At 46.8% G+C, this 72,089-nt stretch overlaps 1 protein-coding gene across 1 annotated transcript; it reads right to left on the minus strand.

Moving 5' to 3' along the window:
* Positions 1-10,467: 10,467 nt before the first annotated feature.
* On the minus strand, positions 10,468-48,811 carry CD82 (CD82 molecule). Its single transcript, XM_086463186.1, has 9 exons — positions 48,792-48,811; positions 29,234-29,312; positions 23,679-23,751; positions 20,284-20,408; positions 19,024-19,098; positions 13,947-14,054; positions 11,485-11,676; positions 11,113-11,196; positions 10,468-10,594 (listed from the first exon to the last, which is right to left on the minus strand). The coding sequence occupies exons 2-9, from the start codon at positions 29,294-29,296 to the stop codon at positions 10,517-10,519; spliced, it is 798 nt and encodes a 265-aa protein (XP_086319312.1). The 5' UTR covers positions 29,297-29,312; positions 48,792-48,811; the 3' UTR covers positions 10,468-10,516.
* Between the last annotated feature and the right edge of the window lie 23,278 nt (positions 48,812-72,089).

A 72,089-nucleotide genomic window follows, 5' to 3' on the forward strand; every position in this document is an offset into this window, starting at 1 on the left:
AAGAGAATTTTCCAGACATTTAGACTCATATCAACACAAAGAGTACACTGAAGGTCTCATGAGGACTCTAGATTGCCTGCCATCTCAGCAGTTATGATGTAGTGTCAAGATTTGCAAGAAAAATGAGGAGAATGCGAGTTCTTTTCACATACTGAAAGACTTCCATGGACAGTTTAAATAACTACTTTCAGTGGATCCTACAGCTTGCTGTTACTTCACTGGCACCATGCTGTGACAAAGCTTAGGCCTAGGAAGGAATTAGTCTCTCCCCTGACCAAGTAACAATGTACTGATAGCACGCTGACCACAGCTGCCAGTTATTCTGGCCACAGTAATGAAGCACTCCTACCATGGGTGCCAAGATCAGTCAAAGGTTGTTCTAGGACCTTGTACCCATCTGGCATCAGAATATTTTATATTTACTGTCTAAACATAAGCCAATCAATAGCTTGACCTTCTCAACCCATTTCACTGCAAACTAAAACAGTTTCTTTTTCCAGTGTTACAAGTTTTTAGAATTCAGCAGTGAGAGGTGTTCTTAAACCTATCCTACCCCAAAGCTAACTCTAAACGTAGCCATATATTAATAAGAATTTGCAGTGCCAGAGATTTCCCTAAACTAGAACCTCCTCGTGCAGCTACTCATCCTTCATTCTTAACTCACATCTCATTTCAATCCCACAAACAAGATGTTATTGAAGCCAAAGAATCTTGTCAACACCCGCCTTCATAGCCTTCATCCATTCCTGAGGCCTGGGCAAACTCCAGTTTCAGTGTTTCCTGCACTCTTATGCTTATGTGAAACATCTCTGCCTATTATAAACCAATTACCTCCTCAACTGTAGTCCTCTCTCTGCAAACAGTAGTTTTAACGCTGAATTCCAGCATGACCATGCACACAGGGGGACAGGCAGGTAGGGACTAGTGCATTAAGGACAGAGTTGGAATTGTGTTTACATGGCGCAGAACTGCTGGCTGTACTGCAAAGTACTTACAAGGTCCTGACAGCACTAACAGGAGCACATGACAGAAGTTCTCTTAGTTCAGGAGAACAAAGGGTTGAGTAGGAAGCAGTTATCCTACAGATGTCACCCTTAAGACAGGAGCTAGCAGACTACTCTTTCCTACCAAGCTGATTTCAGGGTAGAGGCAAAGAGACTGCTTCCGCCTCTATTTCTGCTTTACCCTCTTCTTTGCTATCGGAGCATAGGAGTCCTCGGCACGGCTTGTGAGGAATTCAAGAGGAGAGAAGAGCAGATCTCATTACCATTTTGCTGCCTATTAAAGAGGGAGACAATCTAGCTGTAGTAAAAAATAAATAGCTGTATGCAATTATGAGAATCACCAGACATCTCATTTTATGTCAGGCAAGACTATTGCCTAATAGGAAGACAATGTAATCCTGCTGTTGCCTTGCTCAGATGAGACAGCCTTGAGCTAATTAGCTTCCACTATAGCCAGGCACGAAATTGCCAACATTATGATAGCCATCAGATCAGCAATGTGCCCTCTGCATTTTCTGATCATATAAAAGATGGTGTAACCAGCTTCTTTGCTAACAAAGCACAAGCTCCTCACTAATGACCACCGGGATACTGAAGGAAATTAAGAGAAAACAAGAGAGCATTTTCAAATCCCAGACACAAGTCTACTCTGAAGCCTTGGTCCCTGTTAGGACATCTTCTCACTTCTCCTCATAGCTCACCAGCACAAGTGGATTCTTTGCAACCAAAAGCCTCCAGCCAAACTTTCTCATCAAGTTTAGGTACTTTACTAGCCAAAGCAGGAGTTGCTGGGGACTTCAGGAAGAGCCAGCAAGCGTGAGAAAGAACATTCAATCCGGGGTGTTATAGGAGGCAGAAGATTGTTTTCGTAACATCTGTGGCAAGATTGTGTAAAGCAATAGACAGACTGCCAACACTTGGAAGTACTCAAAAGACAACTCTGGCAACCTAGTAGATTGTTTTATAAACAATTGGTTTCAAACTGATCCTGAAATTAATGGGAAAGGCAGCAGAGTCACTTAAGGACAAAGGTGCTGTGGTTTCTATATTCCCTGCTGACTACTTGCACAACAGCAGCAGCCACACATCACAGTGCTCCTGCTCAGGCACAGGAGTTGTGTCCACCCCTCACGCTGCTGGTGAGAACTGATGTGGCTGAAATACAGCCATCTGCCACTTTGCCTGTCTCGTGGTCCCAGTTTCCCCAAGAGCAGCTTTTCCAGAGAAATCTGCTTCCTATGTCCCTTCCAGGGTTGACTGCAGCTTGGCCCTCCGCCCTTCACAGCGGAATTGCAGCTTGGCATTTCCTCAGCAAACCAACCTGGCCATGCCCAGTCCACGGGTGCTACTCCATGGGGGTCCACTCCTGAGGTTCCTTTGGGCACACCTCCCTCACAGGTGGGACCTGCCCCTGCCTCCATGGCACCTTATGGAACAGGGAAGCAAGGCCTTGGCTCACTCTTCATGGCCTTGAGGAGGCAAGCAGCTCCTAGATGCACTGACTGCCGCCAGATGACTCCTGCTTGGCTTACAGTGGGCAGTGGCCCAACGTGTGGTCTCACCATTGCCTTACGCTCTGCCCCAGGGCATAAGCTAGGTTTTCAATAAAAACACAAGTTACAGCTAAGCCCCTTTCTAAATAGTCATTCAGATCTGTTATGCCATACAGCTGCAGCCGAATGTCTGGGAAATGGATCCCTAACACCTTCCCACCCTGCTCATCATGGGCGCCTGCCCTCTGCTCTGGTTCCCTCTCAGGGCAAACCCCATGCTGCTTCCCAGACACTTCCCAGCCACGTGCCAAGGGCTCTCCCTCTTCCCCAGGCCCTCTCCTCCCACTGCTGCCCCACACCTTCCGGAGGCTTCCACACCAGCTCACTTCCACAGGCTCATGGAGACCTCGCACTGGTGCAGAAGTTGCATCTGCCTCTGTTTATTTAAGAGCTCTCAATGGACTTTTTCCCCATGATCTTGTCCCATTCCTCTTTGAATGTGCACAACGCTGGCAGCAGCATTTCACTGTGTCTCCCCCACTCTCTCACCGGCCTCACAGCACACAAAGAGGCATATTAGCTTGCCACACAGCAGCAATGTGAAATCGGTGACACACGTATTGCCATGCAGGCACTGAACCTGAAGGTCCTGCAAAACTCTACTCTGTTCCTAGGTGACTACACAGAATGTGTCAGTTTCAAGGAAAGGGCACCTGCTGATTTCTCCAGGCAGCTTCTCATACACCATGTGGAGCCCACCTCACTGCTGCTTTGCCCTGTTTAAGCATGGCCGAGTTCTGCAGCTTTGAATAATTGCCCAGGGAGCTAGAGGAGATACTCCAAAATACAAAATGCTCAGGTGTCAGTCTTTTTTCCCAAGTAACAAGCAATAGGATGAGAGCAAACAGCCTCAAGTTACACCAGAGGAGGTTTACACTGGATATTAGGAAAAATACCTTCACAGAGAGGGCTATCAAGGGAAGTGGTTGAGTCACCATTCCTGGAGATACTTAAAAGATATGGCATTTAGGGACATGGTTTAGTGGTGGACTGAGCAGTGTTAGGTTTACAGTCAGACTCAATGTTAAAGGTCTTCTCCAACCTAAAGGGCTTTACAATTTTAAGTGGTGTATCGAAGTGGACCTGGTTTGCACATTTGTTACAGACAGCTTTGTTTGAAGGGGAAGCAGCAGGCACCCCCTAGTGTAGTTTGACTCAGCCTAGGGGCAAGAGTGGTATCTTGGATAGTTTATTCTTTTTGGTTGGTTTGGTGTCCCCCTCTCCCCCCCAATCCCCAGATCTTAAGAAAGGCAGATTTAAAGGCAAAAAAAAATTACTTTTCTCTCAGAGGCAGCTAACATGCTTGGCTATTCACATAGAAAAAAAAAGTACCCACCTCCACAGTCTATCCCACATCAGAAGACCAGCAGATCCTGTTGTTAGGTCACATATTTAGAATATGATTTTATAATCCTACTTTGTCCAGTTCCAAGTCTTTTACATAATGTTTACTATGAGGCAAACACTAAAGAAAGCAGAAGAAACCCTTCTCTCAGAAGTTATCCAACTATTTTCAGTCCTGTTTAAGCGGAAGAAAAACACCCCATAAACAAAACATACTTTGTTTTATAGGAACCTACACCCTCTAGGGAAAAACTGTTTTGCCAAAAGAATTCCCAACTAGTGCTAACCAAAGTTAATTACAACATGGTACTAAAAGGACAGCTTCTTTTCAAATACTTGAGAGCATTGTGAAACAACCTCTGCCAAAATTAAAGGTCTGCTCTCTGCTGGGTTATTGTTCCAGGCTGCCTGCAGACACCACTGCATGAGTTATACTATTCTGACATCATTTTGCAAGTTCAATGCCCAAAGAACATGCCTGTAGTATAACATGGTCTTGACAGCACCTCACATTTCCACCCTAGTAAATCCTAAATAGTTTCCAGAAGCACGATGTAGAAAATACCCAGGAAGCATGCTGGGTAAGCAATTCAGATGATCACATGCTCTGGGATTCTTGCTGTCTCTGAAGACCTTCCATGTGTCCAGTCTGTAACTCTAACAGTTCAAAAACAAGGAAAAAGTTAGTCTGACACACATTCCTCTGATCTCCGGCACTGTCACAACTAGTTACCTCATGCCAGGGTAGCCAGGTCCAGAAAGAACTGCAAACCAACAACTTCCAGGGAGACTAGTTGGACAAGAAGAGACAACATGGAGAAGGCTTAAAAGTTATGAACAGCAGGTAATGCCAGCAAGAGTCACACGATGGACAAGGTCTGCCGCTACGGTGACATAGTGAGGATCTGGGGTTCTGTGGGAGGTCTAGATCTGACACAGGTCTGGAGTAGCAGCATGATGGCCTCACATAGGCATAAACCAATAGTTCCTAACCTGGTGAACACTCACAGAACGAAGAGCAATATCAAGATAACCCCTAAGCTGCTGCCATTGCTCAAAGCAACATTGTGAAGGAATGGGAGTTACTAACACCTGGAGCCTATACGAGGGAAGGGAAATGCTCTCTAGTTTCCTAGAGATGGGGCCTGTTGTGGTAACAGAAGTAGGTTTCTAGATTTTCTGCTTAATTCAGTATTGTTATGGACAGACCAGTCACCTCATGATGCCATTCATTAGTGAGAGGTACAGAAGACACCACAGAGAAATTTAATTTAAGTGTATGCAAACACCACCCTTGGGAGATAAAGCAGGATTTTCCCTCTCAGATTTCACAGCTCTTATAGCATTCACATACTACTTGGAGCCTTACCCTTCTCTTAAACCCCTATTTTAAATGGGGGTAATATTTTCTCCTGGAGAACCAAGAATACCTTTTCTCCAGATACAGAGCATCCAATATTCCCCTAATCCTTCCCCACAAAAGCCGAACAGCACACACACCCCCAAATCCAACTGTATTATTAGGAGCTTAGAAGAGAGAAACCAGAAAATCCATACCTATGAGAAGTAAGAATGTATGGCTAGGGTTACACAATCTACTTGGAAGGTAGTTTTCCATGTTTGGCAGAAGAGATTCTTGCCACAAGACAAGGAATTGCACGCACTCTACCAGCATATGCTTGCTAGAAACTGTTTATAATGGCTTATGCACACTTACTAGCTTTACTATCAACATATTACTAATAGCTTTGGTTCACTAATAGCATACTTTTTTGCTAAGGACCTCTTGCCAGCTTACAAGTATTTGAAGACTTCCATGTAGTAGATTTTACACTGACAAGTTTTTAGTGTCAACCTGGCTTAAGATGTCACTCAGAAATCCTGGCTGCTAACTGATATTTATTCTTTGCAAAAGAAGGCCAGGGCTAAAGCCAAGAGTCTCAGAGGCTAATGGGTTAGAGCCAGACCATGAATAATTGAGGGTATGGTCTCCATTTATGGCAGTGAGTGGCGGCAACTGGCTGTGAAAATGCATTTGTGGGAATCCCAGGGTCCTGAGGCTTTTGCACAATGAGCCCCTGTGGCTGCTCTTCCTCACCTTCCCCAATTGAGTCACAGTCTGACACCACCATTTGCAGTCTGTCCTTCAGCAGACCTTTTCTGAAGTCTGCCAAATTTGGCCTCAATTCCTGAGCAAAGCCAGCAGGGACCAGCCACACCACCACACACAGGAGAGTTAAGAGAAAAAAACCAGCTGCCACGTTACATTTGAGTATGTGCCATGCAGAAACCATCACACAAAACAAGACGCATTGTGACCTATAGACTTACCATACTGACTCTAATGCAAATCCTTTTCCCTTTCCAGAAGAAAACACACCTCATGGGAAGAATTATAGCAGCTCCCAAATTCCTCATGATGACACAAAGTGAGGAATGTCACCAGTTCATTACTAGAGGCCTTGTTTAAGGCCACAGGGAAGTCACAACTATACTCTTGCAATATTAATTATTGGCCTGGGACAGCTATATAGCAGCTTATTGGTTACACACAAAATGCTTCCAGGTGCCGCACTACTGCAGAGGCTGGTGCTGTGGGTTTTGCTAGACAAACATCACAGCTCCTGAGAAGTCCGAGTGCTATTCCGACTTCTAGTTGCAGCAGCAAACTGTTACCTCTGGAGAGGAGGCCCAAACCTTTACCTCTGGGAGCCAGAAGCAGCAGGTTTCTTGCTCTCTGAAGGTCTGAGGGCGTTCTTCCTGGAATATTTTTTTTTAAATCAGGTTTATAAGCATCAAATGCTCCCTCCTTCCCCCCAGACCACCACACAAAGGAACTGAGGATGGAAAGAAACAGGAAGAAGCATCAGGAGAAGCTCCTCATGCTATCTTCAGCTTCCAGAACTACTTAGAGCAGAAACCAGAGAAGGAAGCACAACCCATACACAGTAGTGGAAGACATGAAACAAAATATCCAACAGTGTGCTGCTCCAAGAACTGGAAGGGAAAATTATCCCTAAAAATGCCAAGCATGCAGCGCAAATCGTTTACGATGAGAATACATTTGTAATTACAAGTTATTGTAGCCACCCTGCTGACAGGAGTAACTAGGAGCAGAAGGAAGCGATCAGTGTCATCATCTTGCCCCTCAGGGACCAGCCGATGCTGCTGATACTGCAGCACTCGGGCTGAGTTTTCTTGATGGAACACCTCCCTCCAGTGGCCAAAGGCAAGTGTTTCCACAAGCCTTGGGCAGTTTGGGACCCAAGCTGGCGGCAAGCAGCAGCCCTCACTTTCCCTCCTTTCTCCTTCCAGCTCCACATCAGGCTGAAGGAGAACCAGCAGCGCCCTCCCCCACCTAGCAACCATCTGGTCAGGTTTGGCAGCTTTGCCATGAAGTGTAGCCCTCTCAGTCGTGAGGCCCTTGGAAAGCATTGCCACCCAGTTAAAGCAGGGTGCTCTGAAAAACCAACCAGAAAGTGGGGAGATCCCATATGACCAAGATCCAAGCTCTCTTCTAGCACAGCCCAGAGCAGCCTAAAGGAACAAGTTATAGTCACAGATCAGACAGATTATTATGCCCAAATGTAGGTCCAGGATCATTTCAGCACCTTTCACTCTGCAGTCAGCTGGTCAGGGTAACCGAAGTCTTGACTTTAGACCAGCTGCCACCAGTATTTGCTGGTAGCACCCCAGCACTTTCTCTGTAAGCTTCACTGTTTCTTCAAACGTGTATGAGGACTTAGGTCATGCTTATTACTTCCTAAAGCAACAGCTCCAGACTCCATTAGCACACTAACACAGTTATTTCTAAGGACAGCTAGAAACACCACCACATAGCAGGATCTGAAGGAATTCTGAGACCCAGATCCTATCCACTTCTCAACTGCTTAGCTGAGGTAAGCCAGAAGATTCATACAATTGCTCTATCTACTTCTCAAGAGCTTTTCAAAGAGTCAAGTCCAATGTGTGGTGGCATAACCTACAAAAATGGCTACCTCAGCCTTCTTCCTCCTCCATGGCAGGGGCTGAGAAATATTTTTTAAAATAGCAGCCAGGAGGCAGGAGCCTACTGAAGGCAAGTAGGAAGAGGAAAAAATTAAGCTAGCAAGAGCTGTATGCACTGTGGGCATAGCAGCAAGCTTATACTTTGTCAGAGTTAGTCCCCGAGGCTTATTATTTCATACAGCGCAGAAAGTACAGATTTGAAAGGACATCTTCAAATAGAGATCACTTAGCTTAGGAGATAGCAGATAATTCAAAGGAACTACCACTCACAGTCAACTCACCCTAGGACACACATACTTCATAAAACAAGGCAAAGATTAGTCTAGAACATAACCTAGGAAAATTGTCACCTTTGTCTGCTGGGCAGCATCTTCACAGTCCACACTGATCTCACACACAGACCTCAGAACAGCTTTTGACAGGCCCTTTGCTACCTTGAACAAACAAGGTGCCAGTGATTTGCATGTAAAGCAGAAGGGGGTGGAGAGGAAGTTAGGGGAAATCCCTGGAATGCACAAGTCATAGGCAGAAACTTTTTTTTTGCAAAGTCTTTATTATGGAAATATTCACCCTCTAGACTTTTGTATCTGTACATGCATTTCTTCCAGTAGGAAGATGTTGCTAAAAAACAGACAAAAAAACCAAAAAGGAAACCCAGCATGGGCTCCTTTTTACTTGCTGCTCAGCATTGGCATCTGTAACTGAACAAGAATCTTACAAGTAAGAACACATTAGAGAACAGACTTTGTGCTACAAAAGCTAGCAAGCTTTACTGCCACAAAGGGTGCCTTCTGCTATAGCAAAGGTCAGCTTGAAGAATCTGTGCAGGAGAGGGAAGGTGTCTGAAAACAAAGCCTATCAGACCTTCATAAAAACCATTGTCCAGTCATATCTCCTCTCCGCAATCACTGCCATGTCCAGAGATAGGGACAGAGCAGGGATGAACCGCTGGGGCCCTGATCCCCTGCACGAGCCTTTCTTCCCAGAAGGAAAGCTGAGGAGGTAGTGAAGCCATATCCCTTGGAACTACTACTAGGGTTATGTCTACCAACCCCATCCCTGACAAGAGACAGTCCTGGGACCACCTCTGTAAGGCAAAGGCTCTCTCACCAAGTACCTTGTATCAGGTCTCAAGCAACGACCATCCACTTCTCTCATACAGCTTCCTGCTGTCAGAGTGATTGCACACACGTGCAACCACAGGAAATCTATTGTGTCCAAGCTACCTCTAAGACTGAAGATTTGCTCCCAGCTCCCTTAGATAAGAAGCTGTGGCAGTTTTCTACATACATTTCCTACTTCCTTCTGCTCTTCACCACTCCCTGCTGCTGGCCACTGGCTGAGTAGAGCCAACAGCCCAGCCATTAAGCACAGAAAGCACTCAGCCTGCACGACTGCAGAACCAGCTACTTATCTGCTGCAGTACTTGCACTCAAGACAGCTCAGGATGCAGCCACTGCTCCAGACCACAGTGGAGTCAGAAGACTGACAACTGAAATAAAAGCAACTTATCCTTGTGTCCAAACTACAGAACCTAAACTGGACATTGGCAACAGCGATATCTCAAATATACAGCGTCAGCAATCCAGTCAGATCCCTCCATATTCACAATTAAAAACCATAGCTAACAAATATTATGTTTATAAAGGGGGCAGGTGAAGAATCAAGTTAATTGTAACCTCTATAAAAGTTGGCAACCCAAGAATGCAACCAGAGCCAGCCTAGGGCTGCGTCCACACTACGCAGCAGTCTCTGAAGTGCCTCCAAGCTGACAGGAGTCAGCAAAGCAGTGCTAGGGAGAGAGGAAAAGGTAAAGAAGTGGGAGAAACATGGAAGTGTCAAATCCAGAACCCAAGGGACCAATTCCAGAAGTGGCTGAGCACCACCACCACAATCTGCCAAGCCACACTAGGAATAGGTAGGCTTGGCTCCCTTCTGGTGGCTTCTCATCACACTCAAAGGGAATAGCTCCACTGAAGGCAAGGCATAGCTGACTCCAGAAGCAGGAGAAGCAAGTATGAGGGTAGCACTCAATATTTCAGATGAGAGCCTAGGCTGGAAGATGCATAGTAACAGCCAAATCAAGTTAACTGCAAGGGAGGAGAAGGCCTATAAAGCACGACTAGTTACCACCACAAGTCAGTGAAGTAGGTGAAGCTACCAAAGCACTGGAATCTCAAGAGCAACCCTGGACAGAGATGGGACTCCTCAGGGTAGGGAAAAGATGTGTGGGAGGAGAATGAGAGGGTAGAGGAGTTATTGTGTGTTAGGTCCAGTGGGTTGTAGAATGGAGATATGAATAGTATTGTTTAACATTGAGTAGGCAGCAAAAGCATTGTCCCCTCAGGTTAATCCATGTCTCATGTGATAAGAGACAGTTAAGTTCTGCTTCTTGAAGTAGAAATAATCCAGAGGCAGGATGCAGCTGGCCCAAGGGCCCTATTGCCAGAAGATCAGGCTGTATTGCAGCTCTAAGTTCTTAGCAGAGTGGTATCAGAAATGGGATGTCACAGGAATAATGGTCAATGGTTGGACAGTCTGAGTATGAGGCAGGAATGTTCTGTTTGCTCCTTTCTCTGTGGTGCCGTAGCTCTGGAGTCAGCCAACTCAAGACTTGGGCACTTTGGTATAGTCTTCACTGTGTATGTTCTTGCAGAGCGAAATGGACAATATCATCCCCAGCAGCTGGAACAAGTAACAAACAATAGGAACAAAAAAAATCAGCAACCAGACAGATAAGGTGGGAAGAAACGGCAATACAGGGCAGAAGAACACAGCAGTCTCCTTTTAACGACATCACACAAGTGAACAGAGTTGGTCCCCAACGCAAGGAAAATGCAATAACCAGGATGACAAAAGTGTTTTGCTGCAAGGAGACATGCCTTCATGTGGAATTTATGTTATGGGCTTAAGGCAACAAGTGTGATCTCACTAGTGGGATGCTGCTTGTCTCATTCTTCCTGGCTACGCATACAGTGAATTGCCAAGCATCAGGCACAGCAGCAGGAACCACAAGTAGGCAGGGCTTTGTTCAGCTTTTAATCTGACCAACGAAAGCAGCAGTTCAAAGCTGCAGGTAGACACAACCAAGAGCTAGAACTGCACTGCCATTAAACCAGGTGTCTATTTGAAAAAAACAGCTTTTGCCTTTAGAAAAGTCTCCATGGTAAGACAGTATAGGTTCATATCAGGGAGTGATTTACCTCTATTACAGCAACACCAGTGCAGACCCCAAGAATGACACCAAGGTTGTCCTTCAACCACTTCTCTACACCATCCATGCATCCCTGTGGAGAAAACAGTCACAAGGGAAAGAAGCAGATCTATATCTCAAGATTGAAAATCCATAACACATCTCCTTGTGCATGCAGAGATTATCCCAGTTACATGTTATACCAAGTTTCACAGTAGCTTTAGCAGCAAAGGGCAGGATCCCTGTCCCATTCACCCCCCTTGCCCCAATTTCCACAGGAACTTCAAGCAATACCGACATGAAAAAGTGCTCTAAATTCCCAGAGGAACAAAAACAAGGCAGCTTCACTGGAAGCTTCACAGGGCCCAGACATACCACTCACCTGCTCATGAACAGGCCAGTCAGCATACGTTGCCGTGCCATTGACAGGTACATCCAGATTACAGAAACCACCATCTACCTGAAAGTCCTTGGAGCTATTGGAGCAGGAGCAGGGATATGAAGTCATGCTTTGGTTTATAAGGATCTCATTATTTTCCCAGTCCTTTGCTCCAGTCCAGCCACAGCAGGCAATCTAATAAGCAGAGAAAGATCATCATGGTCTCGCACTTTGCACTGGTAACATACTGCACGTGAAAACAGTCAGTGGAGGTGGAACAACACAGGAGCTCTCCATGTAACAACAACAGTCAGGCCATACAGTTTGCATTAATTAGTTATATTAGACTATCACCCTGGTTACCAGATAACCTACACATAGGGCCATCCAGAAGACAGGGGCATTATTTCCTACCAAAGAATCACTTTGCTAGCCAGACAAGAATTAAAGGGCCACTTTAGCAGACTTCAAGCACAGTAGACTATAATATGCACAGGTCATGCATAAAGTTTAGCACATCAGTCATGCTAGAATACGAATCCTTCACAAGCCTTACTGCACAAGGCCTAGATACTCAGATTTCAGGAGGCCTTACAGCTTGACATCAATTCTAAGGAGTGTAATTTTGATTAGTTTTTGCCAACTAAATACAAGCAAACCTCATCTTATTTCCAGGTGACAACGCTAAATAGAGGCAAAAGCGCAAAACAGACATTGCTCGTGGGTCAGCCTGAGGAGGGCAGTTGTCCTGTGTGACACATTTGAGAGATTTTTTCAGTCCCAGTTCATCATCTGCAGATTGATTTGGTGAAGGAGAAGCAAGGCAGGAAAGAGATAAATGTGTTGACAAGACATCATGTTTATTCAAAGACATCTCAAAAGGATTACGACCTAATCCTCCACTAGCAATGCTACTTCCATAGATTTAAATGCTAAGACTTTATTTTTCTCTGAGTAGCACACCTTTTTTTAATCAGTCATGAAGCAGGAACTTTTCATTTTCTGATTCCAAATTGTAAGGTACCACTGAGCTGTGGCCCCCAGGGGTCACCAGCAGCCACCGCATGATGACAACAATGTGCCACCGAGCCCCAGCAAGTCACGACAAGTTTGCACCGGCCTGGCTGCAGCTGGGACTGCCTACAAGATGGGGTGAGGAAAATTTTCCATCTGAAGAAACATGTACATTCCTATACAGCCACGTGATAAAACGGCAGTTGCTGGAGGAGAAAGCACATGGAAAGTCCAGCAAAGATTAAGATCTTATCTTAAGCATGGATCCCAGTGCTTGCACAGTGGTACAGAGCAGAAAGGCTACCAAACTTGAGATGGAAATTTGGGGAAAATTCCCCTCTGCTCAGAAAGGAAAAGTCATTTTTCAGTCTGACATAACAGACACGAGAGTAGAAGTACAAACAGCTGAACAGTCATGCTAGGACAAGCATTAGTTTCCAAACAAGTGTGGAAGTCCCAGCCTCCAGAACAAACTACCTCTGCCTCAAGACTGGTCTACAAAACACCCACCTCCTTTCAAATGCTAAGTCTTGTATATGAGAGGAATTACACTCCTAACACTTAACTCTCCACCTCTAAAACCTTCTTCTGTTTCTACATAAAAAGGCAGCTTCAAGCAGGATCCTCTCTCCACAGCAGACTCAGGCTTTTCTTAAGTCCACTAGCAAGGAGATGCAACTACACTGATAAAACATAAATAAATCATTCTCCCTCCAAGCAGAAGATTTACTGCAGGTCAATGTTTTGCAGTCCAAAGAACAGACAGAAGAAAACCACTATTACTTGTACTTACTACACATCAGTATCATGCTGGGCATGTATTTAACCACAACAGCCAGCCAGCTCTCAAGCTTGTGGTTTGGCAGTGAACGACTATCATGACTCCAGTGTGCTTGACACTGACCTAGTTGCTCAAGAACTGACCCTGACGCTAAAACAGAAACCATGGGCAGCTGGATGGCTCCCAAGAAAACTGACACTTGCAAAAGAGCCATCACAATAAGTAAGCAAAATGCACCAAGTAGTAAGGCTGGAGCACTGCTGATTTGCCTGGCAATAAGCTAGGGACTTTACTTGCTGCTATAATATTATGGACTGTGGCATTCACACAGACTAGTATTCTGGAGGCCCTGCAGACAAAGAAAAATCTTGAGGTGCCATTTGACAGGCCAGATAGGATTAGGCTGCATGGCCTAATCCTAACAGCCTATCAGCTATTCCTAACAGCCAGGATCCAGGAATCATTCAGGGTCTTACCTGGTAATAGCAAGCAAAACATTTCTAGTCTGCAGGCACCAAACCTCACAGGCAACTTTGTAGATCAGCTGGATCAGCGTGCTATAGCATTGCCTCTTGCAATACTTGTTTCCCTGTCCTCAGCCTTGTTTTAAAGGCCATTGGCCACACTGACAAATAGCAACATTTGCCTTTTGCTGCCCCCCATGACTCACCTGTTTTTGCACATAGTCCCACGCATCTTGTAAGTTCCTCTCATCATCATTCAAAGGGTCATAATTTTCAATGAGACTTCCAACTATGCGGGACAACTCTTCTTTCAGCTGGCAAGGAGAGAGACAGGAGTTAGATTAGTCATTTCCTTTTAGCCTTTTCTCCAGTGTTTAGGGTACATATACGCAGCTTCGGTTACTAAGCTAACTGCAAAAAATAACAAGTACAGATAAGGCAATATATACAGCCTCAGTCCTGAAGGAAAGGCAAGACAGCAGGTTTGCTATGCAATGTAACAGCCAAAGCACCAGTACATCCCAGTAAGTCCTTGTCCAGGCACACAGAATGGCTACAAACCCAATGATCAATAAGGAAACAGAACTGGGCATAGTTATCCTGGAAAGACACAGGCTGAACTGCTGCCTGCCCAAGACAAGATAGAGGCAAGAGATAAGTACAAGCTGAAAGACAACATTGCCTTAAGTACTCACAGGTAACTTAATTCTAATCTTGCACTGCAAGCAATACTCCGGTCCAGAATCTCAGTCGTTGCAGTTCACCACCACTCAGGGAAGGTATGAGTCACTGCTCCTGTATGCAGATGGGTTTTCTGACATACAGCTGGTGGAAACTTCCCTATTTCACAAGGCCTTGATCTGCCTCTCCCCAAACTTCCATGACTGCTGCTTCTATATTAAGACAGGAAGTACTACAACTATCTAAACTGCTCATTAACAGTCTTATCACAAAGCTCAGGTACATCAAATCATCCCTTCACTCTCATTCCTTAGCCAGAGATATTTACAACACCTTTCAGTTTGATGAGAAGTGCAAGATACCACCCAGCAGACTCCTTTACCTTCTTCCTCCCATTCCCTTCTGAAGCTTTTCTCAGCCAGCCTGTACATGAGGACAGCTGTTATTGCTAAGAACAGACCCAGCTCACAAGAGGTTGGAGAGAAGCATCATTAGACTGCCTGAGGGACAGAATAGAGTTACATCAGCCTGAGCACCAGGATGCTCCCATCCCATGTATTACCTTTTTGTCTATGGTGCTACAGCCTATTTCAGATCAGTGGAAACTGTTTTCCCCTTTCCTTCTACTGTTAAGCATTGCAAATGACCATGGCAAACCCAGGGTCACCTAGCAAGAGGAAGCAGTGCCTACTGTTAGACAGAAGCTTCCCTACATCAGCAACTCTTCTTCCTAGGAAAACTGCAGCTCAGCTCACCAGGATCAGTTATGTCAGGCCAGACAGATGGGAGCTGCATGATCTTTCTTCTCATGATGTCTAGCTCTTCCCCTTTAATTACTTCACTTCCCCTTTTCCTTCCCTTCAAATCAAGGCAACCTGACCTGGTTCTCACTAATGAGATTGGCCTTGGTTGCTGCCATAAGACTTACCAGTTACTGAACCTCTGAGTTCTCACCCTCACCCCTCCTGCATACTGCTGCTCCACATGCAGAGTAAGGCAAGGAGAGCTGGGTTTGTCGTCGTAGCCTGGGCCCATCTAGCCCCTTAGCTGCTAGGCCAGAAAGAGCCAAGTGTCACTTCTGCAAGAATACCAGGCAGTGCCTCTGTTCTCCATCCCAGGACCACACCACAAGTAGAGACCAAACTAGATGTCCTCAATCACAGCTGCATAGGGAAACTGTACCTCTGCTCTTCCTCTGCTCTTACACAAAAGCAGGCAAGAAGTCTTACAAACAGCTCTAGTTTCAAAGGGTGAGGCATTTCAGTTAAACTCAGGCATTCTTAGATGTTTCAGAAAGTAATTGGAGAAAGGGGAAATATTACACAAACAATAGCAGGGCTCTACAAAGCACACACACAGGCAGCTTGTTCACAGGTTTAACCAGCAGAGCAGCCCAAAGGGAAAACACAGGCGCCTGCAGCTGATCATACCTCTGGACTTGGCAGAGGAAAACTGAAAGAGCAACAAGCTAGAAAGTTATATTGAACACTAGGCAGGCTTTCAACATCCTCACCATCTTCACCCATTTAGGGCCTGTCAGGACTCCGTGCTGCATGGAGCACGATTGCTCCAAGAAATGGCCACCCTTGCTTTCTGAGCTCCTGCTCTTTCCCAGCTCTAGGTAGCCCAGTGTCAGAAGGCACAACCTTACCACCCCACAGCAGGGGCATTCAAAGCCTGGGCACAAAACCACAGACCACCACCAGAAAGCAGCAGGGCCATCAGTCTCCCCTTCACATGGGCTTACTGAAGAGGGAGCTGCAGAATGCCAAACACCAGAGGCAGACTGGTCTTTGATTCCAGCCTTGATCACAGAATGAATCATGCAGGCTTCTTCCACTGTCAGTCACCAATCCTGTCCCTCTGTCTGAGGCTCAAGCTAGATCCTTCCCCAGCATTTATTAGTATCTGGCCTGCACACAAAAACAGGCCCAAAAAACCAGGAGGGGGCTCTCACCCTCCCAGTCACTTTAGATTCTGAAACTAATGCATAGTCCACAGCCCCAGGCAAGTCACTGCATGCAATCACACAGGCCTGTTTGCTACAAACAATAGCTAGCAAGTAGGGCAATTCCCAAAAGACCACTGCTCTCCTTTGTTCAAGACATTTAGAGCCAAGCTACAGAGAATTAGGCCAAGAGAGACCTTGCCCAAACTCTCGCATGTTTAGGGGCTTGTGATGGACTAGGTGTAGGCGAGCAGCAACATTCATAGAATCATAGAACAGTTTTGGTTGGAAGAGACCTTTAAGATCATCAAGTCCAACCTTTGTCCTAGCTCTACCAACACCACTAAACCATGTCCCTAAGCACATCTACCCAACACCTCCAGTGATGGTGATTCCACCACCTCCTGGGCAGCCTGTTCCAATATCTGACAGCTCTTTCAGCTCAAAGCAGAATGCCATTTGCACCATCTGCTACTATTTTGACTCTGGAAAGAGAAAGTCACCCTAACTGCATTTTCAGTTGCCAACAGAGGTAGCGAAATGGATGTTGAATCAACATCCTCCCAGCAGTACTGGGCAATTCCAGCCTTAGGGGCATTCCTCTAGCATGCCCATGGGGAAGGCAAAGCAGCAGCCTTCCTGTCAGACTCAGCCTTTTGCAGTTATACTGTCTATTTCAGTATACTTTCATACAGCAGGGGTGGGGAAGGATTTTGACACTGAAAAGGAACAGATATTCCAACAAAAAGTGAATCTGCTCAGTAGCTGCTAGTTAAGAAAAAGGCAAGTAGAGAGGAGTACAACAATAATCCTGTTTACTTTCCTGCAGTGCAGAAAAATACTACAGTTACAAGAAGTAGAGGAGCAAGTATCACCTTGCTACATTCTGCATCCAAGCTCCTTTCCTCCACTCTTGTTGTTCCTTGTTTTATACCTAACCAAGTTCCTGAGGTCAGAAAGAAACACAAAGAACACAATACACATCTAGGGACTGGATCTTAAGCAGTTTTCAGTTTGCTTCACTGTGCTCTGATGATGACATACATCAAGTGGAGCAGAGCGACATGCATAGCATCACTGAAGCGCAGCCACAAACCAGTGTGAGAGGTTTCAGCCAAGAGCTTTCTGAAATAGTCTTTTAGTGCGCTAGGCAGGTACTTCAGAGGATCCTGAAACATACTGGCTCTAGAAGAGCTTTTCCGTAAGTTTTGTTCACTGAGGACCAAACAGGAGTTCAAAGCCCAGCTTCCTCTACCATTCTGCTGGATCTGTACAAGTGATGAACTCAGCCACATTGGCTCCAAGGGCTGTGCAGAATAACCCCCAGCACTATTATTCTCTCCCTGGTCTGACTGGGGTTCAATGAAGAGCTACAGCTCAAAAGCTGGAGTTTTCTAGAATAAAGTGACAGCTGGAGGAGAAATACCAACAGATATACAGAATTTCATGGTCTGAAAAGTCACATTTCCCCATCGCAGGGGAATGCCCATCTCCACACCTCCTCCTCTGCATTAGTCAGAGCTGCTTGTTGAGAATCAGCAGCTTTTTTAAAGCTGTAACTTCACACACCAGCTAGCCAACGTTTCAGTTTCTCCTTCGGCTCCAGCCAGACCAGAGAGCAAGCAACATTCACACCACATTTGGCAAGGAACCCAGCCAACAGCTGCTCAGTCACCACATCCACTTGTACAAAGCTCAGATCAGTTATGCTGGCAGCAGGCACCTTCCCCATGCCCCTAGACTTCACCACCAGGCCCCATTCAAAACTTCCTTATCCATCTGCCTTCTGTAACCACCGAGCAGAAGGGTTGGCTTAGGAGAAGCAAGCACAGCTGTGCAGTGGTACAGATACACAGTTAGGTGGCAAAGGACAGGGTTACCCACAACTGGTACCAGAAACCTGCATACCAGGACAGAAACCAGCAGGGACCTCACAGTTAAAACTTGCTCCCACCGCATTAATGTGCCTCTAGCTGTCAAACAGCTGGAGGCCTGACAGGGCACTGCCCTGGCCATAGAACCTATAGCCAGGATGAGCTGTTGCAATGCACTTAAGTAGCTCAAAAGTCGTTCCCTTTACACTACCAAGCTTACTGGAGCTCTAGAAGCATACACTGTAAAACTGCATTCCCAACAGAGATCCACTTGAAAATGTTAAACCACTTGGCTTTAAGCTCAAACTGTAGCACAGGAACTGTCAGATACTTGGGTGTGCATACAGATGCAGGAGGACTGAAAGGACAGAACAAGATGACACAAGGAAGGAGGCCAGGCAGAAAAGCAAGCACTCAGGCCGGCAACCCCTCAAGGCACCAGTGATGGCAACATGGTAGTAATTACTGCTACTACATGCCGGAATAGTAGTCTGCAGCAGCATCAAGAAGAGATATGGTCAAAAGCCTTTCAGGAATTTCCTTTCACTGGTCCCACTACCCAAAGATAAAACCTGCATACCAAACTTCATAATCCTTGAGAAAGTAGTATTACTGAAGCTGGCAGATACAGAAGAGGCAAACTGTACAGCAAAGTTAGAGGAAAGGAGAATCTAGTATGCCTGCTAATGGTATAGCCCAGTTTGGAAGAAAGTATTTCCAGGTGTCTCCTGTTCCCCCAAACCAAGACCAATGAAAACATGCACAGTAAGAAACACTTACTGTTTCTTTCTGGAAGTAGATAACCAGTCCAGCAGCAACCTGAGTTACGAGGATTACCATCAGGCAAGTGAAATACTGGAAATAAAAGAGAACAGATGTCCACTACCAGCCTTTAGAAAGGTCTGTACATAATAGCACAAGTTTTAGTAAAATTCCATATACAAGAGAAGTCACAACACTGAGCCAGCACCTTTGCCTACAGACAAGCTCTGCTATCAACAGTGTTCTTCCCAGTAAAAGGCTTAAGTACAAGCATTTACATCAGACCAGTACACTTCAGCACTTCTCCCATCAGGTCAACAGGAAGACTTCAGGAAGGAGAGTGTTTACATACACTCTCTGCATGTGTCATTCCAGCTGGGACTCCCTTCCCCACCCCCAGTTCCATTCCCAGTCCACTCCAACCTCAGTCTCTGCCTACTCCAAGCCTCGTTAGCAAGAAGTCAATTTTACAAACCTAAGGGTTTTTTAGTTGTTATTTTTAAAGTCAATTACCTTTTTAAAAAATGCTATTTAGTTTGTTTGAGGATCTAAATTTAAGATTCACCAGCAAAGTGCTTTTAAGGAGTCCGACATCTGAGGTTACTCTTAAAACAGTGGCAGCTACTACCATTACATTCGGAGATGTTCCTCATGCCAGGACACACAATGTGGCCACACTTGGTTTCCTGTGCATATGCGCTCTGAATAAGCAGGACTCAAGTAGCAGGCTGAGACGTATGAAGCTAGCACCATCTCATCCACTACAGACAGAAAATTTCCTGCAGATGAACCATTTGAAGAGAGGTCCTGACACATAGGACGTTCCTAGTCAAGTCTTTCTCAAATCCTCCACTTTTCACAGAAGCTGAACTTTGTGGCACAGCAGGACACTGTCACTCTTCTCTCACTGCCCTTGATACTTGCCCTTGCGCCACAGAGCACAATGCCAACTGGGAAGCTGGGGTGAGGGGTATGAGGTACAGGGTCACCTGGGACATTTGTCCTCAGCTGGCAGTCCTCAACCCCCTGTTTGCAGAAAGTGTCAGTGGCACCCTCTCATTTCACAGAGTTATAAGCTCATCATCAGTCATGTCTGAAGAACCGCTGCTGCACCCTGTTGACTGCTAGAGAATCTAATGTGCACAAATCAAGAACTCTATTTAAGTTGACCTAGCAGAAGTAGCATCCCCAGGAAAGCTGAGCCCCAGCTACAATCCAACAGATGTTGCAGGAGAGGTATTACAGGTTGGATCTAAAATATAGCATGAATTCTCTCACCAGACCCAAGAGACATCGGATTTCATTGACTGCTCCAAGACAGCCCAGGAACCCCATCAGCATGGTGAGAGCCCCAACACCGATGAGGATGTATGCACCAGTCTTCAGGGAGGGAGATGACATCTCTGTAGGGGACAGGAGAGGGAACAAAATTAGCTGCTGACAAAAACTACAACTCTCATCATCGTTTAGGTAACTGCCTCCATATCTACTTGCAATAGTCCGTTGTCTTCTACAAAGGGACTGCACAGAGGTGTGTTGAACATTAAGAAGGCTGATTCTTGGTGTCTTCTGATGAAGGAAGACTTTCAAAACCAACCTGCAGGTCTCCATTATCTCAGAGCCTGGAAGACTGAAGGCCACTCCAAACAAAATTAACCTTGTTTGGAGAGTTAGCTGCTTACTGAATTTTTAACTCCCTCATGAAGTCCTAAAAACCCTTTTTGGTTTACCTTTTCACTTTAATGCACTATTCCTTGTTCCAGCCACTCTGTTTTCACTTATCTACTTGCAGGCAACAGTGGGACACAGAAGCGCTGTGAAGTAAAATGACTCAAGAGCTACAGCTAGTGATGAGCATAGATGATGTGACAGGTTACTCAACAAGTCAGTGTTGAATGGCTTATGGCCTGGTACTCACTGCAGGCTGTTGAAGTACCTGTGTATGACCCCCTGCAAACAGATGCTGTTCCAGGATCAAAACAGGTATCATGCCCAAATTAGCTACATATCCTCCTAGCTACCCCCACTACTGTGTCTGGAATGACTATGCCCTCAAATGCTCAACAGTTTTTCAATGAAGTTTAGGTAGTATTATTTCAGACATGCTGGTGCTGTCAGTCCTCTCCCCTCAACATTTAGTACTGTGAGCAGCAGAAGAAACAAGCTCTTAACATTTGGGTTGGTCACAGACCTATTTCTTGCATAGCAGGATTGGAGGGAGCAAGCACTACAGCATAAAAGTTGAAGAGATACTCTGTCTAGAAATAGTACCCAGAAACCTCATTTATCATTAAGAGACATTCTTAAACCTGCACGCTGCACAGTGAAGGGGAATTCTGGATGTCCAGTGACTAATGAAGATAAAGTTCTTCAAGCTCAGCATTTAGTTTCCTGGGCAGAAGTCCCAGGAGACAAGCTTCCTCTGAGCACCTCCTGAAATAGGTTGAGAGAGAGTAACTGAATCCAGACTAATACTCTCCCCCCACACTTCTGATACCTGGTGCAAGTCACCAGCTTCCAAACTTTTTCCCCAGAACACGCCAAACAGAGGAAAAAGAACAGTTATCAAAAACTCAGAGCTGTTTGCCACATGGGTCACTTCAGCCTTAATTCATTTCCAGGCTAGACTCTCCCTGGCTGAACACACACCACAGAAAGCAGGATCTGGCTCCTCCTTCCTAACCAGTCCTGGGCCTCTTGCTGTGCAGGTTAGGTGCTGATACTGCAAAGCATCTACTGAAGTAACAGCCTTACAGGAGTGGCCTTCACTAGACTACACTAGTGCCTCCCCCCAAAATCTGCTCAGCCATCATGACATGTTCAAGTGCCTGGGTTGCAGCACCTCCACAGAGCTAGAAAACCATTGCTTAGTCAGCTTCTCATTAGAAGAAAGAAAAAGGTATTTGCAGCTCAAAGAAGAAGTGACAGTGGCAGGGGGACAGGAGCCATTCTTGTATTCCTCATGTGCATTACATCTTGTCTCACAAGAGAAGGCTCTGCTGGCAAGACAACTCCTGCTCTGTTTGCTGTCGCTCCATGTTTTCTCCTGTGCTGGGCAGGCAGCCAGGCAAGTACAACAGGCTCCATTGGCAGCAGCTGGAGTGCCTGGCTGTGCCGAGCTCCCTCCCCACCGCCTGGGTTACTAAAGTAGAGGTAAAGAGGGGCAAAGCATGGGAAAGGAAGCAAGGGGGCAGGGAGAAAGAGCTGATACTGGAAATCTCCAGGAAGGAAGCTAAATCCTTAAGTGCTCTGTTAGCAGAGATTCTGGGTAAAATGGGAAGCAGCAAAGCCAAGCTCAGGGACTTTGTACCTCCACAAGTGGCTGTAACCCCCATCACCCTGGGAGAACAGCCACTGGCCCACTGGTACTAAACACACCTCAGACCACAAGGAGTGCTGCAAATAGCCAGGCTCTGATAAGCTCCTTTTTGTCCGCCTGTATTAAAAGAGCATTTCTGCTCATCCCCCACTTTATTTACCAACACCCCTTATTGTGCTTCTTGCCCTTCTCATACTGCAGTAGCAAGCCAGATGCCACAGCACAACAAACAGCAAGCAGAAGTATCTGTGTATATGGCATTAGTGGGGGTGTTGTCTCCACCCAGCACCTTCCAAAGCCAGGCCAGTGTTCAACAGGACTTGGGAGAAAAAGCCCTTTGCAGGATCAGTGTAGCTGGCAAAAGGGCTAGGAATGCCATGACTGTTCACTCCCTGGGACCAAAAGCAGCGTGCAGGCAGCCCTCCTGCAGCTGACACTGGTGCCAGAGTCCGCAATTCTGGAGGTAGTGACAATGGGTAACCAGACCCACCAAGCAGAAAAGTTGTTTGAAGCCCCCTCTAGGAAAAAGGAAGCAGCATTTGTGAAAGATGGAGCTGAGCTACTCATTTGGTGAGAGTCCACTTACAGCCCTGCAAAGCCCAGGCTCTGGTAAGCCAGATCAGTTTTTTTAGCTGTTGCAGAAAGCAGACCCTCTGTTAAGACTCAAATCAATGCTCTTGTCTGACTTAAAGGGGAGGGAAGACAGCACCTCACACACGCAGCCACATCTGATGGCCAGGCAGAGTCTCAAGAAGTTTGTATGAGTATGCTTTAGAAGTCAGAGCACTACTTCAGACCCACACCTTCTGTCCCCCCTCAGATCTACATCCTCTACTGCTTAGGAACAAACATACTGGCTACTTTCAATGCAGATTAGGCATCAATAAAGCCAGGTACTTACTTTCTTTGGCATTTAAAACAGTCAAATTGAAATTACAGAAAGCAGCCAGAGCACAGCAGAGTCACATAGCAAAACTACACCAGGGCACTGGGGGCCTTCGGACATGATGGTAATAAGGAAGCTATTGTGGAAACAGAGCATGAAGTGAAAATAGGTTGACATACTAGTCCCTATAATTAAGAGCAAGTATTTGGACTGTTGAGTGAAGAGGCAATGGTCTCACTCTGACCCTGGTGTTGCAATCCACAAGACTAGGAGGAATGCTGCATCTCCAGAGTTGCTCCCTTTCACCATGTCCCTGATAGAGCCTCATTTTGCTATACACAGTGTTACTACTCTGGTCACAGACCATGCATAAGAGTATTGCCATTCCCAGATTACACCATGGTCAAGCACAGCCCTGGACCAGAGTCAGTTCAGAAGGAGAAAGAAGATGAAGAAACATGGTCTTACGCAGAACTGCAATGAAACTGGTTTTGTCAGCCAGAATCCATATTCCAAAACCCAGTATCACAGCGCCCAGGATCTGAAAGAATAGGAACAGAACACATAGCCAGTTTATTAGTTTAAACGAATCAGAAGAGGCAGTTACCATTCTCCATGCTTCCACAGTAAAAACAACAATTCTTTTGCTGTTCCCACCCCCCTCCCCCATGGTACTCCTCCCAGAGTAAACAGGATTAGCACGACTCCAGGAAGAGTGCCTCAGCCAACTGCACAGGAGCCCGTGGTTCTGCTTGGCAGCCCTTCACACAGCATTTTAGTACATGATGTTGTATAGGAAGTCTGAGAAAGACACCCTGCTGCTAGAACCTTGTTGTCAGAAGCAAAAGGTAACTGCACTGCTTCTGTGAAGAACCAAGGAAGGACAAACACATCTAGCATATGATTTAAAGATTATTTTTTTTAAATAGAGAAATCCCTGACCCTATGGGACCAGACTGGGAGCCAGCTGCCAAAGGATTAGCTATCTGGCAGTGGGAACCTTCCCAGGACAGAAGTCTTCAGCTTGTCAGGCTCTGTTATAACATTATGGCTTCAGCCTACAAATGCAAAAAACCAGCAGCATTCATTTTGCATGCAGGTTCCCTTGAATGAAGTGCTTTGCCCCTTCCAAAGCCAAGCTTAGGCATTTTGGCTCAGCCATTACTTTATGTCAGAATACCCCGGCCCCTCAAGTCAACACATCCTAACACCAAAGAGAGTCAAGCATTACAAAACATTGGCCATGGTCTCTGCCTTACTCACCACACAGTCTTATCCAGGGCAAGGATTAGTAGAGCAGTATGTCCCTGTGAGGACTCTGCTGAATTCAGACACTGAATTCAGAAGGCAAGAGACATACAGTTTTCCCATCTCATTTTGAAGGCGGGGGTGGTGATGTGGAAGCATGCTCTGTTTTAGCTTCCAGGTACTACCATGTTTTATACTACACTGAGGTGTTTGCATGTAGATGACCCCAGCTCCCAAGTTAGGATGAGAGCACCATTATACCCATAATAAAGTAACTATGCTGAGAAGCCTAAGTACTAAGCAGCTGAAACTTGCACCATTCAGCCAACCAGAAGTGGCAAAAGCTTAAAACCACTTGTGCAAAGATCTAAAATGTTTTAAACAAGAGAAGGACAAGGAGTGCAATGAGATGCTTCCATAGGACATGAACTGCAAGCAGCAGTTCTTACACAAGCAGGATTTCAGGATGGGATGAAATGAAATACTAAAACCAACAAGGCTGAAACAGATTGCAATACTGTGCTTTATTAGAGAATGTTCTGATATTTGGGAAACAAGGGAAATGCCAAACCACCACCTGAAGCAAGCTGGCAGAGAGGATTATACAGACAGGGACTGGCTCCACATTTTGAAAGTTTACACTATGCTTCAGTTCCTCATACAAAGCAGCTTTTCTGAGCAAACATAAAGCAACAGTCTGAAATAAGCTGCTTGCAAGCCTTCCTGGCTTGGCAGAGGGCACAACATGTAGTTAGCTCTGAGGACAGGATTAGAAAGCCACCAAGCAAGTTCCCATCTATGAGGATGGATGAAGAAGACTGACTCAGCTGCAGAAAGCATGTAGCTGTTGTATCATAGAAGAGATTAGAGATAAAAAGATAAGATGGCAGTCACAAGAATTCCCCTTTGCCTTATGTTGCAACATGCTGCACTGCAGCACTCAATCTGCTGATCAAACTATGAAGGCCCCTTAAACATGCAACAGCTGTGGCATCTAAAAAATTCCTCTCAAACTTGGTATTGCCAAGAACTGCTGAAGGCAGCCTCACATGTAAGCCATCATCTTAATAGAATATTTGTTTTAAAAGATGCAAACTGCTCTGTATGTGACATCTCTTTTGGCTCACTGACCCTGAAATGTCACCTAAGTTTTGCTGTTGCTGACAAAACACAGAACAGCTGCTGAGCTGAGTTCCTGGGAAGTTATTTGTTATGAGGTGCTCAGACTCTCCAAGGTCTGTTTTCACTCTGTTCTTTGCTCTAGTCCACATCTTGTGCATCTGCCAGGAGCTGCTGTGGAAAACACTAGAAGGGGAAGGCAAGGATAAAATAACCACAGGGAGAGAATGCAGCATAATTACCTCCTAGCACAACAGTACCTCCCCTCAGCATCCTCAGGAGTTGCATAGCACAGCAAAGCTGCTTCTGCCACTGGCTTGGCTTCAGACCCTCTGTAGAAGAAACCACATCTGCCTTCCATAGCATTGTAATTGCTCAGATCCGCTGCTTTAAACTCCTGAAGCAGGGGACAGATGTCTCTTCCCTCCATCCTGGGCGTGGAAATTTCACCCGATTTCAGCAAGATTCCCTTCCACACCCAAGCCAGAAGGATGCAGCCCCCTCAAGGCAGGGCCAGCAGTTTCCCACAGCAGAGCCCAGTGAAGAGGGGCATGGAAGAACTGAGCTGTGATGGAGCTGAGTCACCTTTCTGGAAAGAGCAGCTGGGGGTCCCTGGCTGTCCTCCCCACCGCTGCCTTCCTTCAAACTCAGATTGCACAAGGTATGTTGAGCCTGGCACAGGGGCCAACAGAAAGGCTCTTACACTCCAGGCTTTGTTTTAGGTAGTAGCCTTCTGCTCCATTTACAGAAGGGTTAGAAGTAGGACAGAGTTATATATTCTAAACAAATAGTTTCCAGATACTGTTGAACTTTTGTCACAGAATCAGTTTTGCTTTAAGAAGCATCATCTGCTGTGGCCCACATCTGCTACCCAAGAAGCTAGAGATGTCTTAAGTTTTGATTAGAGGAACTAAGCTTACACTCCAAGCTGATGTTTTGGTGTCTTTTGTAGCAAGCAGGCAAGCAGTCCAAATATCCTTCTTCCCTTTAATTAAAGCAGGTCAAACCCTTTGATAAAGTAAGCCTCCAAGAGTGCAAGACACCAACAAGTCCCCGAACTACTTCAGCTATAGCAAAGGACCTTCCCACAGACCTCGAGCTGTAGAGAACTGCTATTTCAATGACTAACTTCTAAAAGTCACTAGCATGTCTCTGAAGGCTTAATTCATCAGCTCCAAGCAAGGCTGGAGAACAGACAGCAAGGGCCAGCCTGCACAGTGTGCAAGGTCCAGAGCAGACAGTGCTCCAGCACCAGTATTAACATTCACATTTTGCAAGCACTCTCAACAAAACTCAGCAGCTCCAGGAAACCAGCATGAGGTATGCAGAACGTGTCCATGCTGGAAGCTCACAGCAACTCAGAAGCAGTTTCCCTGCTAGATTAATATTGATCTACCACATTGTATAAGCTCAAGAATCCACCTCCCATTCAGAGCTTGAACAACCATAACAGAAAAGGCTTCTCATGTCTACTACTTCCTATGACAGCGAGAGAGTAATGGATATCACCTTCCTCAACATCTGGCACGTGCAAAAAGCCTGCTATCAGTCAAGACACAAGCATGCTCAAAATCTTCACTCGAGAGGTATCAAGCTCCCCACCAGAAATAACAGCAGCTTCAGGAGACTTCAATTCCACAGACCAGCCCGACAGGAAGACACCAGCCATGCTGCACAGCAAGCTTAGCAAAGAGCTCATTAAAACAGCTTTTTCCTTCAGTCAGCACAGACCTTCTCACATCCCACCTTAAAACTCTTACTCTCCAGGCCCAGCTCAGTGCATCAGATCAGCTTTCACCAAGAGGGAGGGGGGCTGGCTGCTACACCAGGGGAGCTGGTTTGGAGCAGAGTGTGCACAGGACAAAGAACAGCCACTTCCCATCACTTGCAACCCAAACAGGAGTGCTCAAGCCTCCCCAGGACCCACAGAGGGATTCAGCATCTGCCATCCTCCCAGTCTTGCAAATACAGGAAAATGCTTGTCAGTGGAGATGTGGGTGAGCCCAACAAAGCAGTTCAGCTCTGCCTCCTGACAGCACAGCTATCCCTGCAGGCTGCCCACAAGCATGCCTGGCTCAGCAGAGAGGAGAGGAGGGCAACATGGAACAGAGGTGCCATAATGACCATTGACAGCATCCAGCAAAAACAGTGACAGTGTTGTAAGGTGCTGTAGTATTTTAGGCTGTTGTCTTTCCCCTTTCCTCCCATGCTACGCTGGCTTTCTTGAAGAGAACTGTCTCTATACAGAGTTTAGCTAATGAACTTGGGCCTAGGCTCATGAATAAAGGAAGAATAGACAGTATCCAGGTACTGGGCTTCAGCAAGACTCAAACACTGCCTTAAGCACAGCTCTGCTTCCCAGGGTAGACTGATTAAGTTATATGCTGCTTTAAAAGTATCACCTCTTCAAGAGGGGACATAGCCTGGATGCTAATGTCTTCAGAGGCATCCTGCACTAGCAGGAAGACAGGCCTGGACTCAGATGGGTTTTTTCCTATCTTTAAATGGACCAAGTCATACTCAAAGATCTAGTGGCACTTGAAAAACCTCTCCTCTCCCTCACAAGAGTCTTTCCCATGGATGCTTTGAGCACCCTTGACTTTCAGCCCTTAGACCAGAGCTAACTACTCTTAGGATAAAAGCAAAATGCAGAGAGGAAAGAGCCAACAGAGTAAGCCAAGGGAAACCAGATCCAGACATGCTTCAAGTTCAAGCCTGTGTGCCAGGAGCACAGCACAACCCAGCCATGCAGGAAGCAAGAGTGAAGCTGTGTGCAGGGACAGAGACCAGAAAGCAGCGCTCACCTTATCTGCTCCATTTCCCTCCCTGCCCTCCCAGCCTGGCCCACCCTTCCCCTACATGCTGCACAAAGGGTAACAATATCAGACAGGTTATCTTCCTGCTGATATGTGAAAAGCTGAAACCTTATGCTTCCCCACTACACCATTCCACTGCAGGAAAGCAGCACCAACTGTACGATCACCATCCATATGACACATAAGTTCCAAGCTTCACAAAAGGATGCCTGCAAGAACGTGTGGCCCTCCCAGACCCACTCTGATCCAAAAGGAGCTCACCTTTTGCTGAGCCTCACACTTGAAAATAACTGGCTCATTTCCCCAGGCAAGCCTGCCCCTGTCTCCCACACCTCCCAACTTCATTTCAAATAGGGGACTTGAACTAATTCATCTGGTTTAAAAATCAAAACCAGCCGTTGGGACTCAAACAAAATTAGAATTGTTCTTTGAAGCCTGCCTGGCCTATTTAGGAGGGTACTGCCATTACTTGGCAGGTTTTGTAGCTTTGCTGCTCAGGGGCAGCTCAGCTGCTGCTCCAGATGTGGCAGAGAAAGTAGTTACAACTACTTTCCCTCCAGAAAGAACCATAACTCCTGTTTTCCTTCCCACTGCAGGGAGTGAGCTGTGTGCATTGCAGACAACAGGTGGGTACTGGGAGTGGAGCTGCTCAAACAAATCTGGGAGCTGCACAGCAGCTCTGATGGCCCTCACCTTCAGGGATTCCCCCTCCCCTTCCAAAACTATGGCTATTTTATTTAATGAGCACACTGGGCCAATATCCAGAAAAAAAAAAACACCTTTCCAACTAATTTTAGTCCAGGCCTTCTTTTCTGCTCTGGAGATGCCCATGATACTTACAAGGAACAGGAGATTGAAGAGGAAAAGGAAGTACTTGGTGACTTTTAGGCAACCAGACCCCATCTTTGACTTACAGGACCTAGAAGGAAAAGCAGACAGACAACCAGTTATGTTAGTGACAGGTCCTCCAGGCAGTTTCAGAGCAACACCCTTACCCTGTGCAGAGCTCTGGTGGGTCTTGGAGCAGACACAGAAAGCATGTGCTCCACAGACTACCTGTGTTGCCTTTTCAGGGCAGCAAAACAGGACACCACCATCACTACAAATACAAACAAGCACTGCTGCCAAGATCTCCTCAAGAGTGACAGAGGGCTATCAGCAGTTACAGAAGGGATTTAATCACAAATACACTGCTAATCGCATCACTATTTATATGGACTTTGCATTAATAGCATCAACCAAAACACTAACTCTAGCTACCACTCCCAGCAAAAAAAAAAAAAAAGGGATGCACTTATCTGAAGGAGCTCACAAGGCCAGCTCCCTCCCTCAGAAAAATCTCATCTCCTCATGACCCCTAAGCAGCTGAAGGAACACTGAAGGGCAAGGCCAAGGGGTCAATTTAAAAGGCAGCATTAAATCAAGCTTCCTGTGAGCAACTCAGCACCTGATGCTTTGACAATGCATGAGGACCAGCAAGCCTGCTCCATGGTTAAATACTACCAATTAAGCTGCAAGATCAAGACAGGCAAGTTTTCAACAAGTTCCAGTTTCCAAAGCCAACCTGACAAGTTTGAGGCAGTACGGGAGCACGGATAAGACAGGATGCTGTTTTTATCTTCTTGGTACCAGCCACACAAGCTAAGCACATCCATGGGGTGGCTAGCAAGCAATACAAAGGGCACAAGAAAAACTCCAGGGCAGGTCTTCACCATAGAGAGAAGGTACTTTACTGTATCTGAACATAAGTCTGCTCAACTATCATGGCTGAAGCCTATTTAAAGCATGAGAAGAGAAGACAAGGCTGCTTTTAACACAGCAAAGTAGGCAGCTTATCAGCAATGGATCCTCATCAGGTCTTTGTGCTACACAACCAGGGGAGTAAATAGATCTGTATTACTGCAAGCTACTTCAATTCTCACTTGTCTGACAGCAAAGAGCTCAGAAGCCAGAAAAAAGTCCCAAGACCATCCCAGCTACCAGAGTAAGCCTCCTTCTGGGGAAGCAGCACAGCTGAGTAACATGAGGACTTGTGAGGGAATGTCTCAGGGGTCAGCCTTCCTGCTTCTCCTTCCTCCCCCATGTTCAGTTACATTTCCTGCATAGGCAACAGAGGACTTAAGTTCCTTAAAATTTACTCTAGCAAACTCCTTGCTTAAAACAGACCATGCTGCTTTAAGAAGCAACAGCCAGAGGAAGAGCAATACTAGGCTGGGGTCACCAGTCTGGCCTGTGAAGAGCCAACTCCCACAGAGAGCAAGGTCAGCAGGGTTTCCTGCTGCCAGCCTGGGTACACTAAGGGTCACTGGAGTCCAGTACATTCTTTTGTTTCAATCAAAGGCTTTTGCTTAATCTTATTAAATATTTAGGTTAACTCTGGAGCTAAACTGGTATATGGGCCTTGTTATAACTGGCTAGTCTTCCCACCAAGCAGTGGTCACCCTCCAACTACCAGGAGAGCGCATGAGGCTGAACTGTGTTGCTGAAGACAACTACTGCTCTAACGACATCAAGGGATGTCATAGCTAGAGGCTGTGCTAAGCCCATTGCTGCACAGCACTGAGCAAGATGCTATTGAAATGGGAAGGTAACACAAATACAAATCTCAGCCAGCTGTGCTACAGGTTGATCTTAATCCCATCTATGTAGCACTCACTGCACAGCCAGGTTAACATTATCTCAGTCATTTTTTTTATTCCATTAACCCCTCAGATGAGAGTCGCTAAAGCCAGCAGCACCCAAAACTAGGTCTTTCAAGTTAGCTGGGGAAAGCTCCTGTAATAGTTTCTGGTCCATACTCACACCAATAATCAAAAGACACAGCATTCCCATTTCCAGTCCCCACATGTGCAGCCATTAGCTATGAGCTGGTTCTGTTGCAGCACAGGTGCACTACACAACAGCTGCATCACTACCAACCTCTGAAAAGTGAGTGAAGGGTCTCTGTTAGCAGATTTTTACCCTGTTAATGACAGCAAGTTTATTCAACAAGCCTTGCTCATGTTAGAGCAGCTCTCCTACTACAAATCATACACCAACTTACTATCACAGAACAGCTGTAACCCAAGGACCACTGTGCCCTTTAACAGTATCTCAGAAAAGCGGCTAGTATTTGAGCACAGCAAGCATAAGTGTCACTTCCTTCAAACTGTGGCTCCCCTCCTTTCCTCTGCAGGAGAAACGTTCTCTCAGGCTGTTAATCCTGGCAGGCACCAACACCCAAGACAGCACTTGAAGATAACTAAGACATAAGTTTTCCCATCCAGCTGACTTGCTTACTGGCTTCACCATGAACACATCTCCTCTTAATATCATCACAAACTGGAGCCTGGCAGTCTAACCAGAACGTTGAGGCAGACAGGTCCCCAAGCAATGATGAATGTCTGTTGTGGTGGATACAAGCGGTTTCTTCCACTCTCCAACCTAGCCAAGAACTAACCTAGATAATAACCTCCTGCACAAGGCACTAGACTTCTTACCTCAAGATGTCCAGTCCCAGGTGCAATGCTCCTTATTTTCAAGCTGGAGAGGCAACTCCCAGTACTTGTCAATTTGCTTCCTAACACTAAGTTGCCCTACTGCCTCTTTCCAACTCTGTTCACACTACTTTGATTAGTCAGAGATTTGCAGAGCTGTTAAGATCTTTACAATAGTTATCTAAGATAATTAAGTAGTCAAACAAGTTGAGAAGAGCTGGCATGGAAGAAGACATGCCTGAGGTAACAAGAGTAAAAGATTGCTTTCAGGGCTCTCCTAGCTGTTTGTCAAAGGCATACCATCTTCAATGTTTATTAAAAAAGTCTCAAAACCCAACTGTGCATTACAGCCTTATGCACCATTCTCTTGCCATGGGGAGATATACCTCTTTCATAGTTCCTAGCCATAAAATAATTCAAAGCACAGTTTTCAAGCTAAAAAAGAGAACCAGGTTTTTAGGGTTTTGATTTGAGCTTTTAAGATACTTTAGGACTCCACATACTGAAGCATTACAGATTTCCCAATTCTTCTGCTGTCTTTAAGAAATTAAACTTACTTTTATTCACTACATTAATGAAACTCCTCAAAAAAAACACCTTCTGAAATTGCATAAACAGTCACAAAACTAGCAACACTGCCATACAGTAGAGGCAGCAGCTCAACAAAATTTGAGATGGTCCGGTTTGCATGCAGACAAGCCTGGAATTATCACAATCACGCATATCCACAGGCCACTCAGCAGTGAAAGGATGCCTTAAGTACAAAGTCTTGCCAGCCAGTGCTGCCTGTGGACTGTGGCAGCCCAAGCTGACCATTTCCCTTTTGAAGTCTGTCAACTTTTGAGCCTTAACAGCTCATGTTAAGCTCATGTTAAACCTGCAGCAGCATGTGCAAAGGTTTAATACATGAAGCTTGCAACTTTTGAATTCCACTGATTGTCTGCAATTGTTTGTTTCCTCCTCCTCCTCTCCACTCCAACTGCTTTGACCATTTGAATTTTCTTCCCTAAGTAGCCATGACCACACTTTTCAAAAATCCTGCCCATATGTCCCCAAATTTTCCCTGTCATTCTCCAGATTGATGCCAGCTCTACAGAGGATTTCATAACAGCCCCTACTGCCAACTTGCAGAGTGGCATTTTTCTCCCACCCTCTCATTTGCCTGTAAAGATACACAGGATTACTTATGCACACCTAACAGTTTTCTGCTTTGAGGTACTACTGCCATAAAAACTTGGTTGCCAGCACAGCCTGGTCAGCTTCTGCATAGTTGATCCTGGGTCATTCTTCACCCAGCTTCAGCCCCAGGACCTGAAGGGAAAAATAATGCTACGAAGGCATCAATCAATCCAAGACCCTGGGGTTCCCCACAGGACAAGTCCACACAGGCTAAACTGGCATCACAGGATGGCTTCCTGCCCCCTCCACCACCTCCAGCTCTCAGGCCCGTCATTCTCACAGCAGTAACAATGACACCAAGACCAGTATGTGGAGCACAAAATCCAGGACATGTGTCTGAGGAGAGGCAGAGGCCTGCTTTGTTAGTGACAGCAGAGGAGTCCCATCACAGCTCTGAAATTAACTTTTTTGTCACAGGAGCATGCAATACTGCCAGCCTGGCTTCCTGCTAAAGGTGACCACAGTGAAGGACAGGTGATATGGGGAGAGCCAAACAGCTCTGCCTCCCAGCCCCAGCCAGAGAGGCAGGAGGGGCAACACTCACACACGGATGTTATAACCACATCAGTCAAGGGGCAGAGAGGCTAAGTTAATCTTTAACTGCAATTCTGCTCTCTCAAATTAGATCATATACTGCCTCCAACTAGCAAGCATTGCATGTCTGATGCTTGCTGAAGTTTATGACATTTGGCTCAGGCTAGTGCTGTACATGCCTGTGCCACGCAGCTCTGCCAGTAAGAGCTCAGCCTTCCTCAGCAGCACCACCCTTGCTCTGGCAGCACAGGTTTCTTTCTGATGAGCTCTGGCAGCTGAAGCACCTCAGCTGCCAAGTTACTGCATAGGACAAATAAGGGGCTCATTTATGAGCCTATGAAAGAGGAGACAAGCAGGAACAACCTCAACACAAACCAGAGAAGATCAGTTGTGGAAATCACCGACTCAGTACATTTATAGGCAACTGCAAAGTTCTCACAAATCCTCAAGGAGAGCACATGTGCTCCTGAGAGCAATGAGCTCTGAAGGTCAGCCCCAATACTGCAAGTCAAGTGGAAGAGGGCTCACATTTGAATGCATCTACATAGCCTGGAAGATGCTAGCCCCTCTCCCCCAGACTCCTTTCCTTAAGGAAAGGGAATGATAAATCACAAAGAAGCTGCAGGTTGTGTCTATGTACTTTGGCCAGTTACTGCCCCCTACCACCTCTCAGGCTTTAACCCCAGGGGATGTAAAACAAAGGCAGATGCTATAGATGTGCTGCTACTAGCTTTTACCAGCCTAGGATGTCAAACCAGCAGCATAATTTGTTTTCCAGTTGCTATTTCCCTTACCCCCTGAAACACCATGAATGCCCTGTATGGCTGGCATGCCAGCTCATTTCTGCTGTCCCTCCTGCCTGCTGAAGGAGAAGCTTCCAACTTGACAGATCCAGAGATACAGCAACCAGCACTGTGAACAAACGTTCTGCAACATACTCTCAGGTTCCTGATCCTTCACATCTTGCATCTGATATGGCAGGTGGGATCTTTGGATGAAAGTCCAGCTGGTCTGCTGAAGCAACCTCCAAAGCAGCCTCAGCTGATCACAAGCACTGCAAGCTAGCAGCAGGCAAGCACCACCTTCCTCATGCCTACCCAAGCCTTATACATTGCAAACAGGTTGTTTCCCTCAAGATACTAGTACTAGGCTGGACTTTGAAAATCTCTAAAGCTCTCCCTGATCTGATCTTACCTCCCTGCCACACCACAACAGCGACCAAGGATAGCTGGACTCATTTGTAGCCTGACTGACCAAGAAGCCCCAGAGAAGGAGCTCCCACGGGTGTACTTGGGTCACAGAAGTGGCTCCCTCTGACCAAAACAACTAGCACTTGTCCCTAGGAGGGGATCAGCAAGCCACTGGTTCCACAAAGATGTTTATCTACAGGCTAATTTGCATAAGGTTAAGGCCATTTTGAAAGTTAGTGCAGTTACTTTTCGCAGTACTATCCCAGTCCAGAAACAGATCAGCCATATACCAGACTAAAGACCCACAGAAGCTAGCTGAGGATCAGGAGTTGCTCACTAAAAGGTCACTTCCCCTTCCAGCTCCAAGCCAGGCACCTGCACAGAGGAGAGGCTAGGGAAGGGGCAGCCCAGAAGGCCACAATCTTTAATGGCAGGGGAGGAAACAGATCACCTTTGGCAGGATTTTGAGCCCTTGCACCACAAAGCCCAGCTGCTGGGAACGCTTCTCTAGCCATGCACACGAAGAACAAGCACTTGGCAATCAGAAGGTCTCCAGATCATCAGTGATGAGACAGGACAGCTTCACACAACAGCACCAGTTAATGAACAATGACAGTTACTAAGTCTCCTGTTAAACAGGTACAGCACTGCCTTCAGGGCAAAGACTGCAAGTTACAGCCATGTTAACTTACAAAGAATATCCTACAAGTTCATCTTGTTGATGTTAATATTCAAAGGCCTTGGACTTTCAGTACATCTGGGAAGTACCTCTTGTCTCTGGCAAGCAAATAACCGCAGAGCCAATGAAAGACTCTGGTCTGAATTCACTGAACTTTTCTTTAAGCTCCACTGAGATAATACCTGTTGTGTAGTGACCTTGAAAACATAAACAAGATCATGTTTGTCATGGAGATTTTCCAAACAGCATCTCTTCAAAAGTTACAACAGAGGGATTGAGGGAGAAGCTAGATCCCCCAAATTAAGGCCGTGTTACCCTCTCAAACAGGCCACACTTGTGGATGCAGAGATTTATACACATTCATATGTGTGTGTTTGTCACCAGTTCAGCTACAGTTTCTTTTTGAAGCATCAGGGCAATACAAATGAAAACTGTATTTCTGCATAATACAAACTTTGGAAACAGAAGGGAAAATAAGGTGCATGGAGCAGACTATCTCTTATTCCATCTACCCTAGAGACAGTTGCTTCCTATCTTAAGTAGAAGCAATTGCCTTCAAGCTAGAGGAAATGGTTTGAGGGCTTAGAGAGAGCAGTATAGCTACATCAGCCTGCACACTGCAGCACCATACTTATTTGTCAAACTTTGATCTGCCACTGAGGACAGAGTACAGACAGGTACAGTGACACACTAACACTGTGGTCTGCAAGACATTTGCAAGCCAGAGGCTCAAGCACACCTGCAGTTCCTCCACAGCTGTGCTCCCTGGAATGAGGGGAGCAGACTAGAGCAAGACAACAGTTGGCCACAAGTACACCAGTGGAAAGACCAGATTTCCTCAGGAAACTAGATCTGCTTCTGAGGAAACTCATCAACTTGCACTGCAATGGTAATTTTTTCCTGGTGCACCTGGTAAGACACTAAGCTTTTCCATTTGACTTCTGCAGTTAGTGTACTGTTGTGTCAATCTGACAAGCAACAGCGTCATCCAGCAAGACCCTAGATTAGAAAGCACCCATAGGACTGTCTACGATGGCAGAGGTTTTTCAGCATGTTTCATCACAGTAAGCACATGTTGTGCATTTTGTAAAGAGGAAATGCGTATTTTAGAATGCTTGAGAGGAAGTGATTACCTATTTATAAACCACTATCATACTATTAAAAAGAAACCAACTCACAGTTCAGTATCAAAGAGCAGCACAGGTTTTAGAAGTGTCTGTTAATCAAGGGGTGCAATCAGATTTTAAGAACATCTGGACTTCACACTTCAGCTTGAAAGCCAACATTTGAGTAGACCTTCAGTCCCTACAACTGGCAAATTAGAAAGTTCTTTGCTATTTTCAGTCTACACACTCATGCTTGCACAGCATCACAGTATTTGCAGGACAGTATTTCTCAGATTTAAGCAAATCTTTCCATTCAGCAGGAACAGAGATACAACTCTGCCAAAAAAACTGGAAAGAAAAAAAACCAACACCCCACAATCTGTCCCAGAAGTCATTTGTTTCTCCTCTCCCCCTAAAAAAAAAAAACAAGACAATTTACAAGAAATAGCAGATAGAAGAAAAAGCCAAACCTACAGTTTAGTGGACTTTCTCTTTTTGATTACCACATACTAGAATATTATTTGTGCAAACAAACACTGAAGGTAGGGTCGAGAAAGATGTCTCCACATTGACTAAAACCAGCACACAGTGCAGTAAAAATGCATAGTTTTCATAGAACTGGTTGGGCAACTCTGTCACTTGACTTCATTAGCTCTAACAGCTCCAAAACCAAGCTCAGCTCTGCTTTGTTTTCTGCACTTGGAGCCGTTAGGTTGTAAACTTCACCTCTGAAATGGATGCCCCTGCCCGTGAGCAGCATGGGTGTGTCAGACAGTCCCCCACACTGGCTTGCCCCACACCTCCTCACAGAGAAGCAAAGTCCATGAGCAGGACCTGCACCCCAAACTGCAGCAGGGTGGCCAGCACAGATGAGCAGCACTCTGGTCACACTCAGGTAAGCTTTCCCCAGCATGGCTCTGCAGCAAGCAGAGGATTTACCATCACCATCAGGCTCATCAGCCTGGAAATCCCCACTGCAAGTACATGCGGAGGATGGACTTCCAAGCCTCCCTTCTCATGCAAGCAAAGCCTTGGGGGCCAACAAATCTCCTCTAAGGAGTTGCACAATATCCCTCCTAATGCCACTTGGTTTGGAGATACCTTCCTGAGACCCAGCAGCCTGCCCTCCCTGGCAAAGCACCCAAAGGATACCACAGTCCAGACAGGAAGAAAGCCTTAACACAAGCTTTTTTTTTCTGTCTTATGAGACAGCACCAGAGATTGCCAGACTGAGGTAGGAGCCAGGTAGTATAACTGATCTTTATCTTTTTTACCTCCTCCCCCCATAACATGCAAGAGGTCAAGGACTTCCACTGTAAAGTTTCCTTTCAAAACAAACTGATTTTCAGTTACTTTCATTTTTTCAGATGCTAGGGCAGATAACTAGTGAGTGTTTAGATTCAGCACATCCATGCCAAACATGTTTCTGAGAAGTTACAGCATCTGTCTGAACTGGGAAGCAAGGTCTCCTATTCTTCTTGGTCCTTTCCAGGAATTAGAGAGGATGTAGTAAAGACACAAAGGGAGCAGTTTTACTCCAAGGGCAGGAAGTTTTCCCTAGCTTTGCAACTTGAACAGCAATTAAACAAACACCCCTCTCTCCACCTCCTCTGCCCTCTGAATCTTGGGACTGCACCCTTCTCCACAGGCAGATGGATGGGGCTGAGCAGAGCCCAGGCATCAGAAGCCAGTGTGGGAAGGAAGCTGAACCCAACTAGGCTTATCCACTGCCATTCCCAGCAATAGCAGGCTCTCCAGTAGTTCATTCCATAGCTGAAGCCAGACACTGCTAGAGGCCAAGCACTAGAGATTGCCTACTCAGAAGAGCACAGGAAGACAAATACTCCCTTGTGCTTGTCAGTCTAAGCCTCTGGAGGAGCTTGGACACCCTGCCAAACTAGCTTAGTGCTCACCAGAGCACTGAAGTCTCACACCGCTGGGGGACCAGGCCACTGGAGAATGGAGGTGTCTTCTGGCACCAGAATTCTCCCCAATTCCTCTCCCCCTAGGGTCCAGCCAGATGATCTTAAGTGGCAGAACAGAAGGAAAAAAAACAACAAAAACCAAACCACCACAAAGCAAACAGAGGAGACCTCTGGCTTGTTACTCTGAATGATTTTGAAGCTTTAGAATTAAGTCAGCTCTCTTCAACAACAGAAGAGACAGGCTATTAGACTACTTAAATCATATCACATGCTTTGTATCAGATCCTTTGCTGACAGCAAGGCATGGATCTCAAGAAGCAGAAGTTTTAACCCTTTAGTCCCACAGACCAAGCAGAGCTGGAAGACTACTGCAGACCCAGCATAAACCAGAAAGTCACAGTAGTCCTACTGGCACAGGAAAGTGCCTCAGCTCAAAGGGGTGCATCTTTTGGCCTGTTCACAGGGACAGTCCCTTCACAAATTATGATCTCAGGAATCTTGTTTTTGCCAAATACACCATTTGCTAATTGCAGCACCCTCACCACTTACCTGTCTGTATGCCTGTGGCTACTGAACCACTCCTGTTCCCCACCTAGTATGTTGGCACTGTTACATGTGATCCCAGTGCAGAAGACCACAGACCAGGGGCTGCAATAATCATCCCTCTTCAACAAGTCTGCCCTACCATAACCACAGGCCCTCCATTCTACAATTGGAAGGGCCCCATTGCAGGGCTGCTAGTACCCAGAGTCAGAAGTACAGGATTCCTGCAAGATTCTCAGAGTATCTCACAGTCTCTGCCAGACATTTATATCTGTGAGAACAAGGAAAGCAACTCAGCAAATCCATTTGCTACAAGTAGACAGGGACAGCTAAGCCAGGGATCTCCATACTCAGTGGACTCAACAGTATGGAGCCATTCCACAACAGGGGTGCCACAGCCATGAAAGGTTACTGCTGGACCCAGCCTCTGCCCTAGCAGAAGCTTTACTTCCCATCAGAGCACCCCATGGGTCACATGAGACCCCCATGCCCCACCAGACCCTGGTCTGCCATTTGGCAAGATGAGCACCATCATAGTCTGATGACAAACATCTCACAATATCCAGAGTTCCACACCACAGATACCACTTGACACTACCAGTGGGCATGAATAGAAAGAGAAAACCAGAACTATAAAAAGCTTCAGAGGAAGGAACTCTGTTTTAAGCAGTCTCTCTTTCCAAAAGGATGATTTATAGAGGGCAGGAGGGCAAGAAAAGCCTGAAAGTACAAGAATTTAGAGCACAGATTTTTTGAGTCGTTCCCTTCTACTCAAAAATATCCACCTGCAATCAGATTTTCTCCTTCCAATATCAATGTGAGTAACATGAATAGTTTCCTATTTGTAACTGGCACTATCTGGCCACAACAGCCAAACCCCTCACTAGTCCGATGACTCTGAGGATTCAGCTCAGAAGCTATTTCATGCTTTACTCTGGAAGAGTCCCAGCAGTGGCTGCTGTACAGTCTCCAAAACATACAGCAGCATTATCTAACACTTTTCCCTTCCACCTTTGCAGAGCAGTCTCCTCACTCCAAGCTCTTCCTACAGGAGGAAGAAAGTGGAAAAGAAAGCTGCATTGTACAGCAGTAAAGGGAATAACAACACAGCACAAGCTGTTACAGAAGCTGCAATGAAACTGCTTCCTTCCCAGCCTAAGCATTTTCGGAAGTGAAATGCCACAATAAGAAATCTCAGCAGACAAGGCTGGAAAACAAAGGAGGCCTCTAGAAAATATTTAGTCAGCTGGAAGAGATGCTCAAAACCTTTTGGTTCCCCTTCTGTGAAGACAGTCCTGGAGGTCAAGGCAGACTGCAATACACAGAGGTGTTTTCCTACCCTGCTGACTGCCCCATTACCAGGCAGGTAATCCCAGCAGACTTAATTGGAGCAACTTAAATGGAGCAATGTGAGAACATTACTCAATTATAGACCTGCCACCTGCAGTTAAGATCACGCCTCCACCAAGCACCATCCAAAAATAGGAAAATAATCAATCCATCCTTCCAAGCACCACATGCATAGGTTATGGACAGGGTTGCTTCAAGCCAAGAAGAACAGACATATGGGATAAGTTCCCCAGGAATTTGGCAGTTAAAATAGACAGCAAGACTTTGAAAAGCTGAGCCTGTTTTGGGAAAAGGAGGAGCCTCCTTGGAGTCTGCAGGCCTACACACAGCAGTCTGGAAAACACTGAACATAAACCAAAGGAGGCTGGGTGGCCTTTTCTTGAAAGGGTCTCCTTTTCTAAATTTAGAACATAAATACTTCAGGAGACTACTTGATGGAACAATGCTAGAAGAATGAGATGGAAAGAGTAGTTCAGAGGTATTTATTTTAAAAAAAAGAAAGAACTTTTCCCCAGAATAACAGATAAGCCTCAATGCAGGGATAAATGCTGCCATTTCAGAGAGGAAAAAAAAAGTAGGTCTGTTTCATCTCTATCAGTAAAGCATGACTGAGGCCAAGATTACTTCTTAATAGGGCTACAGGTTTTTTTCTTACTTGCCTGTCCCACCACATTGTGCTCTTTTCCCCACAGCCCACTCCCCAGAGACTGTTTCTACTTCACATCAGTTCCACAATTTTTAATCAAGCCAAACTTAAAGACATCAAATTACAGGAAGGCATCTCATGCATGCTACCTGGGCAGGTTACGGCTGTGACACAAGGCTCCCTCTGCCCTCGGGATATGTGTTTACCCCTCCCTAATGCAGCAGCTTGAAACCCAGCCCAGCAAAGCCCCATTGCCTGCTCCTCCTCCCACAGGAGACCTAGCCACTGCAGGACACCAGGGCTCTCTGGGACCCTGGGCACACGAGTAACCAGAGAGCACCACAGTAACACAGCAACTGACCTGGCTCAGCTCATACACAGCTGCACAGACTGTTCCTCTTGACAGCAAATACCCTGTGGCAAAGGCTGTCTCTCTGAGCAAACAAGGAGCAACTGTTAAGGTTCCCACAGGACAACACTGGGTGCATGGCCATCTACTTGTATACATGCTGGTAGGTCTTGCTTGTAGCTGACAGCTAGGCTAGGAGAGGTTTCCCATCTGCCTGAAGCTATGCAAAGCAGGAACTTACTGTTTTACTACAAGATCAAGTCTAAACCACTGCCACTACAGCCTCCGAAGCTGCAACATGATGGATTGGGAATGAATGCAGAAACATCCAGGCTTTGAAGCCACCAGCAAGACTGCAGCATCAAATCAAAGGAGCCTTTGAGGTCTTGGACTCTGGCATTGAAGCAGCTTGCTGTTCCTCGAAATAGCCCTCCCTTGAAATAGCCTCTTCTGCCAAGGTGGCAGCCAGTTTGATGATGCTTTTGACATTAAGAAATTCCCATGCAGTTTCAGCAACAGCATTTTGGTCACCTTGGTTTCATTCCAGGAAGCCACTGAGTCACACCACATCCCCCAGGGAGCAAGGGCAAGAGGAAACTCTGACCTGTCAGGTCCCCTTACGTCAGGCAGGAGAGGTACCAGTGGCTGTGGGCATCACCTCCCACCCCTTGAGCACAGTCAAAACCACCCCCATTTTAGATGCACTCAGACAAGGTGTTATCACCCTTGGAGGAACTGGTGCAGAGGGACCTGCTGAGTCCTGTACATGGGGAGCAGCCACCGCCTGCAGAAAGTCCCACAGTAGGGCTGGGGCTCACTTGCAAGGCTGACCTGCCCCAAAGGGCTCCACTCACCCTCACCACCAGCCTCCAGGGACCTCCATTGTACATGCAGCCTCTCTCCTGCTTCCTGTGCAGGGAGAGGTTGGGGAGGTGGAGCAGAAGGGCTGTGCCTTTACCTTGTTTCTGATGGCTCACCAAGGCTTATCCACACAGCTTTGGTCTAGAACTGTCCTGCACAGCAGCTGCTGAGCAGAAGTCTTTTCTAATTAGAAAAATCTTCCTTCAGGAATAGGCAGATTTACTGCACAACTCAGAGGGCTCTTTAGTTATTCCATGTGCAGTGTCTCTGCAAACCTGCATTAGAAGGGGACCTGAATGCAAAGAAGAGCCCAGCAGCTTCTTAGACTGTTGGGAAAGTACATCCAGCCAGTTGGGTTTTGTCTGGTTGGGTTCCCCATGCACACCAGAAGAGACTTCAGAGATGAGCACAACTAGAATTGCCACCTGCCTTTTAAGCCGCAGTTTCTTCAAGCATCCAGCACAGATGCTGCAAAATAGTTCCCATCTCTGCTTGGTCAGTGCAAAATTGAAGACAACAGAAGGGTGGAAACAGCCTTGCTAACCTGCAGGTCAGCAATCTCCTCAATTGAAGTCCAGCACAGTATTCTGGATCCACAGTTCTATATGAACAGGGATCCTAGCTCCATGATCACAAGACACAAAAGAATGGGGAGCGAGGCAACATGAGACAGAATTTACTTAGTAAAGCACACTGGGAAGTTGAGGACATTCCAGCAAAGCCACTCAAGACTGACTCATCACCACCAGCTTCAGTCCACTGACACACACAGCAGACGCATGACCAGCTTCACAGCAGTCAAGAGGGCACTTTGATTGCACCACACCAGCAGGCCAAGGCACAATTATAATTGCAGTACTAGAGCTGAAATCCTATCACCACATCAGCCAGAACAGCACCTTTTATTCAAAGAGTAGTCTACAAATTATTTGATTACAAGCAGAAAGGAGAGGAGCGGGACAGTCTGCATACAGGCATGTTAGCTCCAAGGACCGAAGTCCAAAAAAGCCCACTTGATACTGACACCACTGAATAGGGAACCTCTCCAACTTCTGTCCACACATATTCCAAGTAATGTTAAGTAAGCCATTTGCAGGGCCAAGAAGAAATCAGAAAAAAAAAAATCAGGTAAGAATGAAGTAAGACATTCCCAACATGGATATTTTTGCCTCTAAGACTAAAGCACATAGAAACTGAATGCCATGAAAGGTACAGAAACTTCCCTGGAAAGGTCTAACTAGAGCACTGAGCCATTTTGTGCAACAGTAGAGCTCCTCTAGTTAATGTAGACTTCACAACTGATTCCCAACCAAACTGCTAATCATCTGTCACAGGAGACATGCCAGCTCCAGGCATTTAGGATTTGCATATTCACAGGTTCTGTTCTAGCTCAAACCAGGACACTGTCCTAGTCAAGTGCTAAGATGTCACTTCCATGCCTGCCTCACATGCCACTCCTGAAGCCCTGCACCAATATAGCACAGGCCGTGATTCCACAGCACCCCAGTGCAGAACACACCTAGAGGCAACTCACTCAAACCTCTGCCAGCCCAGTGCACCGGCCCAAGCAAAATCAGGGTTCTGAGCAGGATGCTTTTAAAACTAGACAGACAATCTGCTGCATGAAGCCTCTCCTGTAGAGGCAGGAGCTGAGGGCATTGAGATCCTGTATGGTCCCTCAACCCCATCCTGGTGGGGGCACAGAAATTTCATGGATCACAGAGGCAGCGGCCAAAGGAAAGTGCTCGTGGAGGACTCGGTCACATCCAGTGACTCCCTTCTCCAAGGCAACTCTGGAAAACAGCCTCCTTCATTCCCAACAGGTAAAACTACTTAACAGCAAGTTCAGGCGTCACTATGCAATCCCCTGTAACCTAGTTCCTCTCCCTCCCCTTTCCCAAGCTGCCTTCATAGCAACAGATGGGGAGCAGCAGAGGGACCAAGGGCAGTCCCTGACTCCAGCTGTGGGAAGGTCAGCTCGGCTCAAAGTGCACAGCTGCAGCTCCAATGGCTCATCCCTCCCTTTGCTTGCATACGAGACACCTCCCTCTGACTGAAGCAGAATTATTCTTCCTGACAAGGGGAATGCTCCATTATACAACTCTAAACCTCCAGGCTGCTGGATATCCTAACATATATAGCTCATCCCAGATCAGCATTTCTCCAGTACACACGGCCATGGGATTATCATCATACTGGAAGAGATCAGCAATCTGCTTATAGCCCAGCAACAATTTTGCAGTAAAGGGTAAATTGCTTTTGCGATGCACCTGTTTGCTCAAGGCTACACTACAGAGAAACTAAACCACCAGCATCCTCAACAAATGCCACCATTCCTTTGCCCATATGCAAGGCTCCTGGTGGCACAGAAGAGCTGGCCCTTCCCAGCTCCTTAAAGACAGACAGGCCACTTAGCAGCAAGCTTCAGAAATTAAGTACATGCACAGCGCTTTGATTTGACTTGCTTTTAAATGGTGTTGTCCCAGTTCTGAAGCTCCATCAAGGAGATAAAAGAACTAGAGCAGTCAGCCAGACAGCCCATGCATATGCCTCTTCCCACAGGAGAAAGCCTTAGTCTCCTCTTTCTCCCCTGTACTTACTTTGCATAAGCACCAAACCACACAGCTTCCCTGGCCCTGCTATGTCCAAGAGGACACATGCTTGGGTAAGGAGCCAGCAGTCTCTGATGCCTGTCCCCATCCCAGCAGGCTACTGTTTTATTCCCTCTGTCTGCTGTCATCTATCAGGCAGCCTCTTTCACAGAGCTACCCACAGTAACACCTCATCTTTCTTCAAGAAAATTAGCTCACTCTGAATCTGTCAGTGCACGCAAGCAATAATTTAAGCAATCTCCAGCACACAGTTCCTTGTGCTTCACTTATTGCCCCATCTAGGTTCAAGGCAGCCATTAACTGCTTCAGTGTTTCCAAGCCCAGAGAGCTTTCAGCAAACAGGCTCTGCCACGGCCAACCAACTGTCCAGGAACTGCTGGCAATGGCTCTGCCTCCTGTATTATTCCTTTTACGATGCCAACAGAGTCTGTAGTTTTTAGCCTTTCCTCCATTTCATTCCTGCTTTAAGAATACAGACAAGCCAGGGAGAGACAGAAACCATTACCTAATGATTGCAGCTCATTACACAGCTGCTAAAGGGAAGGTGGCTCACACAGCCATCCTTTCACACGTGTCATAACTCATTTGCCCGTGGAAAACCATCGATCCCACAGTCCTCCAACAAAAGCATCAGCACAAGAGGACAGTTTATTTCTTAGCCCAAAGCTGACAGCCATGGTGCAGGGGGCAAGGCTACTGGACTCAGCTCATCCTTTGATGTACATAAGGACTCTAGATCCCAGGATGTCATGATCCACGTTCAGAGATAAATGAAGGCAGAGAAGGAGAAAGGGATGCAGACATGGTGCTCCTATTTTAGAGAGGTGAAGTTAAGACACTCTAGAGTGAGGGCCAGAGTTCCTGGCAGCAAGAAGTTAATTTTATGCACACAAGTTTTTCCAAAGAGGAGACTGAGAAAGAAGTGCAAAAACTGAGACTCCACTCATGCCCTGTTGCACAGGCCCACTGCAAGCATTGCTTCCTCCTGCAGCCCTCCAAGACACTCAATCATAGCCCAAGCAGCATCTCCCACTCACCAGCAAGCAGAAACAAGACCAGGAAGAAAGCGACTTGCCACACCCCAGGCACCATTAAAGTGGAGCAACAATTACTACTTCAGATAGCATGGGGCATGGTCCACCTCCCAGCATCACCTTGGATTTCCTGTAACAGATCCTGTGCCCAAGGTCCTTGCAGCAGCACCTTTTGCCCCTGCTGCATGCTCACTACTGTGCCAGCAGGCACCAAGAACCACAGCCATGGTTTGAGTTGGAAGACACCTCAGGGCCTGTGGTTACCAGAGGTCTGCAAAACTCCCACCTGCACCTTTAAGATTTAAACATCTACTGGATGAACGCCTGCAGTCCTGGATGGTGCCCAGCTGCCTAACACCTGTGACACAAGGACCCGGTGATGCAGCAGAGGGATAAAAACCCTTTCCTCACCTACAGTTAGACAACAAATTTCATACGACCCCCCACCCTGCACTTTGTGGAATTTGAAGCAAACAGTGGCTTCAGCAGGAAACCTCCATGCAGCTGTGGGAAGGCCTCGTTAGAGCATCTCCTGCACCAGCTTACAGTTGTAGGTCACACTACAACCTGCCTGTCCCCTGAGAACTAAAATAGAGACAACAACAAGAATGAACAGAGTCCCCATGAGCCGCATCATTAAAGCTGCTAAATCCTCTTAAGGGAGGAGCTTCCATGCAGCAGGACAGAGATCTCCCGCAGGGAGAGCTTTCTCCAGGCACTGAGCTTGCGTCTTGCTCTATTTCTGTCACATGCAGGTAAGAAGCCGAGTGAATGCTGCAAGACTTCACCCAACCACCCCTGTCCTGCAGCACAGGGACAAGGATGCTGTCTCAGCAGTTCCAAGACCTTGGTAAGGACAAAGAAGCCCAAGCCAAGAGGGGTTCAGGCCCAGAGAGGCTCCACCGAGTGAAGCTGTTTTGGAAGCGAGATCCTTCTATGAACAAGGTGTTAAGTGAAACTATGTTAGGAGTGAGAAGCTACTCACTTCCCCGGGCCACTCCAAATCCATACATTGGCTTGCAGAGCAGTTGGCAAAGGTCCTTTTCACCCATGTGGCAGCCCAACGTAAGCTAGCACCCATGGATTTATTTTTTTTTATTTTTTAAAAGAAGCACAACTGTTGGCATGAGAGTTCTTGCTCTAGCCAAAGGACCAGAAACAAGTGTGAATGTTAAAAGCAACCCCATTGCAGCAACCACAAAAAGGTTCTGTGATGGAACACTGGCAGGGCTGCCACCACGCATGTAGTGACACTGCGGAACAGGTCACTGACTGCACCCCTGTCAGTGACCTTCTCCATTAACACTTTCTTTCCACTTGGCATTCTATTTAGTAAGGTCTCCTCTCACTAAACCCCTCCCTCTAGATTTTCAGAGCAGTGTTTCTACACTTGAACCTTGTGGTCCACCAAAAGGATCCCAGCCACAAAGCGGAAGCGACATTTATCATGCAGCAAGCAAGCTTCACAGCAGGAGGCTCATGCCTCAGGCTTTGAAGAGGATTTTTCTGAAGCTCGAGGTGCTTGAGAAAGTTAAAAAAGTTGTCAGTGGAGAGAAAGTATCACTGATGTCAGATTTCAAGACAGCACTCTGCAGCTGTACACCCTCACTTGCAGAGAAGCACAGGGGTGTTTTCAGAAGCTACACACTGAGAGGCCTCACTAGTGCTGGGATGGGTTACATCCCTGCAAACCTCTACCACCAACAACTGTACAAACATCTCCAAAAGTTGCTCTTCTCCCCAGCTGCCATCTCCAAGAGCACTGCAGTAGGACATTCTGTTCCTGCCTTGCACAGCTAGTAAAGTTGTAAGCTGTCATCTCAGGCACAAGATGGAAACACTAGAGCTGGTCCAAGACATAGGAACACTTCATCCTGAACTAGCTTTACAGTTTATTGAAGCCAACATTTAGATTCCAGGATGGTTGGGTTTGGTTTGTTTTTTTCCATTTTTTTTTTTTTACTGAATGCTCCATATTATGATAAAGCATACACAGCAGAGCTTTTATGCTCTGGGACAGAAACGACATGCCTGGGTTGTAACAAGCTGTTATCCCCGTTATCAACAGACTTGTTAACAGTCACACTGCAGGACAATTCACAGCCAACATCTACCCAGCTGTTGAAATGCAAGCACTACCCTGAACTCCTCTCTTCCCTGTGATCTTAAAAGCGGGGGGGGGGGGGGGGGGGGGGGGACGACACAGACACAGCAGGCTGGGCCAGCACCAGATTTCTGTAGTTGTAACAGGGGTAAGATTGCTGCAGAGGCATCTAATCTCCATCTTAGAAATCAATCAAGACAGAGTCCCACTGAAGACAGTAGCACTGCCCAGCCTCACCGGTACACAGCTGCGGCACACTCAGCCGAAATCCCTTCACAGCAACACGTCCGGCCCGTAGCACCCACTCCTGCGTGACACCACTCCGCTGCACCTGAGGGTGGGTTGGCTGGGGTTTTTTTCAGGCCCCACACCAGCTACACAAGAGGATCAAACCTCACCCGCCAATTCCAGCTGGAAGGGGCACACACAGAGGCACGCATGTAAGCTGTGCAGCAACCGGGGCTTGCTCCAGCGAGGCTCTCCACACTAACCACACGCCCGGGGACGGGCTCCCAGGGCGCACGAGGGCTGCCCGGCCGCCCCCCCACACCCCCAAACGGGGCTGCGCTAACTGCAGCGGGGGCTCCTGTCCTGTCGCGCCCGAGGGAGCCGCTTCCCGCCCCGGCCGCCAGCGCCCTGCCGAAAGCACCAGGGAAGTCCCTCCGGGGCCGGCCCCTCGCCCCGCCAAGACCCCCGGGCCGAGGGGAGCGGGACCGCCGGGCCCAGCGGAGGGAGTCCCGCCCCACGCCCTCTCCTCCCGGGCTGCCCCGCTCCCCGGCCCCACAGAACGGGCGGCCGCAGCGCACCTACCTGCCCGGCACAGCTCGACTCGGCGGTCCGCTCCCTTCCTCCCGCCGCCGATGTGGCCCTGGCTTTGCTCGAAGCCCCATAGGGCGGAGCCAGCGGCTGCGCCGAGCCGGCCCCGGGGCGGGCCACCGCCCTCTGCCCGGCCCCCGCTGGGGGGGGGGGGGCTGCAGAGCGCCGGCGCCTCTCCCTGCCATGCCCGCGGCGGGTGGGCGGGCTGTCTTCCTCCGGAGCGGCCTGCCGCCCTGCCCGGAGCTCCACGCGACACCCCACCACTACCCCGGCTTGGGGCCAGCCCCTCGCTCGGCCGCTGCGTCCCGTTTATACTCGCTTCCTCCAACCAAAGGACACCTCTTCCAGACCCCAGCAGGGCCAAGCTCACGCCGGCCCCTCTCACCTGTTAGGCCTCCTCATCCTCTCCAGCTGTGATCGGGTCGCCTTGCTCTGCTCCCGCCGGTGGCACAAGGGCTGCTGCAGGCGGTTGTCCCTGACGCGCCATGTTTGCCCCACCTCATTTCAGGCTCTCCCTCTGCGGCCCATCGGGCAAGTATACTTCATGTTGAAGGCCGCTCACAGCTTGCCTGCCCCTGCGAGACGTGCACTGTGGCCCTCCACCAAGGGAAAGCAAGCCTGGTGACCCACTCAAAGGTTTCTCCAATCGTCCATTTTGCTGCCCTAGTGAACCCTGTAAACAGCAGCAGGGCTGCTGCATTGTTCCCTGTCCAAAGCCCCTTAAGCTCTTGTTCACCGCAGTGATTACAGCAACATGACGACGGTGAGGTGCTAGCATGCTGTGGATGCTGCTTACTCTGCTGACCGGTGTCATTGTATTGTTTCCCAGGGTTTCCCTGTTTTGTGTGGTGTATCCGCTTTGCGCAGCAGGCAGCAAGCTCACGGTACCGGCTCTTTGTTCTTGGCGTGTGGCATAACTAGCCCAATGGGATCCTGCCTCTGCTCTCCTGGCAGAACAGAAATAAAAATAATAGCAAGAAGGCAATCCAATAGTAACAATAATGTGATCCCCTTTAAATCCTCATTTCAAAGATACTAAAACCAAACCAGGCAAGTGGATCCTAAAATGAGGGAACGTCAGGAGGTCCCTCACCCTTCTGACATGCAGCATTCCTCACTTTCATGTTTTCTGCTCTCATGGCAGGAGGAGGAACAGCAAACTCATGCAGCTCCAGGCCCTGGTCTTCATTCCTGGGGACAGCAAAAACCAGTTTGGCCTTTGTACTGGGACAGGTGTACAATGGCCACCTTACACTGTCCTTACAAGATGCCTCTCAATCATCTTTCTGTGGCTGCAGGGTGATTCCTCACTATGCTACCAGACTTTGAACAAAAGATTTTTAAAGGCCTTTTGCTATACTGTGCTTTATTCATCGCATTCATTTGGTTTTAATTCTTGCATTTAGAGCCCTATGCAGTCCAAACCATTCCAATCCAAAGAGAAAGCAGATCCCATCCTCTTCCTCTGGTACCAGCATTAAACACATCCTTCTCCCCTTTTGCAGCAGCGGTGCTCAGCAGCCTTCCCACTAGCCTGTATATTATCCTGCAGACACCTTACATTGTTGGCAGGATGAGCGTGTGGGTGTGCAATGGCTGAACACAGGCCACATAACAAGTCCTCCTTCCTGCATCTTGGATAGGGTGAGACAGGAGGGGCCGTGGGAGGGGGCTGCCCCTGGAGAGCAGGTGCTGAGTGCCACACACATTGCATGCAGCACCCTGGGCCGGATGTCCCCATCTGTGCCGCTGGCAGGGAGCTGCAGGCTCATCCGCTGCAGCTGGCATGTGAGCTCAGCCAGGCAGAGGTGGTTGAAATGCAAGTGCTGAAGCATAACAGAGTTGGTAAGGTGGAAGTGAAAGGACTCGCTCTGCACAGGGGCTTTTGTAGGTGTGGTCTTGTCACTCCTATTTCTGCAGCTGTCCACAGCAATACCAGGCTATCCATGGACTGGAAACTGTCTAATAAATCTAATTTTGATCAGGCTCCTCTGTCTTACCAAAAAGAGTTGTAAGGTCAGTTGTTAGTGTCTAAGATGGGGACAAATTTTGCATCAGAATTATTTGGGGCAGTATCTGAAAACTCATTTACAACCAGTCTTGGGGACGTCGTGTCTCTGGAAATCGGCAGCACTCCAGCATCTCTTTTCACGCTGAACTAACCTTCAGTAAAAACACTCCTATTCTCAAAGAGAATATTGAAAGTACTTTTTCTTTCCCCTTTCTCTCTTTGTAATAGGCTGTATCTTTAATTTAAACATCTGATCAGGCTTATGCGTGTACTCTGTAAGCCAGAGTGCTTACCTACAAAGGTGCAAGGCTCTGTGGGGCAAGTGAAGTAGTGTCTGCCTGTTCTTATTCTCAGTCTTCCTCATCTGTGCACTGACAGAGTATCCAAGCCTATAGGTACTGAGCAAGCAGCTTGTTTCTGATTCTTACAAAAAGTGTCCTACTTTGAGGAAGGAAGCCTGGGCTCAAAATATTCCCCCTGAAGATTAGTGCAAAGGCTGTTTCTTAAAGAAAATGGGTTTAAAATAAAAAGTGATTGCAAGGTGCAGTGCAAATGGATTGTGTATGTGCCAGCAGCTCTGGTGCCTGAATGAATTTGTGTCAACGGCTTTTAGAGTGGGATACACGTTAGCAAGGGCAGTGTGGAGGTATATATGCATGAGTGATTGCATGTATAACTGGTTATGCTTCAGTGACACTTGGATATGAAATGGTGAGTCTGTAGAAAAGCATTAAGTCTATACGACTGCTTTTGCTGAGAACAGAGCATAGGATTTAAAAGAGAGCTTCCAAAGAGCCTGAATTGTGTTAGAAAGTCTGAAGTGAATCACGCTGTTCTGAGGGCTTGCAACAGGGACTTGGCAACAGAGGAGAAACAGATCTGCAAAGACGCTGCAGCTAAGCCATGCACAGATGGTAAACTAAAAGCCCAAGTATAAACAGCATCTTTTACAACATACACAGTAGGCTGGATTCTCAGCTAGTGATTAAAGTGCTTGTAAGAAAACACGCAGACTGGAGAAACCCACCATTATGTGGTGTGTAAGGCCGAAGACTGAATACCATTTCAAAGGCAGCCAGAGACCAGCCAATAAGTCATTCAGCCAAGCAATCTGCTTTTGCCTTGAGCCATCTTCATTTCAAACACAACAACCATCCCCTGACAAATGAATACTTTCTTTTTAGGAGGAATTAATCTCTTTTACCCAATCAAGTCATGGGCTATTCTGTGGATAAACATGGGAAGTCTGCACATGAGTCCACGTCCCTGGGATGCAGCCTCCTTGTACAGGTCCCCATTCATTTGTACCCAAGGTCTGGCTCCTTCAGGCGAAGAGGAATACTAATGCCCTGCACAGAGCTGGCTGTGCTGCACCTTTACAGCCGTTTGCAGCCTTTCTCGGGGTTGTGAGAAGCTTCATAGTCCTCAGAGCCCCACTGCTTTGCAATGAAAAAACACAGGTACTGCATGGGGGGACTGCTAACTGTGGGTGGCTGGTAATGATGGAGGGAGCTACAGTCCCCTCATTCTCTGTTGGTAAAGTCATGCCTGGCTGGGTAGGAACCATCCTGGAACAGTGGGATGCTGGCAAGCCAGTTCCCACCATTTTATGTACACTTTGCATCTCTCTGTGAAGCAGGGGTTGAAGATCTCAGGGTTGTTCGGCAGCAAGCTGCAGAGTGCAAGGGACCAAACTGCTTTTCTCTAGTCTCAGAGGTTCTCTGAGAAGAAAGGGTCTGAAGTTCAGCTGGCATAGGTTGCTGCCCAGTGTTACGTATATCAGAAGCAGGAAATTAGTCCTTGGCATCAGGGAGAACAGAGAAAGAGGAAGACACGTGTGGATTTATAATGTTTGCATATTTCTTTTCCTTGAAAAGTCTTTCAACTGGCCTCACTTTACTGTGACTCTAAGAGGGGAAGGATTTCTGTGCTGGCAGAGCCAAAACATTGAGGGTACAGCGATGAGTGCTGTAATTATCAATACTAACTGCGAAAAAACTGTTCTTTCAAAATTGCTTTGATAAGGAGGAAAGACTTTCAATATAGAGCAAAGGTTTTCTGTTTAAATTCCAAGTTAAAAAAAAAACTATCAAACAACTTCACAGTTAGTATCTGTTTAATAACACAGTCTGAAATAGAACGCAAGACATGATTTAAAATTACAGATTTTGTCAAGTCTAGTTTGACAAGAAATCCTTTCATGGCACTGTAAGTGGAATCCTCTTTTATTTGCCAAAAGCTGTGACTTACTAGCAGATCAATCATATACAAAGAATAATGGTTAGAATGAACAGCAATAAAAGTGCAGTGGTTGCTGGGACTTGTGGGGCAAGGGGAGATTATTTTAACTTACATTTGGGAAAAAAATGTTTATTGAAAAGTCTGGGTTTTTTCAGGACTAATTATTTTTACTAATTCTGCATTTTATGACTTCGAAGTGAACAAGTCAGCTTTAGTATTTTTATTTATTAATTAATTTTCTTGATGACCAGTTGCCCTCACCTGGTTGAAACGAGAAATACAGGCAATTGAAATTTTCCAGCAGTAGTTAGACTTGGACAAGCCCAGGTGACTGTTCTGCCAGAGGCACCACGTAACTGGGAAGCAGATTCCATTGTAGCTTGGTTATTTTGGATCCTGGTAGAGGTCCCTCACTGCTGACTATTACAGAGGTGACTGCCCTCCCAAGCTCGGTATTTTGTGAGAAAATGTTGCTCCCACCTCGATGGGTGCTGGAAAATGCAGCATGCAGGGATGTTTCTTCCTAGGCACTAACTTTGGGACTTCTGGACTCTAAGCTTTTGTGATCCATTGAGCATTAGCAAGTATGGGAGCATGTGTCCCCATGAGCTGAGTATCTAACTGACCTTTGGGATGGGAAATTTGCTGGAATAAATCATCAAGATTTACCATCTCGTGCTTTCCAGAATTTCTCCCTGTTTTTAAATCCACATAGAAACAAAATTCAAAAGGTCTTCCACAAAGTGTGAGCAGGTCACAGACATCTCTGGATTGAGAAGAGACCATGACTTGCCATAGGCTTGCTCATTTGTGGCAGATAAGACAGAAGGTGCCAGATGAGTTTCAAAAAAGCATCCCAGGCACTAAGGAGTTCTTCCTTGTGCTTATGAGCTCTGTTCAGTACCTGGGCACGCCTGGACTAGCAATACCATAGTGTGACCTTGTGGAACTTGGTGGAGCTAGGACTCAACCCAATTTTACTATTCTCTTTGTGCCTTTTGCAGTCATCGCTGGCAACCAGAAACTAATTCCAAAGAGATGGCATTCAGTCCTTTTAAACACGTGTAGATATAGAAGAAAACCTGAAGAACTTGACCTTACTCTTGAGGCTTCCATAATAGACAGTAAAATCTTTCCTCTTCCTCTTACACAGAACCATTCTGCTTCTTCCACTGTGTTCTCTCTCCTTGGAGATACACAGCATCCTGTTTGTTCCTGTTGCAGGAGAGACCTTACCTTGAATCACAACCTCCTGTTCAGAGAGCAACAAGAATATCCACTGTTCCTCCAGGAACCAAGTAGGGTCTTGTTTCTAGAGGCAGCCTGGTGGAGCACAATAGGTTCCACTTACAACCTTGCTTTGATCTAGTACTTACAGATTGAAGTGATATTCTGGATTTTATATCCAGCTTTGCACTGGGAAGTTATGAAATGCCAAAGCACCATGAGATCCCTCCTCTCCCACGAGATTTGAACTATTTTGCATAATATCTTTCCATAACAGTGTTTCTGAGGTTAGGCTGCCTGGATGAGTATACGCATTTTTCTGAGTAGTAGGAAGAAGGAGCCAGAGCACTGATAATAAGACTACTTTCCTCCTAAGAGCACAACTTGAATGCAAAGTTGCATGGATCTGCCCTTGTCTAGCAAAAAGAAAGAACAGAATTGGCACCAGAAAAACACAGGCACATCTGGGTAGTTCTCATATGTGATTCACTCCTAGCAGTCACATTGACTTGGACCAGCCCTGTCTGAATAAGTCTGTTTAAACACTCATCTGTTTCCTGACAGTTCTTTTAACTGTCTGTTACCTTGGACTGAGAGGAATGAACATTAGCCAGCAATGGGGAAGGTTTCCTTGTTGGTCTGTGTTGGGGGTGTGCCGGGACAGATGCTGTTGCTCAGATGGTATTAATTGACAGCCCACAGTCCTGAAGGCTGGTGAGAAGTCATCCCTTTCAATCCAGTTAACATAAACACTGAGAAAACTCAAGGAAGGAGAACCTAGTTCGAGGTCTGCCAAAATAAATGAAAGCACTCAGGAGAAACACTGGTACAATTTACCTGAAGGAGCAAGGCAAGTGGAACAAACAATCCTGTGACACTAATACTTCTTACATAAGCTCAGATCCACAAAAGTATTTAGAGACTTAATTCCCTTCAATTTCATTTATGAAGGCATCCAAGTACTTCCTTGATATGTAGAGCCGATTTTAAATCTCGCACTGATAGCAGTCCCTTTTCGACCTTTGCCTCCCTGCTCTTTCTCACCCAGATGCACGTTTCGATGCCCACATGGGCAGTGAGGTGCCCAAATGCACCCCTGCATCATCTATTTACGCACGTAAAGCTGTGGTGAACCACATGTAGGAATGAAATCCTTGGAGTATGCTGACTTGCAACTGGTCATGTGCCTTTCTTCCACTTGGTGTCTCTCTTCGGTCTCAAATCCGCGGCTGGATCTCCAGTAGCGCTCTCCTGGGGACGGTTATTTGTTATTTGCGTCACAGAAGTATCCCAAAGTTTCAGTGGGTCACCGCGACCCCATAGCAATTAGCAACATAGAGGGCTCACAAAATGTGAGACTCCCTTGCCCTACCTTCCCAGCTGTACAGCTTCACTGTGTGACCCCAATCAGTTTTAAATGCACTTAGGAAATTAAAATATTTATTCTTTGTTACTATTTTTTTTTTTTTTTTTTTTTAGTGACAGTAACATGTTTGTTGTCCAACTTGATCTAATTCTTGTTACAGAGAGCTAGGGCCGGTTTGACTCATCCTCTAACAAGTGCTAGAGAAGTTTACAGGCATGCAAGTGAAACAACACAAGTGTTGCTTTACTGAATTCGCAAGCAGCCTTTTTAAAAGGGATAATTTCAAAGTAACACCAAATAAAAGCACAGTCTTTGCCCTCGTGCACAAACAGAGAAGACAAGGGAGAATTAAAAAACCCCTGTACAATACTTCCAATCCTTCTGCATATTGTAGTGGAAAAATTCCAGGGGCGGAGGAGTATGTGATTTAAGCCTTTTTGTACCAGAACGCAACTTCTTTACGCTATGTAAGACTGAATTGATAGGGAAATCCATAAGCTTGGCTTCCTTTCCAACTTCTATATAGTGCCTGCCAGTTTTTCAATGACAAAATCTACACTGGAACTCTCCGCTTTGAAAAACTACAGATACTTGCTGCCACACATGGAAAACACTGTGGCTTACAGCATGAATGCCTTAATGTGCTTGATTCACTCCTGTTTCTGGGCCTTTTCTGTTTTGCCAGTTCCTCTGAGATTAAATCTCTGAGAGAAAGTGATCCAAATTGAGTGTGTTTGGCAGTCCCCTCAAATAAAAGCTCCTTCCTCCAAAGACCTCTTGGTGTCTTGCTTAATTCTGATCTGGAGACCTAGAGACTAGACTCTCAGCTGGTATAAACAAGGGAAGTATACCACATAACAGCAGCTGAGGATCTGGAAAATAGTATCTACCAATAACTTTTTACTTCATGTGGGTTCTACCCAAATAATTCACTAGCCCTCCTGTGGGAGAACAAAGCACTGTATATTTCCTTTTACGAGCTGTTTTGCACATAAATGCTCTTTGCAGTCCTAGTACATCTCCACTGAAACCAGTGAGAGCAAGTTTGCAAAATCTGTGCACAGCTTATTTTTAAATCCTTTCAAAATCACAGAGGAATGTTCATCAGATTGCAGATCCTCAACACAAAATAGCTGCAAAGGGTGCCAAAATTTTCTTAGAGCAGATGCTGAGATAACATTTTATTCTTTTGCTGTGCCTGCATGGGATGAGTGGGACATCCTGGACTGTCATGGCTATGGGACACCAAGTCTGGACGAGGATGGACATGCCGTCAAGCGGCTGCTTGTCCCGATTGCTTGGACGAACATCCCAAATTCTTAACAGGATCCTCATTTCTCTCCGGAAAGTGGAAAATTAAATGTCGCAGAGTCTTATCTGACAATCTCGAGTTGTCCATCTTCTCTAGGCAGCACCAAGCTGGAAGGGCTCTATATCAGGTTCTGCCTGGTTAGCAGGACTTGCCACAACCAGTGTTTCTAATAATCGATTGACTGAGGGTTTGTTCAGTGTTACTTGCACTGACCCAAGAAAAGGAGCTCCTGCCACTTGCTGTGGGTGAGGGTTTCCCTCTGCAGGAGCTTTTCTTCCTCTTCCATTTGCAAGACTTTACCCCCCATGCCCCATTTTACTCCTATCATCTTGAGCTGCCCTCAGCAACTCCTTCCAGTCCCTGGTGCAAGGGTGCTGCAGGGGTAGCAGCACTGCAGAGGAGTCTCCGGAGCAGCTATAAACAACTCTTTAATTCTCCTCCTCATGCCAAAAACTGACTAAGCCTGCTATGAAAGGGATGTCAGATGTGGGAAAGCAATTTGCAACCCTCGAGATCCTGCTTGCCACCAGCAGAGTTTCCACAGCGAGAAGAAGGCAGAGAGGCATACTCCATGCTGTCTCTAGACACCCTCCACCAAGCCGGCACTGAGCGATCCCATACATCAGGCCAATATCAAATGTAACCGCAGAGGAGGCTTTCCCTTATCTTTCAGGACAATTACCAAGCTATACATCACTTGAGCAGTCTGGGAACTTTGGGAGATTGTGGTTTCTGGTAAAACGAGAAAATCTTTTCATGGTTAGTACTGGCAATGAAATTTGTATCCCGCCTCCATCTGGGCTGAGCCACGGGCTATCTTTCTTTGAGAGATGATCTTCTCTCCACGTCAAAGGTCAAATAAATAAATAACTATGTGTGAATGTGTGTTTCAAGGAAAAATCATGCTTTCTTTCCTTCTCCCCTCCTGCCCCTCATTTTGCCTTGGAGAAGTTACGGTTTTCCTCAGGTCCTCAGAGAGTGAAAATTGTCCAAAATGTGCTTCAGGAAAGTGATTGCTCAAAGTGAATCAGTTTCCAGGGTCTGCTCACCATCTGTGTGCCTTTAGGAGATTGTCACACTTTCGGCTGGCTTCATCCATCTCTCTAATTCCTTGGTTACAGTCAAAACAGTTTTAAAAGGGTTCGGTTCCCACAGTGGGAAAGTAACTGGGACGCTGCCTGCTAGCATCGCTTTACCCAAGAGCAGCTGATGCCTCATGGAAAACTTTGAAAAGCAAATTTCTCTTCTGAGTCAGTTCTGCTGATGTAGCTTCCACTCACAAAATTTCTCTGCTCCCTCATGTTTCTGTATTTGTAAGGCAATTTGTATGAGAACGGGATCCTGCTTTCCTGGAAGGATGCACTGCTTCTGGTGAAGTCACAAACATCCGTGGCATTGGTTCACCCGCCCTGAACAATCTGGACTGGTTGATTTTCAGGCAGAAGGAGCCTGATACGATGAGCCATGGCTTTCTGGTCTGGCATGTTTTGAATTATTATTCTGCCTCTGTTACATTTTTCACAGAAGTGCCCCTAGCCACTGACAGACTCTGTTTAGCAATAAAGAAATGATCGTCTCCGCAGCAGCTAATGGGATGCCAACAAAGATGCTATGTGGCTGAGTCATCTTCGTGTTGCAATAGTGCTGCCCAGCTAGCCACCGTGCGAGATTTCACAGGCCTAGACTTTTCAGCTGGGATAATTCATCTCTTGCAGTCTCTCTCAATAAGCTTCAGTAACAAAAACGGTGAAAAAAGAGCCCCTTTCATTGCAGAAGACAACTGATGGTCTCACCACCTAAGCTGCTGACTGTCCCAATATGTATCTTCATTAAATGTGGCAGTCAGTGAGGAGGCTTGGGAAAAAAACAGTCTTTTCATTGTCTGGGAGCTCAGACAATGATCCCACAGCACCCAGTCATCTGTCGCAGACAGCTCACTGTTGGCCAATAGCCGGATTTCTAGTGCAGTTCATGGCAGCTAAAGAGGAGCTGGATATCTGAATAATCCTGAGGGATCAGGGTCTGGATTAGAAAGAGAGAGGAAGCTGAATCCCAAAGTTCAGTTTACTATGAACGATTATACCACATTGCTTGCCTGCTCTATAGAGGGATACTTGCATCCACCTTGCTGAATAGCAGCACCAGTTCTCTGCTGCTTCCATGTAGCGAGCAGGAACGGATGTCTCCAGGGCTTTTCTTGCCCCTTCTCATCTTTCCACCTCTCACTGCAACATTAAAACTGTTCGACTTTGCTCTGTTGAACCATCTATCTGTGCTAGATCCATCCTAGCAGGGCAGAGTTGCTGTTGTCTCACTTTCAGTTCAGTGAGTCTCTCTGTGTCCTGCTCAGGGGAGAATTATTCAGGTTAACTGGGGGTCTCCCCACTTGCCTCTCTTGTGGCATCATTTATAGACTGGCTTTTTAGATGTGAGATCAAAAAGCAGCCACCAAGCTGTGTCCACATCTCAGACCCCTATGTTACCTATTAGTAACTGCGGCAACTACCCACAGTTTTAGACATAACTAAAAGGAAAGGCAGCATGTTGTGTCCTGGGGTTGAACACACCACCATGCTCAAGACAGATTGGCTCCTTTCTAAGCAGCAGCATTAGGCACCTGGCCCTTTCTGCTCTAAGGGTGACTCCTGACCATGAGCAGGGAAGGAGATGCTTTCTGGTGGCCTTAGGGGACAGCCTGCTTCATCCTGTCAGTGCAGAGATCCAAGTGGACATTTATAGCACAGCTCCCCGCAAGGGATTTATGGCTTGGCTCTGCACTGTGGCAAGCTGCTAAATACTCAGAGTATGGTACAAATTGGTTGGAGGAGAGGCACAAAGCCAAAGCTCCATGAGCAACACGCAGGAGGTCTTGCTGACTTATGATGTGTGTGGCAAAATGATGGCTGGGGAGGCTGCTACCATAAATGTGGGTATCTCGTGTTGCTCTAGTAGATGCAGCATCATGTAAACATTAACACTAAGGCTCTTAAAATGGTATTCTGTAAGCACAGGGATGATTCCTCTGCAAAAGAGGCCATCTCTCATCTCCATTACCAGAAGAAATAATTACATCCCTCCATTCCTGTTTCAGTTTGCCTTGCTGTGCACTAAGACAAAACAAAAAGAGATGGAAGAGGGAGGTAGTAAAGAAGAAAAATATGGATTTGCACATGCAGCATTCAAAGGTTTGGACATTGCAGCCTCACTTGGACCTTGAAGCACACTCTGGACCCTAGCTGATGGCCAGACACTTCTGGTGTGTTTACAAATGGCTACTATTGGGCAGAGGAGGGAATGTCAGTGCATGGCATCAGCCACCTATATTCCTTCCTAAATTCCCTTTGCTGGCCTAAGGATTGGTGTGCCACAGTAACACAGACTCAAATCCTAGCAGGGCTTGGGTGTGCTTCTAATCTTTCCAGCACCTTGTTTCAGTGTGTGCTGAGGGGCTCTGGTGACAGAGGCGAAGGCTTTCATTAAGATCCTGTTGAGAGCTGAGTGTTACCGGAGGTCACCACTGCTGATGGCTCTTGTCTGTGGGAGAGGAGCAACTTGGTTTTCATCCAAGCCTTAGACTCAACAGTGCTGAACCCATCACCACATCTGCTTGTAAAGCCACACAGCCCCTCGCTGGCAGGCTCGGTGAAGAGGATAGTGCTGAAATATGGTGCAAAGACTGATGACACAGTGTCTTTTGTAGAGATAAAGGGAGGCTGATCCCTTTCATCACTGCTTAAGCAACTGTGTCTGATGTCTTTGCCTTGCTTTTGTTCTGGTTGGGGTGGAAGCCAGGGGCTCTGGTGGCTGCAGGACAACCTTTGCCAGAAGGTACAGTGGGGGCATGGGCAGTTCACACTCACGGTTTGCTGGAGGGCAGCCCTACACCAGGGCGTCTCTCTCTGCTTTGGCCATATTAGAAACACCTGGTATGCGGGGGTATCCCTGCTCCTGTCCATTGGGGTGTCTTGTGAAAAGAAGAGCTCTTCAGAAAGTTTTCTACTTCTGGTTTAGGAGTAAAATGCAACACAAACCAGTGGCACTCACTCCCATCTAACCCCCACTGTGGTCCTTCTCCTAAGTGGAGGCCCAGCCCCACTGTTCCCCTGCATGCAGTATGGCAGCTAGGAGCGTGGCTGTGGAACATCAAAGTTAATTAGCATCCAAAAGCAAATAAATCAATCAATACGTTCCCAGCCCTCTTAGAAAATCTCATTATTTGGATCCAACCGAGGCAGGGACTCCCAGGAAGAACTACAGAGAAAGAGAATCTCCAAAGCTGTAATTTTGAAGCTTGTACCACTTGGAGAATAATTATAACCAGCAAAACAATGTTCACATCTCACATTAATATAAAGTAATGACTGTATGCCTGTAGCCAGCTAACCACAGAACTGAGAAAAGACTGTCAACTCTTCTGTCCTGCCATAATACAAAGCATCTTGGAAACGTTAACAGCCGCTGCACGCCAGCCTCTTGTCATTCCTCCTTCTTAAAGACACAGACCGAGGGCTGCTTCTGCTCTGAATGCTTCTTGTACAGGAGGTGTCGTCACCGATGAGTTTCCTTTCTGTCTAAACTAGAAATGAAGACTAATATGTTTATAATGCTCAGTGAAGCAGAATTTTAAGATCATTTCAGATAATTTAAAAAGCTTTTGTTTCAGAAAAATACTGCTTCCAGTTTTGGAAATGTGTCAAATTTCAAAACACCATTTTGTCTTCCTTCCTTTCTACGTCATATTTGCTATCCTTTTTATACTAGTTCCAAGTGTGTCTCTAGCATGTGCTTACGGTGATGTGCAATGAAACAGTGGAAACAAGAAGAACATACAAATAAATGAAATTAAATAAGATAAAACAAAGCAAATCAAATAGCACTTTTGAAACTCAAGCACAATTTCTATAGCTGGAAAAACTCTAATATGAAGTATTATTCTGTGGGAATTTTCACCAAAATCAATGTAATTTCAACACTTTCCTCCAAAGATATTGGCAAGTCTTTCAAACACCCAACAAAAAATCTTCTGAGATGAGCTTCAACAGAAGAGTCTTCACGGAAATTTAGATCAGGGGTGGACCTTAACTTGAAAGGCATTTGGGTCTAGTGCAGCCAGACCGTAAGATCCTCATGATGGCGACTGTGTTTGTGATTCTGAACCAGTGATTATCCTTGAGCCATGAAAGAGGCCATGAGGCAAATAATAAATACTAATATATTCACTGGATATAGTGAATATAGTGAGGTTTTCCCTGGCAAAGCCTCAGAGGGGGGGATATTGGAGCAGGTCAGCCCTGGGGAGGGCTTGCTGCCCCAGCCTCTGGCTCTATGCTGACTGCCCAGGCTGTCCCATGGGGGTAAAGCCAGTGACCAAGGCCTGACCCAGAGCCAGCAGATCTTGATGCTGACTTTAAAAACGAATTCAAAGAGCACACTAAGTATTACACTTTTTCCTTGGCAGTCCTGATCTCTGGAAGAAGGATGGGCCACATACAATTCCAACCTGGTCCTCAACATCATATCAATTTTTATGACTCTTTGGTCTGATATTTGCAAAAAAGAAAAAGAAAAAAAAAACAATGTCTTGCAGGGTTAAATAATAAAACAATGAGAGTGAAAATCAGAAACCAGGGAGTGTGAAATCATCTCTCTTTAGACTGAGATGAAAAGTGAACAAAATACAGCAAGAGTGTTCTGGAGATTGGGATGCGGAGAGGACATCTTTATTGCTGGTAACATATATCGAAGGGTTTGTTACAATGCCATCTGCCATCAGAAGGAGACTTTTGCAAGTTAGTCTGAGCACTAACATGGGTATGGTTTAGAGGCAGTCCCTACTCTTGGTAGTGGAGGAGGTTCAGGTCACCATCTTTATCTGTCAGATTAATTAGCTGTCTTAACCAAAGTGTTCAGGAGGTCGTACTGTTTTGTCTGCAAATTCTTCTGCTGTGGCTTGTTTTGACTCTCTGGAGGAGATCTTTCAGGGGTGGTGTGATCCACTTATGCTTCAGCACACAGGTTCTCATGGAGGGTTTTGGAAGGTTCCCTTTTGTTCTCCCTCTTGTCTGTTGCACTTTTAAGGCTATCAGGAGGATTAGTAAGACAGTTGCTTAGTGTCTGTTGATGACTGTTGATGCTTCAACTAACTAAACTACAAAAGGAAGGAAAAGTCAAAGGGATGTCGAGGGCAGAGATCATGGCAAGATCCATGTAGTCAGCAGAGCCTGCAAGGATTCGTGAAGGATTAGAGCACCTTCACTGTGGTTTTAATGGACTGGAGTAAATCTAGTGGCAAAATTATATTAACAGCATGGGTGTAAGGCTTTGCAAATGATATTCTGCAAAACAGACAAATCAACAATGGCGGGCACAGCAGAAAATTAGTTCATCCCCAGCATGGGAGCCAGATATGGAGAAAGGAAAAGCAGCCTCTTCTACTAGTTGGAAACCTGAAAGTGTCCTTCTTTCTTCCCCAGGAGACTAAACACTGACTGCGCACCTGCGGGGACAGTGGTTCAGTCTTAGCCTGAGGCCTAAAGTTTTGCTAACAATCCATCAGACCAGAGTCCATACTTCAATCCCCTCGGCAGACACCTGCTTTACTTCTGGGTAAGGAGAAGCTGGGAGCTCCTTGTGTGCCTCTTGCCATCTAGGGACCTGAGGGGAGGACAGCCAGCATCTTGAACTGCGTGGACAGGAGTGTCCTGCTTGGCAGCCACTGAGGACATTCTTTGGCTCATCTGTACAGCTTAACACCAGAAGCATTCATACTGTACCAGGGGAAAGAATGCAGGACGAGGCATCTTCTCTGCCTCACTTCAGTCCCTTTGCACCCTCCAAACAGCCCAAATCTGCCTCATGTCCCAGTGCAAATCTGTCACCACTGGGCACAGGGAGGGAACAGCTCGCTCCTGTGCTACTCTGCTGGAACGCCCTGAGAGACCGAGGGGAAGGGCCTGAAGGGGAAAAAGCGGCCTGAGAAATTGTATTCTCACTCTATGTCATGGGGAGGCCACACCCAGAGGTCTGTCAGCAGCTGATAACATTTAGGATCGTCTTTATGCTTCTACAATCCAGTCCAGAGTCGAAAAGCAAAATATGGAAGGTGTCTTGAGCTCCTGGCTGGAGCCTCACCTTCTTCGCTGGGGAAAATTGCAGTGAAGCAGATACTCTGGCCCTAATTTGCAGGACAAAGCCACCAGTCACTCTGCAGAAAACAGCAGAGTTTCTGGGTGTCCTGTGCCTTCATGGCACTAGGCAATAGGCAGTGAATCTCATTTATCTTCGAAGAATCTCAGAAAGCCTGGCAACTGCCCCGACACCATCTCGCTCCAACTGAGAACTAAGGAATTTTGCTGCAAGTCCCATCCGAAACCCGCTTGAGCTTTCCAAGTCTACTGCTCCCTGGGGTGGGAGAGGCAGGGAAAGAGGCTTGTGTTGATTAATATTAGAAGAAACTTCTCTGAAAGAATGATAGATCATGGCTTGGTGACTCCAGAATCTTTTCTTGTTTCTTTCTTTGATGAGAGGAGGGGGAACTGGAAACAAAAGGCCTAGGAAGGGGGGAATGGAGGGAGGGGTGTGTTTTGAAATCTGCTTCCTTTTGGCCACGCTTGAACTTCCAAGAGCCTGACTTTGACTGACGTCCCTAGGAAATGGGAGAGAAAACTCCATGCTGAGCCGGCTTTCTGCCCAGTGGAGGAAGAAGGAGGCATCTGGCTCCAAGGAGCTGAAATATATGCCTTTAATGTGTCCATCATCCAGCATCACAGAGGTGCACTTTGGTTTTTCAGCTGGAGCACTCTGTTCTTGCAGGCTTCCAGGGCCTCTTCATCCCCTTCCAGGGTCCGCGTACCTGGGCACTGCATCTGCACTCACCTGGATGTCTCCAGGTGGAGCAGTGGAGGAAGCCCAGAGATGAAGCCGCTGCATGTGTACACAGCTAGCAAGAAAGGAATGGAGACCCCTTTGCAAAACCTGGCTCCGCCCTTCCCTGCAATCCTCTCTGCTGGTGCAGGAGGGGTAGCAGAGAACTGAGGCTGTCACTCAGAGCATTTCAGGGATATTCAGTTCCAGGGCCCAGGGAGGAAGTGTGTTAATAAGAGTATCACCCACGCCATGCAGCTGCCCGGCTGCCTGCCACTCCAGGGGGCTGAACTCTGGCACATATGTGGGGCATATGACAGAACAGAGCATCATGGGAAAAAATGGGGAAACAGCCATGAGACAGGAGATCTGCTGCTTGTGTTACATGGAGCTAGGATGGGAAGGGGGGAAGGGAGTCAGGAAGAGGTCGGGGGAAAAGTCTAGTTGTTAACATTATCAAGAGCTTGCAAACTGCTGGGAAGACTACAGAGGCATTTGCAGGATGGTTGTGGCAGTGTGGATGCTCTGAACAACGTCTGGGAGTGTTGTAATTCTGTCTGTCTCCAGAGAAGCTAGGGTGATGCCTCATGGGATGGCACTCACAGAAAACCCACTTGATATTCACAAATGGGTCCACAGCTTTAAAAACATCTTTTTGCGTTCTAATGCCCGTCACATCTATCATGCTGGACACATTGACATTGTGTTTGCCCTTACGGCCAAGCCAAGTGCTTATTGCTGGTCTCTGAGTTAGATCTCTTGTGTTGGATACAAGCTAAGGGCATGACCTCTCTCCCAATAACTAGGAGCTTCTAAAAGGCCCTTGCCTCCGGTGTCCAGTTTTCCTTGCCTGGAAATCTCTCAGCAGAGGACTTTCATGGTTCCTCCCAGCAGAACTCAAAGTATGCTGCCTTTACTGCATGTTGAAACGTTTAGTTGTTTGCATTGGCTTTTGCTAGCTAGCTGGTGTTTCTGAAAGGAGGAAGAGAGGAGTTCCCATGTTTATCTTACCACTGAGTTCTCATTCCATTATTTTATATTCATCACTAGGATATACGAGGCTGGGCAATGGGTCTGCCTACCCACAAGTTTCATAATGTGCCCATTTCTGCTCACAGGTACTTTCCTAATGTTGACCCTAAGCAGTACAGTCTAGTAAGCCATTAACACAGTACATGGTCAATCCTACTTAATAAAATGTAAGGGAAAGTCCAGCAGACCAGATCTGCTAGGAGAAGAACAAGGACAGTGTAAATGCTACTGCAATGCAGTTTGGGATCTTAGTCACTTTTCTCAAGTCACAGAGGTGTTTTCTTGGTATCCTCTTGCCAATGTAGTTTTGCTGAGCTTGCATTTTATCATGGTCATCACATGACACATTGTCATGATAAAGAGTGACATTAAGAAGGCTGTGGTCTCTGTCTGACACTTGCAACTCAGGCTTTCTTTAGGTTAGGGAACTACTGGTGCCAAATTAAAGGAATGAAGGTGGTTAATGGCACAAGATGTTGATACTAACAGTTTCCCTTTGTGCAGACAGCCTGCTGAAGTCCATAATGTGTGGGACAAAGTCCTCTGGCATAGATTGCATTTGCAAGCAGTTGACTGGCTTTTGTGCAGCTGTTTTGGACTGGTGCTGGTGTTCTTGGACTGATAGATTCTCTGTAAGTTCCTGTTTTCTCCTTGTGCTTTTCTTCTAACATTGCATCTTCCCCAACACCGATAAGGCCAGGCAGTGCCAGCAAGGAAGATTTCCCCTTGCTGAAGAGATAAACAAGGAGAGCTGACCCCACTGCACTCCCCTCTCTTGGGGAGCGATGCACAGGCTGGCTGGAGAGCTTGCCCCTCTGCGGGCAAGGGCCTTCAGCAAGAGCCGACCGTGCTATATCCCACGGCCTGTCTCCAGTTTCGCACGCTGTCTGTGATGGATAGCAAGCCTGGGGAGACCCACAAGGCTTTAGCTCCCCGTGTTTTAGCTCTCCCAGCACACCGAAATCCTGCCCTCACTGTTGAGAGACAGTAAGCTTGCACGCGTCCAGACGAGGACTCTACAATGATAGATAATACCAATAAACCCCCGAGCTGTTCTGGGGAGGGGAGGGTGATTTATCCCCAGCCGGACGGCTGGGCTGAGCGAAGCGGAGAGCGGAAATCCTACGGGAGCTGTGGGGCACACATCAAAACTGCATGTCACAGCGTCCGCGACACCCGGGGCGCCAGTTCAAAGCGATCACGTGCTGCGGCTGGAGACTCAAGGTGATGCCAGGCTAATGAGCAAACGAAACAATAAATAACCCCAGCGATCATTACGTGTTCCCCCTCCTTGGAGCTCGCCTGCTCCAGCCCTGGTGAGCAAGCGCTTCTCACACCCAATTACTCATGCCGAAGCCCCTCGAATGGAGCCCGGAGCAGGCTCAGCAAGCCATTCATCTTTGCAGAGTGGAGCCCTTTCAAGTTTCTCTGCAGCAGCCGCTCTGTTTATTGTTAAGATGAGCACACAGTTTACACGGACTGTTCTTATTTATCTTTGACTTTTACCTTTTAGGTCATTTCTTTGCACGTCCGGCACTTTCCAATGCTGTCTCGACCAAATTTTTATTTATGCCCTAGGCTTTGCTGTCTGAAACTCTCCAGCTCCCAGTGATGGAAAGGCAAGTTGAGCTCCTGACCAAAGCCTTTTCTCCAGCAGAACTGGAGTCCCCGAGGCAAATCACTCCTCAGGACGGAGATTTAGGAAGCTGCTGAAGGGAGGGGATGGGTGGGGTTGTGTGTCAGAAGGGGGTGCTCGGGTAAGTGCTAGCAGCTGAGTTTTGCATGACTTTGGGCCGAGGCTGGACATGTGGCTGCCTTGGGAGAGAGGATGGACGAGTATGCGGTTTAGACATGATGAAGGCACACTGGGAAGTGTTTGGCCATGGTGTTTTCTTCACAGGCTGCTGAGATACCCGAGGGGAGAACAGGCTGAGGTATCATCCCCAGCGGGCTTTGCATGTTGACCACTGCCACATGCAGATATAATCTTTCCCAAATTCCAGGTCTTCCTCAATAGTCACCCCAGCCACCGCTCCACTGCCTGCCATGCCAGCCCGTGCCTCGCTGCACCCGTCCACTCTCTGCCACCAGCCTCGCTCCTCACGCACAGCTGGGCACAAATTCTGTTGCTTTTCAGATCAACCCTGTAACAGTGACAATGGAGAGTCTTTGCATGCCTTAGTGCTAAAGTATCCAAACTGTGAAAAGCTGGATTTTTATTCTCCTCAGAGCCAGGAAATGGAAATATCTTTTATAATATCATTGTTTATGGTCAAAGACCATCAGGCCAATTTCTCTACTGAGGAAAGGTGTCACCAGACATGCCCCAATTTACAAGAGCTGGAGATCTGCTTGGTGTGTGTACACACAGGAGGAGGAGACGCTAACATACAGGCTATGGAAGGAGCACTGAGAGACGAGAACCTCTCCTGCAAATTAATCACTTGGAAGACAGGACAGAGTGTGAATTGCATTGCAGTTATCTCACAGACTCGGAGACCTCGAGGCAAGCAGCCAGAGTCAACACAGCAGAGCTGCCGGTACCACCGCCTCTGCGGAGGGCTCAGTTGCAGCCCCACTGCTTGCAGCCACGTTGCACAGTGGAGGAGGCAGCCCAGGAGTCTTTGCCCTTCACAGCCAGTTCGGTCCTTCTATTTCAAAGGAAATTTGCCAAAGCAAAAATTCACACATTTAAGTTTCCTTCCAAGGATTAATAACCCCTGCAATGATTAAAATTGAAAGAATTTTTTAAATTACATATTCCTTTTCACTGTTTGCCGCCTTATCTGGCCTGGCCAGGAAAATATCTCAGAAAGTTTTGCTGCTTCTTCCCACTCATGCTCTCTGAATTTTGTTTCTAGCTCTGTCGCCAATGTCATCACTTATGCTAGCCAGCAACTCTTTTTACCTCAGCTCTTTGACCCGTGAAATAGCTGAGGAGCCTTGGCATCTCACGTGTCAAATAGTTACGTGCCAGCGGAGTACTCTGAGCACTTTCTGCAGGTGGTACTAAAGAAATGCGATGTCTTCACAGCATCAGGAATATTTTCTCTTCTATAAGGGTCAGCCTGCAGGTGTTTCAGTCCAGAGCTAGCCCATTACAAATCTGCTCAGAAATATGCAAGGCCAAATTCTGCTCTGCAGGGGAGCCCACAGGAGCCATGCAGGTTCTTCACAAGGCAGATGGAGAGGCAGCAGGAGCTGGGCCCGCTGCTGGTACACGGAAAAGCATCCTGACTGTTGGGGTCCAGTAGTGTAAGAGCAGTCTACCAACCCAAGCAGTTGCAGTGAGCCTCTGAAGGAAAGAAGAGAAGTAACAGGAGAGGCTGTATCTTTTGAGTGGCTTTGCTGAGCTGGGGAGTTATCAGACATAGCCAGGTTGCATTCATGTCTTTCTTCCTTTCCCCCTGGGGATCAGAAAGGGTTAAAAAAACCTGTGATATAGGCCTGTGCTCACATTGAATCTACAACCATCATATATATATCGGGTTTTGAGGAGAGGGGGTGGTTTACACACGTCACCGGCCATAATTCAGACTTTTGTTATAATCATGACCATATGGTTAATGGGACTTAATAAACCACTGTTGACCTGGACTCTGTGCGCACAAATCTCTTGCTCCCTTTCCTTTTTTCCCTTGCTTGTCTGGACATGCTATGCCAAGCAGCTGCAATTTAGTGACTCTAAAACACCAGTTTCAGTGGCCAGCAGCTAGTTAGTTTAGAAAGAATAAAACCCCAAGAAAGCCACATTGCACCGTAACCTGACAGAGACAGGGACCGACTTTCCCAAGGTGACAAGGCAGCTGCTCTGTGCATTGGACAGACATGAGCAGCGCCTATGTGAAACCTGGAGCAGGAGACATGGCAGGGACATCAGACAGGCTCCAACACCAGCGGCGCTGGGTGAGCTCCAGTGATTGCTGTGGAATTAAATCCATGCTTCTTGTGGTGCAAGCGAGAGGAGTGTTTAGCCAAGCATTTCAAAGAACCCTTGCATTCTGGTTTTGGCAGGCACAAAACCTTCCACTTAATGGAAATTAGAACTGGGAGGAAAAGCTATTAAATCCTATCTCAAGCTTTCTCCTGAGAAACTAGTGCAGGACTGATCCAGGCCATGTCTTCTTCAACTCCTTATCTAATCTAGTTTTAAAATGACCCAAATGATGGGCATGTGACCCCAGCATCAGAAGGGTAGTTATTTTTGATCAGTGCCATACTACCATCTCTCCCACTTTTAATAATGCTGCATTGTCACTCATATGTCCCTGACCAGCCTGTTCAGACACCTCCGTCCCCAAAGGGGTAATGCAAACCCTCAGCAGACACTGCTGGACATCTGCTCACCGGTATTGGTTACCCAAGCTGTGCTGCTCCTTGGGCTTTTGCCCATAGCCCTTTACAAGACCTCACCATCCAGAAATTTCCCCTAGCTTCATTTCATTGCATTACTCCCAGGAACGCTGCTGCTGACTGATTTTACAGGTGGGGGCCCAGGAGGAGAAGCTCCTCAGCTTTCCCAGAGAGCCGAACATATGTGCCTTGGAGGAATGAGTAATCTTGAAGCTATAGGTATTGAGCCATGTGGCTGACACATCAGGCTGAGCCAGGGTAGAGGTTTTGGTTCATTCTTTTGATCTTGAGCTGAAACTTAATGTTTTTATTATTTGATTGGTGTTTTTGTGATTACATGCACCTGCCAATAATGATATCCAGGCACACGTGTAGGTGGGGTGCTATTGAAATTAAACTCTCTTCCTTCCCTAAAATGACTGTGTAAACACCAATTCCAGCTCCTTGTGTCATGTTTAGAAATGAGGGCTCCTGGTACTGTATTACCCTTTCTGAGCTGTACAGAACAGACACGGAGGAAGCCTGCACTGTTCTGCTCTGCTGGCCATTTGTGTGGGGTTTCTTTCTTTCTTTTTAATCAGTTTGCCTGCTGTTTGGGAAATGTCATATCTTTGCCACATCGTGCACTTAGGGCTGTGTTTCTTCTGTCCACAGATAGTTCACATGGCTTCATTTAGGACCTGATCCAAGGGCTGGTGGTCACAGCTGGAGTCTTTATGCTGTCTTTGATGGATTTTGGAGCAGCCTGAGTAGATTTTGGTACATCTTCAATCATGTTGGGTAGTTATCAACTGTTACTCTTCCCAGAGCTCAGTGTCCCCTGAAATTTTTCCTAACCAGTGTCAGCCTTGGTACTTGGATAGCCATAGGAAGCATCAGAAATAGATGGACAGATAGACTGCACCATGAGTCAGAAACATAAAAGGATATGTTTAAAATGTAAAAGCCAAAGATCTGCATGAAGGTTTGGCCTTCAACAGCTGAGATGAGAGATGAAACCTTCCATGTCGTGAAGAACCTGACCCCAAAATAGAGCCAGCCCCAAAATGGAGCCAACCTCAGGACTTCTCACCTTCTTCTTCACACACAAAACATCCTTCCCACATTAGCCTCCTCTAGTACCACCCGCCCATTTCTGCAGAACACACACAAATACTGCTGGACTAACAACTGCCAGGTCAAGGGCTGGTTGCTAGAGGTGGATGCAGCCTGTGTTAGTTGGGGGGAAGGTGCAAGTGTCAGTACAACCACCCATGGCACTGGCTGGAAGTCATGGTGGGAGCAGTGGTTCCCCCACCGTGTCCTCTCCAGCAAGTCCCCATGGGTCAGGCACAGTGGCTGTTATGAAAAAACAACTTCAGAGAGAGTAGCACCATCTTCGGCTGTGTTGGAGCTCCCTTTTTATCCATTCCTTGGCACAAACAGCCCAGCACAGGTCTGTCCAGGGGTGCAGGAAGAAACATCCACAGCTCAAAAAGCCTCACCACAAGCAGGAGCTTTGCAGGCAGCGTCAGCAGAGGAGGTAAGGGCCAGGCAACAACCAAGCAGCTTCAGGCACCAGAAGGGCAGTGCTGGGGGACCAGGGTTGGTACGGGCACCTTCACTGCCATTAGCGTACAGGACTTACAGATGGGAAGCATCCAGCTCCAGGTGCATCCATCCAGCAGCTCTCTTTGAAAGTCAGCCTGAGCAGAGCAAACAGCGGAACAGCGTGCATGGGGCCACTGCAGGATTTTACCAACAAAGCATGGTCGGCCTGGTATTACCTCAAGCCAAGTTAGTGTGTCACGCTGCACCCTTTAAACAGCAGGAGCATTGCTACTCTGAGATAATTTCAGCCATGCAAGAGTCTCCCAGGCACACGGGAAAGAGCCCTTCAAAGCAACA

The sequence above is a fragment of the Leptosomus discolor genome, chromosome 3 (genome assembly GCF_034619465.1).
Source record: "Leptosomus discolor isolate bLepDis1 chromosome 3, bLepDis1.hap2, whole genome shotgun sequence".
Taxonomy (NCBI): domain Eukaryota; kingdom Metazoa; phylum Chordata; class Aves; order Leptosomiformes; family Leptosomidae; genus Leptosomus; species Leptosomus discolor.

Coding starts and splice junctions, on each gene's coding strand:
- CD82 (XM_086463186.1), bottom strand. CDS start 29,296: ATGGGGTCTGGTTGCCTAAAAGTCACCAAGTACTTCCTTTTCCTCTTC. Junction 20,409..23,678: donor CAGTTTCATTGCAGTTCTGC/GTAAGACCATGT, acceptor TGTCCCCTACAG/AGATGTCATCTCCCTCCCTG. Junction 14,055..19,023: donor TCTACTTCCAGAAAGAAACA/GTAAGTGTTTCT, acceptor TCTCCTTGCCAG/CTGAAAGAAGAGTTGTCCCG.